Genomic DNA, 72089 nt, shown 5'->3' with positions numbered 1-72089 from the left:
GGTGAGTGATCTTTTCTGATAAATGATTCAGGGTCTATTTATTTATAAATATTTTTTACGCCCTTGAGGGATTAAACACTTATTGAGACGTCTTACATTTCAAGCATACCAGGGGGGGGGGGGTGCTCAAACGCAAAACCTCCGGTCACCAAGCGAACATCTTAACCAATGAGTTACCCTGATTGGTCTCTTAAATATACAGTATACTTCGTCATAGCAGTATGATTATACTTTTAACGTCCAATCGTAGCACCATCCCAACACAATCAAAATAATTGTAAAGGGATTCATTGTATGAATTAAGGAATGGTGGAGATAACGAAGAATGACCAATCTCATAACTCCTATAGGGAATACAAAATAGAGAGTTGGACAAACACGGACCCCTGGAATCAGGTGGAATCAGGTGCCTAGGAGGAGTAAGCAACCCCTGTCGACCGGTCACACCCGCCGGGAGTCTTATATCTTGAAGAGGTAAACGGAGTTAACCGTAGTCAAAATCAGTGAGCCAAGAACGGTCTAACAATCGGCATGAAACACGTAAGACAGCATTTGACCTAATGATAGGTTGTCTTGGCAAACTAGATCTTTATAACGGCCATATAATTTCCGAAATGCTTATTTTAAACGAGACTGTTGAAACCCCTGTAACATCAGCTTGTTTGTCAGTAGCCTGTCTCGATTTATAATCTGATTCTACACAGAACAAACTCTTATGTATCGAATCAGTTGAGACATAATAACCATATGTTAGTTATAATGGAATATCGACGATGGGAAAGCAGAATTCATCCAGTTTGTCATAAAGCTGAATTAATTAAAGAATCCGCCTGATAGATAAAACCAAAAAAAAACTGGCTGTAGTAACAGTCCATGACTCATTGCAGTGAATAACAGACACAAGCAACGTTTACCAATTTATTCATATAACAGCAATGACACATCCGGGATATACTGAAATGGACAATATCGGCCGCATGTGAAACTTTTGTGGAGTAACTGGGGAGTCGCCCAGTGAGCCAGTTTAACTTAACTTGTAAGGGGTACGCTGGGGGGCCCGAGTAAAACATTCAGTGCCCAGACCTGAACGGACGCCAGCGTTCTAAGGAGGTAAGCGAGACCCGCCCTTCTCACCCTGTCTCCTGCAGTGCTACCTGGTATGTACATTATCATGTTGGACATAAGCCCCAAACATGCATCAGACTGTAGCATCCCCTCACTGAAGTGAGGTGGATGTGGGCCCAACCGTCCCCGGTGGTGGCCCCACTATTAGTTTACTTGTTTTAACTTGTACGACTTTTAGTACTGTAAATTGCCCCCTGCTTTAGAAGCAGGTGGGGGAAACAACCAGGTTTTGGAGCAGAAACAGTCATCACTTACCATTACCGACTCCCCAGTTCGGCCACAGACATTGGAACAATGTCCCCCACAAAAGACTTGTAGGATTAAAAACTGAGTGAAACTCAAAATACAACAAGAGATGTTTGTAAAACACATATGCCCCCCATGGTGCAAAATTGAAAAGGGTTATACACACACACATCATTTAATTGATAGTAGTATCATCAATTCAAAATATTGAGCAGACAATATCTTCCTATGTCAAGAGTGAATTGACCATGTGACCTAAATAACAATATGGATCATCTACTCCTTATGCTGTACCAGTGTACCAAGTTTGGTGTCAATCAAGCAAACAATTCTTAAAATATAGGAAACAAGATATTACTATGTCCAGTTCAACAATTGACTTTTGACCTCAAAATCAATATGGGTCGTCTTCTCCTGAAAATGTACCAGTGTACTAAGTTTGATGTCCGTCAAGCAAAAAAGGTTATCAAGATATTGAGTGGACAGTATATTACTATGTTCAGTTTGACCTTTGACCATGTGACCTCAAAATCAATAGGAGTCATCTCCTCCTGAATATACACCACTGAACTTAGTTTGATGTCTGTCAAGCAAAGGGTTCTCAAGATATTGAGCGGACAGTATATTCCTATGTCCAGTTTGACCCTTGACCTTTGACCATGTGACCTCAAAATCAATAGGGGTCATCTTCTCTTGAAGACGTACCAGTGTACCAAGTTTGATGTTTGTCAAGCAAAGGGTTCTCAAGATATTGAGCGGACAGTATATTTCCATGTCTAGTTTGACCCTTGACCTTTGATCATGTGACCTCAAAATCAATAGGAGTCATCTTCCCCTGAAAATATACCAGTGTACTAAGTTTGATGTCTGTCAAGCAAAGGGTTCTCAAGATATTGAGCAGAAATTATATTCTTAAGTCCAGTTTGACCCATGACCTTTGACCATGTGACCTCAAAATCAATAGGGGTCATCTTCTCTTGAAGACGTACCAGTGTGCCAAGTTTGATGTCTGTCAAGCAAAGGGTTCTCAAGATATTGAGCGGACAGTATATTCGTATGTCTAGTTTGACCCTTGACCTTTGACCATGTGACCTCAAAATCAATAGGGGTCATCTTCTTCTGAAGATGTACTGGCGTACCAAGTTTGATGTCTGTCAAGCAAAGGGTTCTCTAGATATTGAATGGTCAATATATTCCTATGCCCAGTTTGACCCTTGACCTTTGACCATGTGACCTCAAAATCAATAGGAGTCATCTACTCCTTAGGATGTACCAGTGTGCCAAGTTTGATGTCTTTCAAGCAAAGGGTTCTCAAGATATTGAGCGGACATTATATTCCTATGTCCAGAGTAGATTGACCCTTGACCTTTGACCTTTTGACCTGAAAAACAATAGGGATCCTCTTCTACTCATAACTAACCCACATATGAAATATCATTATCATCAAGTGAATGGTTCTCAAGATATTGAGCGGACAACACGTGGTCTACAGACCGACCGACAGACCGACCGACCGACAGTTGCAAAACAATATGCCCCCTCTTTTTCAAAGGGGGGCTTAATAAAGAATTACATGGATAAGAATAAGTCATTTGACCAAACCACAGTACTTGAAACTGGAGTTGTACAAAAATTACAGTAAACGCACAATTGGCAAACAGCAACAAGCACGAAATGATAAATTACTTGTGCGGCGGGTAAGAAAAACCTTGACATTTGAAGAAAAAGAAAGAAAAAGAAAAAAAAGAAAAAATTCGAAGGCCGCTTGATATTGTTGAGAAATAATTGATTTCCCAGGACCGACATACAGACGAGTGCCATCTGTTCGGAACAACTCAATCTCAGTAGCCTTGATGACATGGTTGTGTCCAATGTACAAACCTCTAACCTGGTTAGCCATGAATTTTTATCATGCAACTATGGGCATCATGCCAATATCTTCTAGGTATTGAAAACGTGTCGTAGGAGTGCCATCCGCATGAAAAGAGCAATATATAAGTAACGGGAGGGGGGGGGGGGCTATAGATATGCCTTAATTAGTAGTGTTGGGCAGATAATTTGACAAACTAGGGGTTTACCGGTTTGGTTGGTCTTGGACCTATGTGAAAATACCAACGCTTGACCTAGCTGGTTTTGAGAAACTTGTGGAATCGACGATGACAAAACTTACTGACTGCGCAAACCGTAAAAATGCCAATGAAAAGGCTGCTGAAAAAATTAAGATATAGGAAGTCTTGATATATTGAGACACCTATAAACCGCTTGACACCTTCTAGGGATGAGAGAAATTTGATTGGTTGTTTATGTACATCAACCAGAATTCGCTGTGAATTTTGCCCCAAGACATAGCAGGGTTGGAGGCCTTACGGAGTCGGAATTGGTCGTCATACTTTTGCCAATTTTGTGAACGATTAGCTGCAAGCCTTATATCTCGCATGTACTTAAGCATTTCTTGGGCCGTTTGACTATGTTGAAGTACAATGCTCATGTAAATCATGAAGGCTGATGTCCACTTTTCAATGCTCAAAAAGGAGTTAAGTTGGCGCTTGACTACGCATAGCTTGCCATTGACAAGTTGTAAATCCCCGTAGGACTCAAACTGCTCCAATTCCGTAGCAGATTTGAGTAGGACAGACAGATCAATAAATCCCCCCTCCCATATTTTTGCTTGAGTTTAAGCGAGACATGACTGCCGATATCATCGCATGCAGATGTAATTTGACAAGGTAAAGCCAAGGGTAAATATGCCGCTTGGTTCAACAAAAAATTGCAAGACTCACCCGGGTTATCCGGTGTACATGTATTATCGATTGGGAATCGAGGGACCTCCTCAGGGGGCTGTGGCTGCCCTTCTGCAGGGGCTAGTCGATCCGTCCAAGGTGTGGCCGTGTGATTTGGACTTCGTTCCCGGAGTTGAGCTGTTGTCCGACGATTACGTTTCATCCCGACCCCCCTGGCCGGGGATCTCTGGGTCGCTGCTCGTTTTATAGGTGGCATTCCTAATGCAGGAAAAAATTGTCAAAAAGCTATGTGTAGGGAATAAATCCAAAAATGGGGAGAGAAAAACTTCGGCCACGTGCTTGGTTTCCGCCTCTAATACAAGAACCACGTTGCTGCTTCGGTTGGAAAAAGTGTAATGAATGGGTTCGATCACAGGGAGTACCGAGTGTGACGTTGTGCATACAAATTAACTTGTACCATCTAGCCGCTAAAGTCACGTAGACCCGACCTACAGGGTGTATCAAAATTAATACGGACTATTTGATATAAACTCAAATAATCTCGATTGTTTGTTTGTCGTTATCATTCATTTTCAATAAGATATCTAAGTAGGAAGCAGATGTGTAGGAATGTGGTGTCTTTTATTTCGAGTTCACTTTGATATATCGAATCAACATATGAATGAAAATGATTAATCGATAAAACGGTGTCGATACATCTAAATTTTAAGTTTTAAAAATCTTTTGCTGTGGCAGCAAGATATTATTTACTCCCATGTAGAAGCTTTTGAACAAATTCTGCCTCATAAGGGTATAAAAACAAGTCAGATAGCAATGGAGCACCATTCGCAACCATGTGAATTCCAACAGACAGTTGTAGATCTGATCACCAAACACTACAAAGATATTGTCAATGAGGAACTCAAGCAATGTTTTGCTTTCAACCTCTTGTCCCTTTGCGTGGCATGAGAGTTGCGTTTAAGAAAGTAATATTTGATGACTGATCACTAGATATGAATGTTTCCTTTTTTGTTGAAGAAGCAATTGTTTAATATATTTTTTAAAAAGCCTAGTCATTATTCTATTGTGAGGAATGGTCGCGTAAAGTGTTGAAAAGTCATATGTGTGGATGGTGTCGATTTGCGGAATGTTTAGTGATTTCAAATTTACTAAAAGTTCTTGAGATCGCTTTAGAATACACATCTGATTAACACCATTTCATATGTAGTAGCACAGTGAGTTTAACATTTCTCTTACAGCTGGTAATATTTTCGCGAGCAAACATAAGGGATTGGTATAACATTGACTGGATCTAGTGATTTATCTTTGTGGGTTTGTGCGAAGTTTAGGAATCCAATATATGTATGGTGATTCATATTCATCCATCCCATTGACTGGGATATCAAATGCATCTAAAACTAAACATGACTTTGAAGAATTTCATGTTGAAGTATAAATACGATTACCAAAGGTTGAATTAATGCGAAGTTCGTTTAAAATAAAGCTGTAATAATGAACCTTACGAACAGAGACAATGTTGTTACAAGCCTTTTCAGCTGGAACCAAAACATATTCCTCATGTAATCTATCTAATTATTTTATTACTTCCGGTTTACTGAACACAAAATGATATGTGGTATATACTTTTGTTTTGATGTGTCAAATGCGGAATTTTAATATTCCCCTTACACTTTTAATCCATTCTGACAAGGTATGAACTTTTTCATATTTAGCCCTTGTCTGACATAATCTTCGACAGAATTCAAAATAGAGATGAAGGTCTATTGCCAATTAAACGACAGAGGTTCTCTGAATATAGGACCTTTTAGAATAAGTGATCTAAGGTCCTCATTTTCAACAATATCAACATCACCAGTAATGACATGTCCAGCTGGACTATAATTGAAAGAAGATAAAGACCAAGAACACGTAGGTGGATTAAGTATAAGATGGTATACATCTAGGCACTTCAACGTTTGTAATTAAAAGGTTTAAATACAATCGTTTAAGTATATTTGTAGGATATGCGTTTCCCTTGCATTCATCATAATCTTTTCAATTGAGTGGGGTAATATTTTAATCCAGGGAAATCCATATTTACTTGATATAAAAGATTTGGTACTGTACGAAAACTGCGTAGACAATCACTGCATAGAAAATGAAATACATGTAACAATATACCAATTTTAAAAGAATATAGTATGGTTTGGACCAAAATCTGCTTTCTCAAAAAACATTCATCAAAAAACAAAATATTGTATTTAAAATTGTGCCATTAAATGTGAAAGTTATCATTTTTTAACTTTAATAGTAGCTGTAATATATTTAACGGGAAATCCTATATTTAACTGCTTTGATGTTAATGTTTACCTACATATACGACGGTTCTCTCCAAAAGAAATTTTTAGAACAGGAAATTAATGAAATATCCATATAACGATGTTCCCAATCTATATCTTTAATGAAATATTCATATCTATAATTTTCTTTAATGTTCTTTAGTGTGACGGAATCTTAAAAAAAATATATATGATGTATTTTACTCTTTTTTTTTCGTGGAAAGCGTTAATGATGCAGAAATGTGATTTTAGGAACAGGAAACTAATGAAGTATTTATATAATCAATATTTGCCATCTATTTCTTTCTCCAAATTTCTTTATTGTGATGGAATTTTTTTTTTTTTTTTAAAAAACCCTCATATGATGTATATACTTGTCAGTGTGTGTCATGTTTTAGAAAAGAGTTGGCTCACGTTCATATCACTGAATTTTATATGAGGTCCATTTATCAGAAATGTAATTTTACAAAATGGAACAAAACGCAGTTCTTTCGGGAAGTATCTCGAGCACTTGTGTTTAATTGGCAAAAGCCATATTCCGAGAACTTCTAAAATATAAACACCATACATATTGATTGTATGGCTTATAACGAACATGATACTAATAATTTGACCTATCAATGTGTCAAATGCAGTCTAAAGTGTTTCATACCGATTGCTCGGCCGTTCATGGTACACTGATTTTGACTATGGATTACTCAGTTTACCTGACCAAAACACACGGCTTACGGTTGATGTGACCGGTCAACAGGGGATACTTACTCTTCTTAGGCACCTGATCACACCTCTGATATGTCCAGGGGTCCGTGTTTGCCCAAATCGTTATTCTGTATTCCTTGTGCGTATTATGAGATTGATCAATGTTCGTTATCTTCGCCTTGCATTCTTAGATAAGCACTATTTTACAGTAAAATTATTTCATAATCTAAACTAGAAATATACATAATAGAAACGGTGACAATATTTATCGTTACACATTTTAATTCACCTGTTTGCATTTACACGACTGTCAATTGTTTTCAATACTATCTTCTTGATATTTTGATTGACATCTCCTTTGATAGATGATATATTTAGTAAAACGGCAATATTTATTCTACTCCTTGTTGAGAAAAAAGAAACACAAAGAAAGCATGAATTAAGAAGTTGTACATATACAAGCAAAAAAGGAAACGCAAGTCGATAGTTATTATTCTACATGATTCATTGATGATTAGTTCATTGGTAGGGGTTATTGATTATTTTATCATTACTGAATACATGTTGATGATTTATGTTGTCCTATCACAGACGAAGATTGCGAGAATGGCGTTAAAACAAGGGTACCTTACACCGTTTTCCGATCCCAATCAGTAGCGTGTGTGCCCGCCCCTTGCTTCAGTGGCTGCTCTTACTCTCCTAAACATTGACCCCATCAAGATGTTTATTGTCCTTTGAGGGATATTATTCCACTTCTGAATAAGGGCCTGTGTGAGTTGAGTAACGCTATATGGGACGTTGATGCGCTTCCTAACCCTCCTGTCTAGCTCGTCCCACAAATGATCGATTGGGAACAAATCTGGACTGTATGGTGGCCAATCAAGAACTAGGACGTTATTTTAAAGCAGGAAAGTCACGACAAACCCTAGCCTTATGGGGCATCGCGTTGTCCTGTTGCAACGTAAGGTTAAGTTGATGGATACGATGAAGGACGTGTAGTCTCAAGACCTAATCCCGATATGTTACTGCTGTAAGATTGCCATGGGTAACAACGAGAAGTATCTTCACACCGTGAGATGTCCCTTCCTATATCATAACTGACCCTCCCCTGATTCTGTCGCATTCCGTTACGTAAGCGTAAGAATATCGCTTACCATGACGTCGATAGACGCATTGACGTCATTTCGACCTGTAAAGCGTGGAACGAGACTCTTCAGGGAACAACATACGTCTCCAATGGACCAAACGAAACATCAGGTGCATGTGCAATCAGCCACTGCATTCGACATTGGCGGCGTCTCTGTGTAAGTGGCAGACCAACATAGGGACGTCGTGGCCTTAAGTGAACTCCCATGACTGATACCTAACTGTTCTGGAACGCACTGGTCAATCATGACTGCCAAAATCTTGGCGTGCCGTTTCCGTCGCAGTCTGACGTGTTTCATACCGATTGTTAGACCGTTCGTGGCACACCGATTTTGACTACGGATAACTCCGTTTACCTGATCGAGATATAGAGCTCACGACGGGTGTGACCGGTCGACAGGAGATGCATACTCCTCATAGGCACCTGATCCCACCTCTGGTATATCCATGGGTCCATGTTTGCCCAATTCCCTATTTTGTATTGCTTATAGGAGTTACGAGATTGATCACTGTTCGTCATCTTCACCTTTTATCAGTAACAGAGGTGCGAGAGACGTGATCCTCTATCTCGACGTCGCGACGTAACTTGCGGGCGTCCGTCTTCCTGTGGCTATATGACGTTACGTATGTCCCTATATTATTCGATATATGGCCCTACCCATCGACTTCATTCAATCACGGTATTTCGCTCTGCAAAATGTTGTGTAGCTTATCTGTACTGTTCCAATGTTCGATTTTTAATGATTTACCAGTGCATATGGATTAGCAGTAGTGTCCCGTATGCACGCTTTCTTCAAAAATCTACTGAAAGAAAGCAACATCGAATGGGGTTTCCGTCGGTTGAACTTTTACTGAAGAACATTTTCACAGTGCACGGAGGTAGCTCAATGTCAAAAATTAAATTTCGCATTTAGCATATTTGTGCACAGAAGTCAAAATATTTCACTGTTGCACATCCATAAAACTCATCATCTTTCACACATATACCCTCCTCTCTCTGTTATACCCAACATGTAAAGCAGGAAGTACTGTGGTAAGGATGTATAACGAAATCACGTTTGTAATCAGGTATCTGCCTTATGAGACCGTTAAAGTTACAAATCAAGATAACGAACAGTGATCAATTTTCCTGATTCCCATAAAGAATATGCTACTTAGAGTGGGACAAACACAGACTCCTGGACAAACCAGGGGTGGAACCAGGTGCTTAGGGGGAGTCCCTGCCACAATCAGCAGTCAAAATAAGAATGTGAGGAACGGCATTTGAAAAAGTATGAGTCATGTCAGACAGCATTCGACTTAATGACTGGTTGTATTTGCAAATAAGATTATCCTAAAGACCATAGAATTTACGACATGTTGAAATCAACGAGACTGTCGAGAATCTCTAACATCAATTCGTTGACCAGTAGCTTGTTCATATTTGAAAAATGATCATACGCAGATCATGCTTTCGCATATCGAATATTGAATATAGATTACCTACATGTATGACATTGGTGTATCTAATGGTGATGGTGACGGACAGTGTATTCAAAGAATAAAGACATGGTTTAGAATTTTTTATATTTCCATGTTTATCAAATCAATTAATTATTCAGAAGAAAAACTACATGAATACCCATAAATGTGATGTATAGCATCATTCTTATCCCAGTCTTATATAATAAAAGTATTCAAATGATTTTAGGTAATCTTAGATTACACTTTTCAAAAGGAATTGGACAAAACATGACTTTAATATCATGCAGCATGAGCATTTATAAATGCAGACTATTTTTCAGGGCTGCTCCGAAATATGGAAATCAATTTCTTTATATTTCGGTTTACTGTTATCAAAGTAATCGGAATATCGATTATATCTGATAAAATTCTGTTCTATTCCACGTAATGAGAAATTACATTGTTGATAACCTAAATGCTGTACAAAGTTCATGACCGCCTCAAACTTAAAACATATACATACATGTAGATAGTGATCGCTCCTTGCCCAAACGGCAATTCGATTTTGGAACGCAGTTCCCAATTCACTATTCGCAATTCAATAGTGAACTCCATTCTAGAACGTAGTTCGCAATTCAAATTTATATATGCATAAAAAGAACACCAGACTGGAATTATAAGGAAGGCATGCCAGTTACCAACCCCAAACACTGTGAAGAAATGATGATGGTACTCTCTCTAGTCACGGAGATTCGCCCCTCCAATTTATTATCAGTCCCCGGGATAGGGCTTTTCGATGATTCCGAGCCCGATGTTTACTCACTAAGTGTAATGCGTTATGCATAAAAATTGGAGGGGCGGATCTCCGTAACTAGAGAGTACCATCACCATTTCTTCACAGTGTTTGGGTTGGTAACTGGCACCCTGTCCTAATAATTCCAGTCTGGTGTTCTGTTTATGTATATAGAAATTTGAATTGTGAACTGCATTTCAAAATTTAATTGCCTCTCCAAACGCTCCGCATTTAGAAAGGTAAAGTTAATGAACAGTGATAAATCTCATAACTCCTATTTGAAATACAAAATAGAGAGTCCTTTAGAATTTGTTATGCATCATAAATATTTAGGAGCTATTTTCTCTCAACATATCCTGATTATCTGTCGGATATTTTTCCAAGAATTAGATCCCGTTCAAATTATATCACAAGAAATTTTCAAGATTATGGTACACCAAAATGTAGACTACAATTTTATAAAGACCCCTTCGTTCCAACAGTCATTCAGGAATCAAACTCCTTACCTTTGGAGACAAGGCAATCTTAACCTTTATCAAAATTTATAAAATGCATCAGTAACATTAAAAAATATTTTCATTCAGAGAGAGGCGTTGAAATATTATACATACAAGGCTTCGGCACAATTACATTCTCAATAAAGATATATTTCGCTGCAATGTCGTTAAGAGTCCTTTATGTACGTGTGGATTAGTAGAGGATGTCTATCATTTTTTCTTTCCTTGTAGTAAGCACAGAAATACCAGACACGTATCATTTAACAATGACGTATACCAGGTTTTCAAAAACCCTTAATTTTGTGTCGGTTTTGCAACCCAAAGGAAGGAGTGCCCCTCCTCCCCCCTAAAAATTATATCATAAATTGTTCTTAAGATTGTAACCTATCAATATGGCAAACCAAATTCAAGGGCATATCTGCCTTGAAGAACTAAAAACCCAAAATCCATATCAAGATCGGTGCCTAAATGGGGAAACGCTGTTTAATCCAATTTTGAAGGTCAATTCCAACATTATAGATAATAGATTATTGGTTCAAAATGAAAATATTAAAAGTCCATTTAAATATGTACGACAAAAATTAGCTAATGTAAGAATGTGACTTTTCCCGGAATATTGTTATAGCCTGTCTTTTCTTTTGTTACCCTGAACTGATCCTTTCAAACCTGTAACCACCACTTACCTATCGAAAGTAGACGCTGGTAAAGTAAACCAAAAGAAAAAACACTTTGTAATACATGCGTGTAAAATTGGTGATGGATTTCACTACATTGTACATGTTTAATTGCAAGTCTCTGATGCAAGGAAACAAAGTTTATCACTAAAACAAATACCTGTAGGCTTTTAAAGATTCGATGAAATTTAAAGTCAACAATACTTTTTATCGAAATATGTTTCCCACCTATCGATCTAATTATGGAAAAGGTGTGGAACTGAGGTACATCTAGGTACCTAGCTGCAGATATACACAGTGTACCACAGAAAATTGGTATAAAACACTAGGTGCTAGACCTTTAAACTGTGTATACAGTAAGAAGTATCTCAGATACTGCCTCGTCATACATAAGGATGACTTTGACTGTTTCCTTATTCTCCTCTGATCAATGATTTGGATATATCCCCGACTTCAGATAGATGGTGGCACCTTCTATCGTTCGGGATAGAATGCAAAATGCCAACTTCGCTTTTCTCAGATTGGAATTTTAAGGTTCCGAAAGGCATAATAGCCGACGGAGTAAATTGTAGTCATTCATATGCTACGATTTCTTTTACCAGAAGCAAGCCAACACAATAGATTGAAAAAAAACCCCACAAGGGACAGGGTTCATAATTCCAAATAATAAGCTCTTTTTTTTCTTTAATTCTCGATCAGCTGTAAAAGACTTGTGTGCCTAAGAAGTTTCTTTTAATCAAGTAATATAGAAAACAAGTTCAAGACTTACATAATAATTTAAGCTGTAATTTTCGTCAAATTTATTATGAACTCATTACCATACTTACTTCATTTTTCGCCTTAATAGTACTGTGTGTTTTATCAGGGTTATTTCAGTTGAAAATTCTTTTTACGATATAGAAAAAAATCTTTTATTTAATATTTTGTAGTTGCATTTGAAAAGCCGACATCCATGAGTTCTACCTTTGACCATTATCATTTGGCAGGCAATGCAGTTGACGATGTTGTTGGGTGTCCTAAGGGTCGGCACTACCTCGCCCACACAAGATTTGAACATAATCCCTGGTTAAAAAATTGATCTCCAACAGATGTTTGATATTCTGAGTGTATTGATCTACGCCAGACAAGATTGTTGTGGTATGTCACAAAACATACTGTAATGAAACTATTGCTGCATTTTAACATAACTCATAACTTATGATTTGTTTATCTTAATTAACAATTTAAAACATATTCTTCTATATACTCTGAATGTATCAAATCTGTTTCCTGAATATCATAATATTGAAACCGCTATCATGATAAAACTATATAATTCGGAATGAAAGGGTTGCTTCTCAGTAATTTCTCCTTCCTTCTCATTTGTAAGTATTCTCGTTAACTATGAATCAGTATGATTTATAATGTATATTGTTTCATTACTAGAGCCTGGGAGACTTACAAATGTCATAGTAACTGTTTCCAATCATAGTGAGAACCACGTTTGTGGTTTTTATCCAGGTCCTACCTATACACATGACCACATTTCCATTATGTGTGGATCACTCACCAGGGGGCGCTTTGTAACCCTAGCAATGGATTTGGAACCTGGAACAACTACTGCTCTTCAAGTCTGCGAGGTCCAGGTCTATGGGAAACGACTATTGCTGTAGTGTGACATTAAAAGTACAAAATCAACGATACAAACAAACTACACTGTATTCGTGATATGCATTGATTCGGTAATGTATGTATTTTTTTTTTAGCAGAACGTGCATTTAACTAAATATGTATCTCGTCTACAAAATATCTGGATGCTAAGATATTTAACAATGATAAAGGATGTACTAGCATTTATTTAAACGGATGTCACACTACGAAGTTATATTATCTATATTCACCGACAAATGAAAAACAAAGCAAACATGCTGGTGTATGTTGAATATGTTAGTTATAAGTTTTAAACAAGTTACGATAACACTAACTGAATAACAGAATTTTGGAGTGGGATAAGAAACACAATATGCTGACTGATTCCCAGTTTGATTTCTGACCAGGATTGTTTACAGTAGATGCAGTATTTGTTTTACAATCATTAATTAACAAAACTCTGAAAAACAAAAAAAAAAAACGTTCATTTTGTTGTTTTGTAGATTTTCAAAAGGCATTTGACTCTATTGATAGGTATAAGGTATGGTTCAAATTGTTTTAAGTCGGTATTCCAGGGACACTGCTTTAAGTTATCCAGTCTTTGTGCAATAGTGAGAAACCATGTAAAGTCGATGCGGTTTTAAGCGAATATTTTAGCGATGATATGGGTCTTATGCAGGGCGAAGCGTTATCGTCATTGCTCTTTGCGCTGATGATTTTGAGACAAATTTTAGAAAAGTTAGGAACAATTCCGCATCTACTGAATTACAATTGATTAACATATTCTTATTAATGTATGCTGACATCATGGTTCACAAAGTGTGTAAAATTCTCTATTAAAATTATTATGATGATTGGTATTTAATTGTGAATGAAAGGTGATGATAACAAACAGTGATCAATATCATAACTCCTATAATCAATACAAAAAAGTTAGACAAACACACACCCCTGGACCCTGGACACACCAGAGGTGGGATTACGTGCCTAGAAGGAGTAAACATCCCCTTTCGAGCAGTCACACCCGCCGTGAGCCCTATATCTTGTTCAGGTAAACAGAGCTATTCGTAGTCAAAATCAGTGTGCCAAGAACGGTCTAACAATTGATATGAAACACGTCAGACAGCATTTGACCCAATGATAGGTTGTATTGACGAACCAGATCGTTATAACGACCATTTGCGAAATGTTGACTTCAATCGAGACTGCCGAAACCCCTGCACCATCGACTTACCCGTCGGTAGCTTGCCTCGATTTAAAAACTGACTATACACAGAACAAGCTCTTGCACATCGAATCAGTTGAGAGATAAAAATATCATATTGCTTTTAATATCTAGCTAAACGACAATTCTGGTTTATTTACAAGCTATTTTAAAGTGTATTACAATCATATGCATGTACCATCATTTTTTATGTAGGACATTGTTGTTTTTACTGTGAATTGTATGTTTTTTATATAAAGCGCTTTAGATATTTGTAATTGATTAGGGCGCTATATAAGTCTTAGTATTGTATTGTGTTGTACTGTGGCACTTTGCAAATTATGTTTTTTATAATGGTATAAAAGATGAGTTTCATTTTATCCTTTAATGTTCATTTGACATCAATTTGAGAAAGAAATATATTAAGGGTTTCTGTTACACAAAACCAAGTGTCCTTCGTGTATACAATACTGAGGAACTCAATAATTTGGGAAATTTCTCAGTACAAGCTGTGGAAATACGCTGTTTAGCGCTGTAAGTCAATATTGTAATTATAGTGGGTTTTTTTCTTCTAATAACGTGTATTTCATAATGTGATCATATTATATTTGTAATTCCTTCTCCTATCTTCGCCTGTCCACTCACCCGTTGTTACAAGCTTTTAAGATAAAATTTTATATATATATACAAGCAGGGTATTCGAGATAAACCATATTCGAGATACAGATATTTTACTGCAGATATATATATATATATATATATATATATATATATATATATATATACATATATATATATATATATATATATATATATATATATATATTGTGCATATACATGTACATGTACTTGATGTATTTCCCAAGGACAATAAAATTTGAATAGAATTGGTAGAAGTTATTGTACGCTGAATTCGGACCAAAACTTTTGCGAATGTATGCAATTCTCAGATTATACCTACATATTGCTATAAGTTAGTCACAAGTTGGATGTACGCAACGGGTAAGTAGTGTTTCAGGCACGTTACTTGTCGGCAATCTACTGGAAATTTATAAAGCGCAGATTTAACTTATGTCTAACGTATGTTAAACTTATCTGCAACTGATATCGGAGGTTAAATCAATGTGTTTGGGTGTGTGAACGTATTCAATGTTTGTCTAACGACCTTACTTTTCTGGAAATGAAAATGTAAGGAACATGTTCATTAATTGCAGACCAAATATTCATCAGAGTTCATTTATTTATACTTAACCAAGACATAAAAATATACAATATTTCTGCTCTAACCACGTCCACTTCTGTAATGTCTGTTGTATTCATAACAGATAGCTAACCACTATTTGACATCTAAATTCAGATACACTGTACTAAACATATATGTATCGTGAAAATCCACAATAAATGAATTAAGAAATAGTAAATATTATGTTCAATACACCCAATTATTAGACTTTAGAAATTCCGAAAAGTATCTTTGCAATAAATTCGAGACAATATATATGCCTAAGCATACATCAATTTCATTTAGATAGACAGGCTTTGCAAAAAGGAAAAGGTGAAGATAACGAACAGTGATCAATCTCATAACTCTTATAGAGAAGATAAAATCAAGATGGGGTCAGGATTAAGTTTCCCCTGTTGACCGGTCACACTCGCCATAAGCCTTATAATAATTATCTTGATCACATAAACGGAGCAACCTGCATCCCAATTAATGATGTACAACAGAAAATAACAAGACACCCCGATTTTCCGTAAAATTAACTGCCATGCTACACTCAATTCAGATGAAAATGATGAAGAAATTCACAGCAGAAATGTACAAGCAGCATTGAACAGAGTATATAATGACAGAAATATGGAAATTCAATACTGACATTGTAAAACAACTGTTATAAAACAGAATGGCTATACGGAACGATGTCGAAGAAAAGTATAACGACAATAGAATTTGCAAAATGTTGATTGTAAATCAGATTGTTGAAACCTCTGTAACATCAGCTTCTTTGTCAGTAGCCATCTTCGATTTAAAAACTGATTATATGCAACCTTTTGTGTATCGAGCCAGTTGAGAAAAATAAACACCATATGCAGGTGATAATACAATATTGCTAAATAAATATTGGAAGTTGATGATGGAGAAGCTGAAGTCATCCCGTTTTTTATAAGGTTGAGTTGTTAGATTGCCGTTAACATCTATGTTCAATGATATAACTAAGAATCAAGCAGATGTGGAAGACTCTGTGGTGTCTTTTATTTCGAGTTCACTAGGATATATCGAATCGACATATGAATGGAAACGATTATTGCTACATGTAATAGATAAAATGTCGTCAATATATCTAAATGTTGAATTGTAGGCCATCTATAAGCATTTGAATAAACTCTGCCTCATAAGAATACAAAAACAGGTCACCTAACAAAAGCGTACCATTCGTGCCCATGGGAATTCCAACAGACTGTTGAAGGACCTGATCACCAAAGGCTACTAAGACGTTGTCAACGAGGAACTCCAGCATATTGTTTTAAAAATTCAACTTCGGAGAATTGGAGCGTAGAATCAGAGTTGTGTTCAACAAAGTAATTTTTTGAATGACTGACCACTAAATATAAATATTTCCTTTTTCCATTTTTGTTGAAGAAGCAACTGTCTATAATGTCAAAAAGTCTAGTCTTTAATTTATCGTAAAGAAAGCAAACAATCATGATTGTATGTTGAAAAGTGATACGTTTTGATGCTCTTTATTTGAGAAAAGCAGTGTAATTCAAAATTCACTGCAAGTTCTTTAAAATGTTTTAGAATCCACATTTGATTTACATCACTTCTGGTGTATGCTATAGCACAATACGTTTGAACTTTCTCCTTCACATCTGTTTGTGAGAGTTATCTTCACCTTTTCATTTTGGTGTAAACATATCTATTTAAAAAATTAGCAGCATAATACTAAACCGCTAAAATACGCCAATAAATAGAACATTCTATGCATTTTATCAACTTAGATTTTGACTGATAATCACTGCATAGAAGAAAAAATAATAGCTAATTCTAAAAGAACGCGGTTTTGGCCAAAATCGGTCCTGTCAAGAAAATTCATCAAAAAGCAAAATATCGTATTTCAGATGGTGCCATAAAATGTGGTTGTTATCATTATTTATCTTTAATAGTAGCTGTAATATATTCAACGGAAAATGCTATGTTCAACTGATGACGTCGCCCACTTGATGTTAATTTTGACGTATACATTTACGAGGGTTCTCCGGAAAAGTCGCATGCCAAGCGTCATTTTTAGATGTCCGACATTGTAGGAAAATAAAACTTGTACCATACATAGAGGTAGCAATTGTTTAATAAATTTGTGTAAAATTATTGCTTTGGAACTAATTTGAATAGGTGTGAATTGGGTATCAAAACAATAAAAGCAAATTAAGAGAGGCCGCAAACCAGCAAAAATTGCACTTCTACACGTTTTCGTGGAAAGCGTTAATGGTGCAGAAATATGATTTTAGGAATGGGAAAATAATGAAGTATTTATATAATCAATAGTTTCCATCTATTTCTTTCTCCAAATTTCTTTGTTGTGGCGGAATTTTAAAAAAACTCGTACGACGTATATCCTTGTTAGTGTGGCATGTTTCAGAAAAGAGTTGGCTCACGTTCATATCACTGAATTTTATATGAGGTCCATTTATCAGAAATGTAATTTTACAAATGGAACACAACGTAATTCCTTCGGAAAGTATCTCGAGCACTTGTATTTAATTGGCATAAGCCATATTCCGAAAACCTCGAGAATATAAACACCATACATTTTGATTTTAAGGCTAATTAAGCGCTTTATACTTACATGTAAATAAGCACTTTTTAAAAGTAAAATTGATTCATAATTTAAACTAGAAATACATGTACATATAATAGAAACGGTATATATTCACGAAACCATAATTTTTAAATATATTTATAGGAATATAATACATGACAATCTCCATCCTTACACATTAGCATTTACAAGATTGTCACTTGTTTTCTTCTGTTGGGATCCGGGTTAGAATAGGTCCTCAGTACCCTTTGCTTGTCGTAAGAGGCGATTAAATGGGGCATGCAGTCCCTGGGATGGGACCGCAAAAATTTAGGCCCAGTGTCATAGTGGGTGTAGCACGATAAAAATCCCTCCCTGCTCAAGTGCAGACCAAATATTCAAAAGAGTTCATTTATTTATCTTGATCAAGTAAACAGAGTAATCCGTAGTCAAGATTAGTTTATCATGAACGGCCTAACAATCTTTATTTTGAAGAGATAGAATCAGCATAATGATGTGATAGAACAAAAAACATAGATGTTAGATGTTAACGGCAAACTGATGACCCAACTTTATGACAGACGGTGATTTTAGCTTCTCTGGATCCATCATCAACTTCGTATATCATGTAGTAATATTTCATTATCACTTGCCTTTGTTGTTTTGTCTCTAAATGATTCGACAGGGAAGTAGATATTCTGCATATGATCAGTTTTTAAATCGAGACAGCCTACTGAAAAATATTTTAATGTTAAAGGGTTTTCAACAGCGTCGCTTAAAGTCAGGATTTCTCAAATTCTATAGGCGTTATAGTGATAAAATTTGCCAATACGCGTTGGGTCAAATGCTGTCTGACGTATTTCATACCGGTTATTAGGTCGATGTTTACATACTGATTTTACTAAGGATTGCACCGAATATCTACTCAAGGTAAAAGTTTTGTGGCGGATTTGACCGGTCAACAAGGGATACTCCGGCTAAGCAGCTGATCCCACTTCTGACGTGCCCAGGACTCCGTGCTTGCCTTGTTCTTGATTTTGTAATTTTATGAGATTTGTGAGATTGATCACTGTTTATTATCTTCACATTTGACAATTTGCCTTCATTGTTTATAATCCCGAAAATAATAACCAAGACGTGTTTTAATTGAATTCAAAGTATACATATAAAAATGATTTTTTTAAAATTTAAGTACAGGTGTGCATGGGGTGTTACAATGTTTTTTTCTGATACGTTTGACAATCTTCCACACGCCATCCAGCTGACTCTGTCTATCTTCCACACGCCATCCAGCTGACTCTGGCACCGAACATCGTTGAGTCCGCCCAGGTCTTCAGTACTACCTGAAATCCAGCATTGGTGACGTTTTTCACTTACAGACCATAGGTTACAGTAGGCTTTTCTTGAAATGCTGTTTTAAAGGTAACCGTTTGAATTAATGGCCAACTTGGAGCATGGTTTGCGTGTTTTCCCAGTTGTCCTGTTTCACCTATTAGTTTATTTGAACGAAGATTAATCATTGATTCTAACATTAAGTTAGATTAAATTGGGAATTCTTTTAGTAGAAATCATGCTATGTTTTAGAGTTTAGATACAGATATCAGAAAATCCCACCTTTCCTTTTCTTTAATTTTGTCTCCTAGAATTTGTGAATGATTAATCTCGATTATGCAGTCCTTGGGAAAATCTTATTATGATAAAATATGATGAAAGAAAAACATTATTTCCATAGAACATCATTTCATCATTTTCGTCAACTAAGAAAATCATTTCTGAAGTGGATTGTAATCAAAACTTACACGAAGACATGAAATGAAATACCAAAATACTTATATCTGAACTTTTTGTCTAAAACAAAATATAAAAGCAATAAATATGACTAATGATTGAGAAATGCAGGGATTAAATACATGTCATTAAAGAGTGTATGTGAATGAATACCATGTATACACCTTTGTAAAAGACACACACACACACACACACACACACACACACACATATATATATATATATATATATATATATATATATATATATATATTCTCTGAATGATTTTCACATACCTGTTGACATCTGGGTTTCTAGCGCCGAAATAGCTGATTTCATCTCTTTAATAGTGTTCTCCATTTCTACTCGTTTCGATTTTTCTGTGAACAATTGCTCCACAATGTTCCATGTTAAACAGCTTTCGCTGCAGCTACACGTGCCTCGAACGTATGACGCGTCATTTTGTCCTTCAGTTGTCGGGGTCTATAATTAATCAGAAAAAGAAGGGTAACGAATTCATTAAAACAAAGACCAAGATAACGTACAGTGATCAATATCATAACTCATAAAAGGAATTCAGAATATAGAGTAAGGCAAACACGGACTCCTGGATATACCAAGGGTGGAATCAGGTGCCTAGGAGAAATAAGAATCCCCTGTAGATAGATGCCACCTGCCTTGAACCCTATATCTTGGTCAGATAAACGGAGTTATCCGTAGTCAAAATCAGTGTTCCAAAAACGGCCTAACAATCGGTATGAAACAAGTCGTACAGCATTTGATTGAACGATAAGTTTTATTGGCAAAGTAGATCATTATAAAGACCATAAAATTGACAAAATACTTACTTTAAACGAGATTGTTAAAACCTCATCACCATCAACGTGTTGTAAGTAGTCAATGGACACATGTTACGACGAAAAACAGATCACATTTGGTCATCCGAGTTACGCAGACAATTTAAAAGTTACCGATATCCTATCTCACTGACTGCAAAATCAACTTTAAATCTCAACTGATAACATTAAAAATGACTCGTACCACTCCAGAACTTTGTCCAGAAACAGATGATGCAGCAGCAACTGCCAAGAGCAGGATGTACATCTTAATGTTCATTCTCGGATCTACAATTGTGTGAATGCAATTGGATGTATAGACAACGTGCTGAGAATCGAACACAGCTTCAAACACTTTATTCATTTTATAACTACCTTTAACACATTACTCGTATTATAACAACCTTTAGCACTTTTATTGATTTTATAACTACCTTTAACACTTTATTCATTTTAAAACTACCTTTACCACTTTATTCATTTTATAACTACCTTTAACACGAGAAATGATGCATGATAAATCCAAGCATTTGATTGCAGCGAACGTAAGTTTTTTATTTTATTTTATGGCATTTAAATTCAAACGATATTTTGATAAGGAATATACATGTACACGTATTTTAAGATAGAAAAATATAAACGTAAGGAATTATAGAATCCTGATGTCATACAATTAAAAGTAGATGAAGTAGAAAAGTTTGAAAAGAATATTTATTGTAAATTGTGGGCAACCTGGATGTTTTGGTATCACCATTGTACCATCGTCATTGAGTCATTTTACCATATTTTCATCATCAGAGGATATGATACGATATATCTCACATTAGCATCAGGATCCCCAAAAACGATTGAAAATTGACGCGCGCACTTACATGAAAGTTGGAAATGAGGAACAGAGGTCAATAAGCAATACAAAATACAAAGCTGGACAAACACGAACTCCGGGATATGCCAGAGGTGGGATCAGTATCCTAGGGGGAGTAAGCATCCCCTGTCGACCGGTCACATCTGCCTTGAGTAAAGTAAACGGAGTAACCCATAGTCAAATCAGTTTGCCAAGAACAACGTAACAAATGGTATGTCAAAAAAAAGAAGAATGCATTATAATGCATTTGCAAACTGTTATGGCTTAATAGATTGTTTCTTTAACATATTCTTTTGATCAAATCAAAAGGATTTGGTACAAGTTTTAACACTTTACAAGTCTCTTTCCTAACACTTATAATGGCAATGCGTTGCATTATTTTTCTGTGGTATGTAATTAAAATTCAGATTGACACATCAAAATATTTTAGTCCATTTTTTTTTATATTCATGGTTGCATTTGTGCCTCCTTTGTAACAATTGTCATATACATGTCATGTTGATAATGCTATTGTTGGGGTTTTTCGGTGATCATTCTATGTTAGGTTTACTTAAGACATTTTACTCCGCTGATCTGAATACATTAATGTCATAGTTAAAAGTCTTAGCATAGATTAGGTCTTCTGAAAACGAAAAGAAGTTAAAATTCAGCATTTATAGAAATGCACTATCTAATAATGTATATCAACTTTATTAGACTACTACCTATATATATTCTAACGTTTATAGTGAGTGTCCATTATGGTAGTAATATGTTGAAAAAATGGCACCGTTCTACTTTTATGCAATAAGGAATGACCCCTAATAGGATTATCATCCTGAGATTCAATGTACATGTGTCTAGAAACAGGTTAGAGAGAGATATCTGGCAAATGAAATACCATGCTTAAAATTCATCACGATTTAGTTCCTGGAAATCTTAGACACTCTTTACTTCAACAGGTTTTAAATAGAATCAAATTACAATTCCCTTAATTTTCTATTCCTTATAGTAACTGTTGGATTGATCACGGTTCGTTATCATCACAATTTCATGTAACAAGGAGGATTGCACTCTTCCTAAATGTTGACGTAAGATTTTGGTCTTGATTTGGATTTGTCGAAAGAAAGCAAAGTTCAAATCTTTCTTTTAGTTTCAGCTTATGAACAGTGATCAATCTCATAACTCCTATAAACAATACGAAATAGAAAGTTCGGCACACACTGATCCCTGAACACACCAGATGTGGCACCAGGTGTCTAGGAGGAGTAAGCATCCCCTGTCGACCGGTCACACCAACCGTGTGCCTTCTATGTTTTTGTAAACAAATTGTCTGCAAACCTACCGAGGGCACAAAAGCCAAATTAAATTGAAAAGACACGGCTGGTACGTGTGAGGGCAGTCAGTTCTAGCGCGGAGGGAACGAATGGAATGAAGAACGTTCGATTGAAAAAAGATTGGACTCGGTAGCTCGGTGGTGGATCATTCGTTTCATAACCGTTAAGCCGTGAGTTCGTGTTCCATAACCGCGTCAAATCTAAGATATAAACATATGTAGTAGTTATTGCGCCTTCACCAAATGTTCGGTATCTATAAAAGATAAAGATAACGAATAATGATCAATCTCGTAACTCCTATAAGGAATACAAAATTAGGACTTCAGCATACAGGCACCACTGGATATACCAGAGGTGGGATCAGATGCCAGGGGAGAGCAAGCATCTCCTTGTCGACCAGTCACATCGGCCTTCAGCCCTATATATATATCGATAAGGAAAACAAGATAATTTGCATCAAAATCGGTGTAAAGAACGACCTAAATATTGTTATGAAACACGTCAGACAGCATTTGACAAAACACGAAATTAAATGTAGATATCTAACTTTTCGTCTGTACAAAATATTAATTGAGACACTGGTACTACTAATTTAACTACTTTCTTAATTCAAATAACTTATTTTTAAACGTGTATAATTATAATGTGATTAAGAAACAATCTTGCTTGGTTTGCATTGTAAATTGATAGAATTTTTAAAACACACATTAATCTGAAATTTTCCGTAAGCGTTTATTTATCATATTTAAGTACAGCTTAATTTTGTTTCTCAAAAAATACAGAAAAATCACAATGTTGTTATCAATGAATGTGACAAAAGTATAGTCCTGTAACACACGACAAACATATTGGGTTCAATGGAAAATACACAAGTAATACCGGTATTCTAATATAAAAAGAAATCCAATAAACGAAGTTGTGGTAAAAATTAGCATATCTTATGTCGTACGGTGTCATTTTCCAAATTTCAAGCCATTTACGTCAATTTTAGCAGTTTCCGGACCATATGCAATTCAATAATCATAAACAGGAGAGATGGATAGAGACGTTTGATGTTACGGCGCACTGGAGAGAAATTCAGTATTGCGTAGATTTAGGAATGACGCTTCTAGGTATTTTTACGACAACGGAAAAAGTATCGAAACAACACTAAATCTTTAGTACATAATAGACATAGACGATTTTGAAGAGAAAACTTTAGTACTGAGTCTCATGGTAGAACAAAATATACCGACAAACGGCTACTGGCAGCATTAAAAGACTCTAACACTACAGCCTGTCGAAATACCGAGACTGTCTGTTTAATTAGATGTGATCAGATTACCGTCCATACAATACTCCCGCAAAACATCAGATCATCACGTTTGTATGCAAGATGTCTCTTGCCTGAAAGTTCGAGTGCGTGCATCAGTAAATTATCCAACTTTTCTTGGCATATCGCAAAATATACTTTTGACGTCATCATCGGTGCGCAGAAAGGCGACTCCACAAATAACATGAAGCGCCATTTCAGTCTTTTTGAGCATATATATGTATTTGAAATTTGCCATGTATATTGAATAATATTGTATTAAAGAGTAATAAAAATAACATAACGAAGTGTCGATTATTTTTAGATTTACATCACTTGTCCACAATTTTGCGGGATAACCCTCATATAAATAAAATACATCCATATTGGTGTGTTCTGCCCATAAAGAATTTGAGTATCAAGCTATTTACTGAGTTACCTTTAGTCCAGTTCATGGAAATACATTTTCATTAGAAATTGTAAATATTAGCAGAGGTACCTAAATTCAGCAATTAGTTTTGTATGCCATTCTGCAAACACATGTCACGCGCCTTACCTTCTATTGCAATAATTATAGCAATGTAACTGTCGCTTCCCACGTTCCACTCCGCACTGCTGGCTTAGGCGCTTTTAGAAGTATTTTATAATGTATTTTGCACGTGTTATTGACGCAACTGATTTTAAGTGGACTAAAACCCTTCAGTAAGTATTATGTTGATAATTCATCAATTAGGACCGATAGTGAAAGATTTTTTAAGAATATTCTGGTAAAAGGTTTTCGAGAATCAAGAGATTTGGTGTCAAGCGAAGAGAGGGACCAAATTGAGTAGTTTCACACTCAGTAGTTTCACACGAGTATTTAAACTCTTGGAGGGTTTCTGTTTAACTTATCATAAACCTTTTGTATTTTTTATCCTTTAATTAAAATCATCAAAAATTATCTTGATTGGTGCAACTCTATAATGTCAGGTTTTGATAGATAGTACCTGCAAGGGAATTTTTAACTGCATTCAACAGTCAGGTGATAGTCTACGGTGAGTAGTTTTCAAGCATAATTATGAATTTTCTACACATTCAAAAAATCTGAATTGATGTTTCAAGACCATGTGTCATGTCTGTATCTTAAGTGAGATTTCGCGAGAAGTAACGATATTAGTATAAATCCTCAAATCCGTTGTTTGGCTGCTGTCATGATAGGTTGTGTACCGCGGGTTGTCCGTGATAATTTATTGCTGGCAAGTACGTGTAGCTCTGTAGATGTGAACACCGTTACTTGGAATTGGTTAAGCCTATAGGATTGCATATTTTCATGCATTAATATTTCATTTGGTGGTGACCGTGATAACTGATATTTGTAGCAATGGAATAGATTAAACTCTATAGGATTGCTCGATTTTTTCGCGGCAGTGACCGATGTTACTTTTGAATATTTCGCGTTGAGGCAATGGAATATGTTTAAGCCTATATGATTGCTCAGTGATATATCCATATTAGCAAACATTTTATCCGGCAGTTGCCGTAATCATTTAAAAAGTTTGTGACAATATGTAATCGATATTGCACGTTGTTTTTAAAAAGAAGGCAGTGGTTTAATACAATGAAAGGTGAAGATAATGAACAGTCATCAATCTCATAAGTTAAGTCTACTTTCACTTACTTTATAGCAATGGAATAAGTTGAGCTCAGAGGATTGCACATTTTACGCATCAATTTCTTTCGGCAGTGACCTTCATTAGTGACAATGGAATAAATGAAAGTCTATAAGACTGCATGAGTTTCTTGCAGCTGTGGCCGACGTTAACTTTTAACATTCCACGTAGAGGTATCGGAATAAATTTCAGCATATTGGATTGCACATTGCTATGTGAAAGGCGACGATAACGAACAGTGATCAATCTCATAGCCCCTATAAGCAATACAAAATAGAGAGTTGGGCAAACACGGACCCCTGGATATATCAGAGGTGGTATCAGGTGCCTAGGAGAAGTAACAATCCCCTTTTCTACCAGCCACACCCGCCGTGAACCTTATATCTTGATCACGTAAACGGAGTTGTCCGTAGTCAAAATTAGTGTGCCAAGAACGGCCTAACAATAAATATAAAACACTTCAGACAGTATTTGACCCAATGATAGGTTGTATTGGCAAAGTAAATGGTTATAATTTAGAACTTATACTGATTTTACTTAAAATTGCACCGTATATCTGATCAAGGTATTGGGCTCGTGGCAGTTGTGACCGGTCAACAAGGGATACTCCGCCTAAGCATATGGTCCCTCTTCTGCCGTACCAAAACACCGTGCTTGCCTTGCTCTTGATTTTGTATTCTTATGAGATTTGTGACACTGATCACTTTATTATCTTCACATTTGACATTTTGCTTTCATTGTTTATAATCCTGAAAATAATAACCTAGACGTGTTTAATTGAATTCAAAGTATACATATGAAAAGAACATAACGTACTTTTATTTTAGTACATGTGTACATGACATGTTACAATGCTTTTTTCTGATACGTTTATCAATCTTCCACACGTCATACAACTGACTCTGTCTATCTCCCACACGCCATCCAGCTGACTCTGGCACCGAACATCGTTGAGTCCGCCCAGGTCTTCAGTACTACCTGAAATCCAGCATTGGTGACGTTTTTCACTTCCGTGACAACACGGACATTTGCTGTGTAGGTGGCATCGAGTAAATACAGACCATAGGTTACAGTAGGCTTTTCTTGAAATGCTATTTTAAAGGTAACCGTTTGAATTAATGGCCAACTTGGAGCATGGTTTGCGTGTTTTCCCAGTTGTCCTGCTTCACCTATTAGTTTATTTGAACGAAGAATAATCATTGATTCTAACAATAGGTTAGATGAAATTGAGAATTCTTTTAGTAGAAATCATACTATGTTTTAAACTTGAGATACAGATAACGCTTCCCTTTCTTTAATTTTGTTTCTTAGAATTTGTGTACGATTGATCTTGATTATGTATTCCTTGAGAAAATCTTATTATGATAAAATACGATGAAAAATAAACATCATTTCATCATTTTCTTCAACTAAACAATAATTTCTGAAGTGGATTGTAATCAAAACTTATACGAAGACAGGAAATGAAATACCAAAATACTTACATCTGAACTTTTTTTTCTAAAACAAAATATAAAAGCAATAAATATTACTAATGGTTTAGAAAGCCAGGGATTAAATACATGTCATTAAAGAGTTTATGTGAATGAATAAAAAAAATTATATATATATATATATATATATATATACATATACATATATATATATATATATTCTCTGAATGATATACACATACCTGTTGACATCTGGGTTTCTAGCGCCGAAATAGCTGATTTCATCTCTTTAATTGTGTTCTCCATTTCTACTCGTTTCGATTTTTCTGTGAACAATTGCTCCACAATGTTCCATGTTAAACAGCTTTCGCAACAGCTACACGTGCCTCGAACGCATGACGTGTCATTTTGTCCTTCAGTTGTCTGGGTCTATAATTAATTCGAAAAAGAAGGGTGATGAATTCATTAAAACAAAGACGAAGATAACGTACAGTGATCAATATCATAACTCGTATAAGGAATTCAGAATATAGAGTAAGGCAAACACGGACTCCTGGATATACCAGAGGTCGGATTAGGTACCTAAGAGAAATGGCAATCCCTTGTCCACAGGGGCCACCTGCCTTGAGTCCTATATCTTGATCAGGTAAACGGAGTTATCCGTAATCAAAATCAGTGTTCCAAAACGGCGTAACAATCGGTATGAAACAAGTCAGACAGCATTTGACCCAACGACAAGTTGTATTGGCAAAGTAAATCATTATAACGACCATAAAATTGACAAAATACTTACTTTAAACAATACTGTTGAAATCCCATCACCATCAACGTGTTCGTCAGTAGTCAATGGACACATGTGACGACCAAAAACATATCACATTTGGTCATCCGAGTTACACAGACAATTTAAAAGGTTACCGATATCCTACCTCACTGACTGCAAACTCTACTGATAACATTAAAACAGACTCGTACCATTCCAGGACTTTGTCCATAAACAGATGATGCTGCAGCAACTGCTAAGAGCAGTACGTAGATCGTAATGTTCATTCTCGGATCTACAATTATATGAATGAAATTGAATGTATGTAAAACTTATATGGTACCAATTTTGATGCAGCAGATGTACATTTCGAGAAATAATGTCTCTTCAGTGATGCTCAACCGAAATGTTTGAAATCCGAAATAACAATAAACTTGCTAGAGTTTTTTTTTTTTTTTTTTATCTTTTATTTAATTCAATATCAACAAATATATAAATAATTCATCAACATAATGCAATTTCATGCAATAAAGTTTACAATAGTTAGATTGGATTGTCAAGTCATACTATTCATAAATACACACACACAAACACTATTATTTATCACATGAAAGGCTACCCTTGTTTACCTGAAAGGCACACTACCACATACACAAAGAGTCAAATTGCCTCCAGGTAAACAAAATGTGAAGGAGCCGTCTCCCTCCACATCGGGCCTCTCATATACAAAATTCAAATCAAGAAGTATCAAAAGTTGTTCAAACTTTCTTAAATATATTTTTAATACATACATTTGAATACGATTTTTCTGCAATGTATTGATATGTATTTAAAGCCCGTTTCACAGAGATATATAAATTTTCACTGTTACAAGAGGTTTCAGTTAGTCTACATTTCATATTATATTTATAAATCTTCAGTGCAATGAAAGTTGCTAGAGTTATTATAGGAAAAAACCCAGAGTACCAAACAAGTGGAGTCAAATTCGTCTAAGGATAAAACCTATACATGAGGGAGATACTCCTTAATTTTGAAATGAATTTCTAAATTTTATCACAGCAATTAAATATACAGCCGTATTTCCAAGCTACTAACAAAAAAACTTAGCTACTTGGCTGTGGAGACCCTTGGAGACTAACAGTCCACCAGCAGAGGCCTCGACCCAGGGGTCATAATGTAAAACTTATACGGTACCAATTTTGATGCACCAGATGAGCATTTCGACAAATAATGTCTCTTCAGTGATGCTCAACCGAAATGTTTGAAATCCGAAATAACAATAAACTTGCTAGAGCTATTATAGGGGAAAACAGAGTGCCAAAAAAGTGGAGTCAAATTAGACAACGTGCTGAGAACTAAACACAACTTCAAACACTTTATTCATTTTATAACTACCTTTAAAACATTGTTCATATTATAACAACCTTTAGCACTTTTTCCTTTTATGTCTACCTTTAACACTTTATTCATTTTAAAACTACCTTTAACACTTGAAATGATTTATGTCTGACGTGTTTCATACCGATTGTTAAGCCGTTCTTGGCACACTGATTTTGACTGCGGATAACTCCGTTTACCTGATCAGGATATGGGGCTCACGGCGGGTGTGACCGGTCAACAGGGGATGCTTACTCCTCCTAGGCACCTGATCCCACCTCTGGTGTGTCCAGGGGTCCGTGTTTGCCCAACTATCTAATTTGTATTGCTTGTAGGAGTTATGAGATTTATCACTGTTCGTTATCTTCACCTTGCATGATAAATCCAAGCGAACATAAGTTTTTTTGTTTTTTTTATTTTATGGCCTTTAAATTCAAAATATATTTTGAAAAGGAATATACACGTATTTTAAGATAGAAAAATATAAACGTAAGAAATTATAGAATCGGGATGTTGTCATACAATTAAATGTACATGAAGTAGAAAAGTTTGAGAATAATATGTATTGTAAATTGTGGGCAACCTAGATGTTTTGGTATCGCCATTGTACCATCGTCATCAAGTCATTTTACCATATTTTCATCATCAGAAGCTATGATACAATATAGCGCACATTTGCAACAGGATCCCCAAAACGATTGAAAATTGACACGCACACTTACATGAAAATTGAAGATGACGAACAGAGATCAATAGGCAATACAAAATACAAAGTTGGACAAACACGGACACCTGGATATACCAGAGGTGGGATCAGTTGCCTAGGAGGAGTAAGCATCCCCTGTCGACCGGTCACATCTGCCGTGAGTGAAGTAAACTGAGTAATCCATAGTCAAAATCAACCTAACAAAATCAACCTAGCAAATGGTTTGTGAAAAAAGAGAACCATGTAGCATATTGCATTTGCAAACTGTTATGGCTTAAAAAGATTGTTTCTTTAACATATTCTTTTGATCAAATCAAAAGGATTTGGAACAAGATCTAGTAACTTACAAGTCCCTCTCCTAACACTTATAATTGTAATGCGTTGCAAAAATTTTCTGTGGTATGTAATTAAAATTCAGATTGACACATCAAAATATTTTAGTCCATTTTTTTTTATATTCACGGTTGCATTTGTGCCTCCTTTGTAACAATTGTCATATACATGTCATGTTGATAATGCTATTGTTGGGGTTTTTTCTGTGATCATTCTTTGCAAGGTGAAGATAACGAACATTGATCAATCTCATGTCAGGTTTATTTAAGACATTTTAGTCTGCTGATCTGAATACATTAATGTCATAGTTAAAAGTCTTCGCAAAGATTGGGTCTTCTAAAAAAAGAAGTTAAAATTCAGCATTTATAGAAATGCACCATCTAATAATGTATATCAATTTTATAAGACTACTACCTAAATATATTCTAAAGTTTATAGTGAGTGTCCATTATGGTAGTAATATGTTGAAAAAAAATGACACCGTTCTATTTTTATGCAATAAGGGATGACCCCTAATAGGATTATCATCCTGAGATTCAATGTACATGTGTCTAGAGACAGGTTAGAGAGGGATATCTGACAAATGAAATACCATGCTTAAAATTCATCACGATTTAGTTCCTGGAAATCTTAGACACTCTTTACTTCAACAAGTTTTGAATAGAATCAAATTACAATTCTCTTAATTTTGTATTCCTTATATTAATTGTTAGATTGATCACGGTTCGTTATCGTCACAATTTCATGTAACAGGGAGGATTGTACTCTTCCTAAATGTCGACGTAAGATTTTGGTCTTGATTTGGATTTGTCGAAAGAAAAAGTTCAAATTTTCCCCTTAGTTTCAGCTTATGAAAGGCGAAGATAACGAACGATGATCAAGCAGTTGTGTTAAGTAGGTTCATAGAAATATGTCAGGAAAAAATCATTAATAAACAGATCAATTTGTGACAAATTCTGTAAACACAACCCTTTTATACAAAAACAATATGTATATATCATTAAGTGCATATTGACCTCTTATACATTTTTCACCAGACCGACAGTTTCTACATCAACTCTGTATCACGTGATCAAATATCAAGATAAAAACGTATCGTGTATGCATAAATCGTTGAATTGGCACGATATCCAGATATCAATGCAAGTTGAAGTTAATATAACTTCAAAGCATATTGATTTCTTAATTTGAAAAGTGCTGAGAGCAAGTTTATTGTGACTTGTAACATGTCTAATTTTTGCATTGCATTGAATATGCAAGATGCAGCGATTTTTGCACATACGAAGATGAATCTAGCCTGAAAAACATATTTTCTGTTGAAGCCAGAACTTGCTCCCCTAACTTTCCTTTGGCACTGAAGATCACATGTCACATAAATCAAACATCTTTCACCTCGGGGTGTCGTGCCAATGATGAAATTTTTATGTACGGAAACCCTGTTTATGCAAATGAGTCCATTGTGAACGTAACTATACGTGTAGATTAGGGGCGATATCAAGATCACAATATAATATAGGTATTTCTTTAGCATGTATGCTATATAAAGAAGAAATTAAATCTTTTTCAATATCAAAGAGAATTGATATAACCCATTTGACAGAAACTTTTACGCGATTACAGTTTACCTTTTGACAGCGGTGGTAAATAACGAAACAATATTTTGACATTTCCAACCACAAAAGGACTGTAGATATGTACGTCATGACCTTCGTCATGACGTATTTTTCATTGTGACGTCGTACAATGTGCCAGTGCGGTAAAGTATATTTATGTACAGCACTGGTATTAAAACATTTATGGGGAAAGCCTTAACTCAACCGCGCAATCTCATAACTCCTATAATCAATACAAAATAGAGAGTTGGGCAAACACGAATCCCTGGATATACCAGAGGTGGGATCAGGTACGTAGGAGGAGTAAGCATCCCCTTTCGGCCGGTCCACCCGCCGTGCGTCCTCTCTGTTTTTTGTAAACAAATTGTCTGCAAACCTACCGAGGGCACAAATGCTGAATTAAATTGAAAAGACACGGCTGGTCCTTGTGAAAGCGATCAGTTCTAGCACGGACCGCCTTCTCTGTAAAATGAAGGGGACGAATGGGATGAAGAACTCTCGAATGAAAAAAGATTGGACTCCGTAGCTCGGTGGTAGATCGTTCGTTTTATAACCGTTAGGCCGTGAGTTCATGTGCCACTTGTGCCATGACCGCGTCAAATATAAGATATACATGTAAACATAGGTAGTAGTGATTGCCCCTTCACCAAATGGCCGGTATCTCTAAAAGATAAAGATAACGAATAATGATCAATCTCTAACTCCTATAAAGAATATAAAATTAAGACTTCAGCATACAAGCACCCCTGGATACACCAGAGGTGGGATCAGGTGCCTGGGAGGAGCAAAAATATCCTTGTCCACCAGTCACATCGGCTTTGGGCGCTATATATCGATAAGGAAAACGAAGTAATCCGCATCAAAATCGGTGTAAAGAACGACCTACATTTTGTTATGAAACACGTCAGACAGCATTTGACAAAACATGAAATTGAATTTAGATATTCTTTGTTAGCTGACCTGTTTTTATATTCATATGAAGCAGAATTTATTCAAAACCTTCTACGTGAGAAGAAAAAATCTCTCGCTGTGACCTTCAATTCGACTTTTAGATATATCGATGACGTTTTGTCTATTAACAATGAGAGCTTTCATTCATATGTCGATTTGATATATCCCTGTGAGCTCGAAATAAAGGACACCACAGAGTCGTCCACTTCTGCTTCATACTTAGATATTTTATTGAAAGTAGACATTAACGGCAAACTAACAACTCCACTGTATGACAAACGGGATGATTTCAGCTTCTCCATCGTCAACTTCCCACATTTATGTAGCAATATTCCATTATCACCTGCATATGGTGTTTATATATCTCAACTGATTCGATATGAAAGAGCTTGTTCTGGGTATGGTCAATTTTTGAATCGAGGTGGGCTACTGACAAACAAGTTGATGGTACAGGGATTTCAACAGTCTCGATTGAAGTCAGCATTTCGCAAATTCTATGGTCGTTATAACGATCTAGTTCGTCAATACAACCTCGCATTGGGTCAAATGCTGTCTGACGTGTTTCATACCGATTGTTAAGCCGTTCTTGGCACACTGATTTTGACTGCGGATAACTCCGTTTACCTGATCAGGATATGGGGCTCACGGCGGATGTGACCGGTCAACAGGGGATGCTTACTCCTCCTAGGCACCTGATCCCACCTCTGGTGTGTCCAGGGGTCCGTGTTTGCCCAACTATCTATTTTGTATTGCTTGTAGGAGTTATGGGATTGATCACTGTTCGTTATCTTCACCTTGCATATAAACTAATCTAACTTTTCGTCTGTGCAAAATATTAATTGAGACACTGGTATTACTAATCTAACTACTTTCTTAATTCAATGATCATATTTTTAAACAAGTATATAATGTGATTAAGAAACAATCTTCCTTCTTTTCCATTGTAAATTGATAGAATTTTTAAAACACACATTAATTTGAAATTTTCAGTAAGAGTTTATTTATCATATTTAAGTAGAACTTAATTTTGTTTCTCAAAAAATACACAAAAATCAGAATTTGGTATCGATGAATGGGCCCAGATGGATAGCGACGGTTGATGGTAAGGCGTACTGGAGAGAAATTCAGTATTGAGTAGATTTAGGAATGACGCTTCTAGATATGTTTACAACGACGGAAAAGTATCGGAATGTCACTAAATATTTAGTACACTATAGACATAGATGAATTTGAAGAGGAAATGTATGTACTGAGTCCCGTGGTAGGCAAAAAATATACCGACAAACGGCTACTGGCATCAATAAAAGACTCTTAACAATGCAGCCTGTCGAAACACTGAGACTGTCTGTTTGGTTAGATGTGGTCAGATTACCGTCTATACCACACTATCGCTAAACATCAGATTATCACGTGTGTCTGCGAGATGTCTCTTGCCTGAAATTTCGAGTGCGTGCATCAGTAAATTATCTCGATCATTCTGGGTTGACTCAACTTTTCTTGGCATATCGCAAAATATACTTTGACGTCATCATCGATGCACAGAAAGGCGACTCCACAAATAACATGAAGCGCCATTTCAGTCCTTCTTGGGCATATATATCTGAAATTGGCTATGTATATTGAACTAAAGAGTATTAAAAATAACAACGAAGTGTCGATTATTTTTAAATTTACATCACTTGTCCACGATTTTGCAGGATAACCCTCATATAAATAAAATACGTCCATATTGGTGTGTTCTGCCCATAAAGAATTTGAGTATAAAGCTATTTACTGAGTTACCTTTAGTCCAGTTCATGAAAATACATTTTCATTAGAAATTATAAATATTCAGCAGAGGCACTCAAATTCAGCAATTAGTTTTGTATGCCATTCTGCATACACATGCCATGCGCCTTACCTTCTATTGCAATATAGCAATGTAACTGTCGCGTCCCACGTTCCACTCCGCACTGCTGACTTAGGCGCTGTTAGGAGTATTTTATTACGTCTGCTGCATGTGTTGCTGACGTGACCGATTTTAACTGAACTGAAACCCTTAAGAAAGTATTCTGTTAAGGATTCGTCAACTAGGACCGATAGTGAGTGGTTTTTAAGTATATGTTGGGAAACATATCGCGAGTATCAAGCTATCTAATGTCGAGTGAAGCAAGGTACTGAATCGAGTGGCATACTTAGTAGTTTCACATGAGTACTTACACTCTTCTGTTTAACCTATCATATATTGTCACAAATTGACCGAGTTTTTGTCAAAATAAATATAAAAGAAATAACACACTGCACAACACTTTACACTATATGTATATTTTTTCTCCACTTTTACAGATTACAATTTTGTGTACTACAGTTCATTAAATAAAAAGTTGGTTTCTGTTTCCACATCATATGGTCTTCTCCCAAACTTTGGCGGGTAGAGGTATAACGTGCGAATGACAACATTCCCTGTATTTGGTCTACTTGTACTTTGGACCTATAATATAAATGTCACTTCAAGAATACATACTGTATAGTTACACAACAGTTTACTATGTAAGTAAACTTCATAATGTACATTTGATAAATCCACTATAACGTTAATACTGTGGTTTTATATTTTACCACTACTTTTGTATACATCACATATTTTGCTATACAACGTATATACACTGTACTACACATACAAAAAGTCAAGCATATGTAACTTTACTACTACTCTATGAGCATAATGTTCTACCCACATTTACTCATTACTTTGATATAATATACTCACTACTGGTACACTATGACGTGTGAAACAATATTACATGTACAATATGCAAACCTGAGATTACTTTTACTATAAAGTTGTAGGATAAGAGAAAATGGCAAAGCTGTTTGCAATGCATTACGGTATTTACTAAATATATTGAATAAAGATAAACTTACCTCAAAAGTGAAGTGAAGACAATCTGGTTTATATGAGAAATTAAAAAGTGAAGTTTTCAATATACAAAACACTGGGTGCCAACTATATCTCTGTGCACGCCTTGCCTGCTACGCCCAAACTAACTCGCAACTGGTATTTTAATTGAATATATACACAGGTATCTAAATTTAGACCTGGTGAACATCATTAACTTTACCTGTATGGAAGCAAGTTAGGAATAAAATTATATAATTTAGTTCTTGATTGATGCAATTTTATAATGACTGGTTTTGATAATTAGTACCTACAAGTGGAATTTACCTATATTCAACAGTCAGGTGATGGTCTACGGTGAGTAGTTTTCAGGCATCAAAATATCTTCATCGATTTTTCAAGACTATGTGTCATGTCTTTATGTTAAGTGAGATTTCGCGAGAAGTGACGAGATTAGTATAAATCCTCACATTGGTTGTTTGGCTGCTGTCACAATAGCTTGTGTATTTGATGGAGAAGCTGAAATCATTCCGTTTGTCATAAAATTGGGTTGTTAGTTTACCGTTAATATTCATTTTCAATAGAATATCTAAGTAGGAAGCAGATGTGGAGGACTCCGTGGTGTCTTTTATTTCGAGTTCACAGGGATATATTCAATCGCAATATGAACGAAAATGATGTTTGTTAATAGATAAAACGTCGTTGCTATATCTATATGTTGAGTTGAAAGCAAGAGATATTTTCTTCTCATGTAGAAGCTTTTGAATATCCTCTGCTTCATAAGAGTATAAAACAGGTCATCTAACAAAGGAACACATTTCGTGTTAATGAGAATTTCTAACGAATGTTAGAAGACATCATCGCTAAAGACTAGGAAGATATTGTCGATGAGGAACTCCGGCATACTTTATATCGATTTCAGGGTACTTGTGCATGGAATCAGAATGTTGTTTATGAAACCAATTTTTGGATAAATGATCACTGGATAGGAATGTTTTCTTTTCTTCATTTTGGTCGAAGAAGCAACGGTTTATGATGTCAAAATGTCTCGTCTTTAATTTATCTTGAAGAATGGTCGTGTAAAGTGTTGAAATGTCATACGCTTTGATGTTGTTGCTTGAGAAAAGATATTTAGAATGTTTAAGACAAGATCGAATCTTAGCAGGTCGTCCTAATCTTTCACAAGCACATGTCCTCTTGATCGCACTAAATACCCTTGTTGATGTGGCTTTTAGAAACTATCATAAAGATGCTGATTTTTATTCCGAAGCATTGCACGTTGGAAAACGTGGACGTCCTTTCGGCATGAGATGTAGGACAGGTAAACACTGTTGGGAATTTCATCAATTATTTAAAAATGTCTCTAAGACGGGCTTTCATTTCAACAGTAAAAATCTGCAAATAATCGAAAGAAAACAGTTTATCGTAAAACCACCAGGAAGAGCAAAATTCGATTCCATTTTATCACTCTGTTTCTATATTCATATGAAGCAGAATTTATTCAAAAATATCTACGTGAGAAGAAAAAATCTCTTGCTGTGGCATTCAATCCGACATTTAGATATATCGACGACGTTTTGTCTATTAACAATAATAACTTTCATTCATATGTCGATTCGAAATTTCCCTGTGAGCTCGAAATAAAAGACACCACAGAGTCGTCCACTTCTGCTTTATACTTAGATATTTTGCTAAAAGTAGACATTAACGGCAAACTGACCACTCAACTGTATGTCAAACGGGATGATTTCAGCGTCTCCATTGTCAACTTCCCATATTTATGTAGCGATATTCCATTATCACCTGCATATGGTGTATATATCTCTCAACTGATTCGATACGCAAGAACGTGTTCTGCGTATAGTCAGTTTTTAAATCGGGGCAAACTACTGACAAAGAAGTTGATGATACAGGGGTTTCAACAGTCTCCATTGAAGTCAGCATTTCGCAAATTCTATGGTCGTTATAACGATCTAGTTCGTCAATACAACCTGCCCTTGGGTCAAATGCTGTCTGACGTGTTTCATACCGATTGTTAGGCTGTTTTTGGCACACTGATTTCGACTACGGATAACTCCGTTTACCTGATCAGAATATAGGGCTCACGGCGGGTGTGACCGGTCGACAGGGGATGCTTACTCCTCCTAGGCACCTGATCCCACCCGTGGTGTGTCCAGGGGTCCGTGTTTGCCCAACTCTCTATTTTGTATTGCTGATAGAAGTTACGAGATTGATCACTGTTCGTTATCTTCGCCTTTCATGTATACCTCTGCCCCCTACCCGTAGTTTTTTTTTTAAAGAAATAATTTATTTGTCATGTTACACTTGAATGATCAAGTTTCTCTTTTTGAATAAAATACATTTTCATCAATATTGTTTATCGGAAAGGTCTGCATAATGCAAAGACCGACCTGTTTATAACTTGTATATTCTACGCAAATTCCAATGTGTTCTCTTTTTTTTATCACAATAGAGGGCTTTTTATCCGGGTATTTGAAATTGATATTCGTACAGAAGATGTGAAAATCGGTGGGGGCAATTGAAACATGACACAAGAAGTATATATATTGTTAGTCTCTCAAAAATGAATGCAGTTTTCTATAGGTTTAAAATTGAGGCAAATGCAACAATCAAATTAAAATGGGATGTTAGATCCGCTCGCATATCTATTGATCATTACTGTCATTATTTGTTTTATCTATTCCTTTATACATTTTTCAATCTTTTTCAGTCACAGTTTCATTGTTCGTTTTGTTTTGTATTTTCCCTTCTTATCCAAGGTGGTATGTTCTTATCAACTGATGATAATGTTCAGTCTGTGTTTAGGTGTGTTTTATGGAGGGATTGTGAAATTAACGTCACCTCATTTAGCTAAAAGATGTATTGCTTATTTCAGTAACTTACCTGATTCAAAATCATACTGTAAAAATGACATTTAAGGTGGATTTTGAAAGAGGAATGGGGAAGAGTCTTTTTGAGGTAATGGCAGAAGATTTAAGATTATTTCTTAGTAAAAAGATGAAGAAGGGAGGACTCGAGTTCATGATATAGCTTGCCAGTTCCTTGGCATTGTGAGGTCGAGTTCTTGGTTTTTTTTCCAAAACGTGAAACAGCAGGAACAATTGGTCCTTATATTGCACAGTTTCCGGCATTGTTTAAAGAAATCGGCAGGGTCAAACGGTGGGAAAATTCAAATCATTTGGAGAGGTGTAATCTAGCAAATATCATTCTCTGGAGAAAGTATTTTGATGCTATAAAACTAGAACAAGCAATGTCTCATGTGTCTGCCAAGCAGGCCGAGCCTAATTTTCTCAACAAGTTGGAGGAATTAAGTTTGCATATAAGTGGAATTTTAGTGCTAGGTGTATTTATATTGACTCCACTTTTTTGGCACGCTCTTTTTTGCTATGATAGATCTAAAACTTCATTGTTATTTCGGATTTCAAATATTTCGGTTGAGCATCACTGAAGAGACATCATTTGTCGAAATGCGCATCTGGTACATCAAAATTGGTACCGTATAAGTTTTACATTATATGTAGTTTTTGTTGTTTTGTAATTTTTCTCTGTTGATATTGTCCATACTATGTAATTCTTTTCGTTTTCCTCAAATAGGCACGGGTCGTTCCGAAAATTTGACAACATGGTTGTTGCTCATTTTGGTGCTTTATATATATATATATATATATATATATATATATATATATATATATATATAGAGAGAGAGAGAGAGAGAGAGAGAGAGAGAGAACGAATATATACGAATTATCTGATCTCCTGATTCTGTTGATTGCCCAGACCAACCAGACATGCGACCTTTTTTAATTCAATGTTTACTAAATAAGTGGAAATACCCTAAATAGAGAACATGTCACCCTGTCCTTGATTACTACCAATATTTGATGATAATTGGTTTAATAAATATAGATACCATGGTAGGGTTACCCAACCATGAAGTTTGGACTTGGGGTATTCCAATCGATTTGGAAATGGCAAACATATTTTGTTCGAGGTGAGAAACATGTACTAAGCATAGTACTGGTGTCAATATTATAAACACAAATAAGTATAGTTGAAAATGAGGATCTCATATCACTTATTCTAAAAGGTCCTAAATACAGAGAACCTAGGTCCTTCAGTTGGTGACAGAATTCCATTTCTATTATGAATTACATCGAAGATTATGCCAGACGATGGGTTAACTATGAAGAACTTGATACATTGTCAGGGTGGATTAAAAGTATAAGAGGAATATCAAAATCCCGCATCAGACATATTGAAACAAATATACCATCTATCATTCTGTGTTTACTAAACCAGAAGTGATATATCGACGATGTATTGTCCATTAACGATAATAATTTTCATTCGTATGTCGATTTCATATATCCCTGTGAACTCGAAATAACATACACTACAGAGTCGTCCACTTCTGCTTCCTACTTAGATATTTTATTGAACGTAGATATTAACGGCAAACTAACAACTCAACTTTATGACAACCGGGATGATTTCAGCTTTTCAGTCGTCAACGTCCCATATTTATATAGCACTATTTCGTCATCACCTGTATATGGTGTTTACATCTATCAACTGATTCGATACGCAAGAGCTTGTTCTGTGTATGGTCAGTTTTTAAATCGAAGCTGGCTACTGACAAACAAGTTGAGGATGCAGGGGTCTCAACAGTCTCGTTTAAAGTCAGCATTTCGGAAAATCTATGGTCGTTATAACGATCTAGTTTGTCAATATATCCTATCATTGGGTCAAATGCTGTCTGGCGTGTTATGTACATACCGATTGTTAGGGCGTTCTTGGTACATTGATTTTGACTAAGGAAAACCGTTTACCTGATCTAGATTTAGGGCTCACGGCGGGTGTGACCGTTCGACAGGGGATGATTACTCCTCCTAGGCACCTGACCCCACCTCTGGTATATCCAGGGGTCCGTGTTAGTCCAACTCTCTATTTTGCATTGCTTATAGGAGCTATGAGATTGATCACTGTTCTATATCTTCACCTTTCATGAACAGAACTGACAAATGTTTGTGAAAACGCGAAATATCATGATCGTAATGTAGTGCATATTTGCCGAACTAAAATTGTACTTAGTTTTCTGAGTAGAATATCAAAGCCAACGAGAAGCATTGATGTAAGCTGTGGAGCGTGTTTGTTATCAGTCAATAAATAACGTCGAAACAATTTAAACGTTTTCTAGTTTGCTGTGATGATTGACCATATAATCGTGTCTGTATTTCTTTTTGAAAAAACATAACAACGTGGTATAAATGTTAGACACCATGTGATGATTGATTATTTAAATTTACAATCTGGACAGTTTTTTTTATACTGACATGATGAATCTAAATTAGCTCAGAGCTGAATTTCGTTGTGATGTGCTATGGCTTAAAATAGCATATGTGACATCGATGATGAGTTCCCGGTGTAAAGCAGTGACTTGAAATTTATCACATTGTATCCCTTCTTAATCAGTTGTTAAATTCTCCTAGTAGATAAACATCAAATGAATAAATGAAAAATACCATCTTAGATTTTGTCTGTTATTTACGTCCCCCCTTTTTGAAAATTAATTTTGATTAGTCCTCAGCTATAAGTAGTATAAAAAGACATACATTTTTACCTTGTGAGTTTATTCTCTCGATATAAGATTAGAAACTCGTAATACTGATTTTTCAACATCAATATTAATATTATAGCTGAAAGAACCATGGCTTGCACTTCTTATGTGTTAGTATGAAAAAGATTTAATATAACCCTCAGTTCGTCATCATACACTGTAGGTCTAAGTTTGTGGTTGTCTCTTCCTGCTGGTGACGTCATGATTACGATATAACACGTCATGATTACGAGTTGATGTCTTTATAATGAGAAATTGAGATGACTTTCATTAATGTGTGAGAATGGAAGAACTGTTAAAGCTGAAGTAAAGACATCACAGTAGAACTACAAATTATTATTTATATATACCACACTAGAATTCTTTATCAGATAATTAACAATTTAAGCTGATTTGTTTTATTCTTTTAAATCTTGACCTTTAAAGGGGACGAAACCTAAAAGTGCTTGTCTCAGAAAGAAACAGGCAAGATCAGAAAAATATTCTAGAAGGGGGATGGAAACTTTCCAAAAATGATAATATTTTTGATGAACGGTCTAAAGTGAGTCAATCGTGAGACCAAAATATAGGTCAAGTTGATTCTATTTATAGTAACACAAACAAACTGCATTTCGGTCAATCCCTTCGTATCTCGTTATTTTGACAATTCGTCTCCTTTTTTTCTTACTTCGTATCTTGTTATTTTCCCTTTTCATCTCTATTTTACTACTTCGTATCTCGCTATTTTGACTTTTCATTTATTTTTTTACTACTTCGTATCTCGTTATTTTGACTTTTCATTTATTTTTTACTACTTCGTATCTCGTTATTTTGAATGTTCATCTCTTATTTTTACTATTTCGTATCTGTTTATTTTGACTTTTCATAACTTTTTTTTACTACTTCGTATCTCGTTATTTTGACTTTTCATTTATTTTTTACTACTTCGTATCTCGTTATTTTGAATGTTCATCTCTTATTTTTACTATTTCGTATCTGTTTATTTTGACTTTTCATAACTTTTGTTTTCTACTTCGTATTGCATTATTTTGACGGTTCATCTCTTTTGTACTACGTATCTCGTTGTTTTGACTTTTCATCTCCTTTTCACTATTTTGTATCGCATTATTTTAAAATTTCATCACTTGTTTTTTTTACTACTTCGTATCTAGTTATTTTGACTTTTCATCTCTTTTTTACTACTTTGTATCTCGTTTTTTGAATTTCCATCTCGTTATCATGACTTATTCTTTTGAATTTTCTTTTCATACTTGTAATGTGACTTCACTAGACTTCCATAGACTCATTTCTGGTAACCCTTTCTTCTGAAAGCCGCCGATAAGGTAAAATTACATCGATAGTATAGAATAAGGAAAGCATGAATAACAAGATGAAAGATAGTGCATACCAAATTTACTTGACATGCTGGTGTGTACACGTTCTGTGATTCACGTGACATTTAACAGAATTTATGCACTCGGAGCACAGGCCATCCACCTAATTGTAGCTCCGTACAAGGTCGTGTCTGCCCAAGAACGGAGTACGAAACGAAGGCCTTTGGTGGTTAGATTTTGTATATATACTTGGATTCGTATGTTTTTTATCACTCCCGCATCTAAGGCAGTTAATCCATAGGTGACGGCTGGTACTTCAAGGAAAGTTTTCTTAAATTTGACTTCTTGAGTGTACGGCCATTTGGCTTTCATGTGGTGTTGACTAACCATGCCTGTTTCGCCTACAACGATTCCACGAAATACGGACGTCAGATCAGGGACGATTCAAAAAGAATAACAAGAAAGCTTATTCATCACTGTACAAGAAAGTCCAACTCTTTACACCCAAATCACACTAAAAGTGATATACTTACACCTTGTTTCTTTCCCTGTAAGAAAAGAATACAAATGATAAATATGGTACCATTGAGCGGAGAGGACATTCGAACCCTCTTGATGTTATTCAAATGTAAAATGTCCATTAGCTGCATATGGTGGTATATTTCTGTCCCCTGTATGCAAAATAGTTTACGTCTGCATGCAATATGGTTATGTTGACCTACGACTTAGGAACACTTATGGTCTACCGATCCCCCAATTAGCGGGCTAGAATGTGTGCCGCCGAAGACGTACAGTATATCGTATATACGATCGCGTTAACGATCGGTAAAATCACTATAACGGGGTGGGGGGTGGGGGTCACAAAAATATGCCCAAAATTGAATTCCTTGCTAAAAATGAAGTTTTGAAAAGTAAAAAAAAAAAAACAAAAAAAAAAAAACAAAAAAAACAAACAAAAACCTACATTTTATGTTCCAAAATCCGTTGTTGAGCAAAATGGTTTATTCTACGTACAGTAATTCTCAACAACGTCCCGGGCCCTTCCGGAAAGCGCGGAAAAACTAAATATTGTCCGAGAGGTCCGGAAGACTTGGGTACTGTTGGTACTCTCTGGATAAATGTGCAGCCCTAACACGTACAGTGTTTTTGCGATTAAACAAAAATATCAGTTACGCAAAAAATTCAAAACGCCTTCTATCACGGAGTCAAATTGCAAACAAATTTAACTTCATACAAAAATACTCAGCATATGGATATATTGTGAGCGGATACATTGTGATGAGGGAGATATCGGTTTACCAGACTAAACGAGATCTAAGGATACGTACGGTTTCTTAGCGACTCAATCTGTTTTCTTTGGGAGTTCATGGCACGAGTCATTCCTTTTGTGCGTTTCTCCAGTCCTTCCACAATTGACTTTAAGGAGAACAATTTTTCAACAACATATCGTAACATACTATAATCTCCAGAACCCAATGACTTCCTGTCACGCACTTCAATATCCCTTTCCTACAATATATTTTGAGATATTTCATAGGTATTAATTATAATTCTGATAATTATAATTCATTTTGACATCTCATAATCTCGTAATTTAACTTTTAGAATGATTAAATTCATTAATTGTCATGACGGATAAATACAATTAATGTCCTATGTTACTTTTCAGTAATTTTACAATTTGATTCTCACATCAATGTGATTGAGAACATACTGTAAAATATATCAAATTATCAAAAGACTGACAAATAATTTTGGTCCCTCCAATTTTTCTATTCCTTAAGTAATTTCAAACAGAGTAAGTATTGTGAAAAATCTTAAAATGAATTCCTTTTTATATCATTCAAAACATTTTTAAAACATTGAAAGCCGAATTCCCATTCTGGACATATATTTGCTAAAGTTCGTAACCGTAGGCGTAAATCCTGACTTAACCCCCCTTAAGTCGTCTTATCCTACGTTTACAATATGTCTAAGATGGTTTTGCATGGTTTATGTACATGTTATATGATATATCTAAGAGAGTATCGTAAAGGGGCGTGGACACTATTTGATCTGAAAAGAACCTGATTCACAAACCCCATATTACGGCCCTTAAAATATATAAAAATGAAAGTAAGTGTTGAACAGGAGTATTGGTGTTATAAATATGTATCAGAATCCGGGGCTTAAAAAAACATGTTAGATTTTAAAGATATGAGCACAACTAAAGCTGTATACATACTAGAACCGGATATGGTACCGTATTTTTGTCATTTTCCACCAAAAACTGGTTATTTTGTAAAGGTTTTGTCATACTGGTTTCATCTCGCCCAAACTATTTAAAGTATTTTTATAATATACACCTTTTCAATTGACCATAAATGCAAAAATAGTTTAGGGCGAGCTATGACCACTGTTTTTATTTTTCGAAAAACGATATTCCGGATAGCTGAAAAATATCACGGTTGTAATGCGCTGGTGATGGTAAACTTGAATTTTACAGATAATATGGCTGATTTAAGTATCTTATGGAGAAAGAAACTACGTTTTTTTATTTCGTGTCGTGTATATAGGTCATTTTAGTTCGGTATTTATTTTTAAAGCAAGGGAAATTCCCTCACCTAATAATAGTTTTCGGTTGCGGCTTGTTTTGCCCTTTTACTAGGTTATAGATGTTCATTTTCAATACCTAGTTGTTTTCATCTTCTAAAATCGTTCACAAAGCATCTTCATTGCATCGTTACTTAAAAACTGTGTACAATTTTGGTAGTTTTACATTATTATCATAAACATTATCATTGAACGAAACGAGTTACCGAAACTGTTAGGCCTAGTGACTGAAATGTACATGAAATGTACATGGTGTCATCTGTCACTTTGGGATATATCGGAAAATATTCAGGCTTCACGCAAGTATTCTTGTATGGTACTGATATCATATCTGATATCATATCGACTAATGTTTGCTTTATTTATTTTACAAAATTGTTACTACGCAGCTTTAGACTGTCAACATTCGAAATAACTGTTTTATTTAACCTAACTTTACGTACATTGTTAGCGAGTCCTTCTTTGATTTACAGTACATCAAAGTTTCGGACTTAATATTAGCATGACCTGGTCAGGCAAAAGGGAATTCAAAATAACAGAGATTTAAACTACAATATGACTTACCATAACATGCAGCATTGCGCCAGTAAATTATGTAAGCAATTCATAGATAGCAATCCACATGTTATCGATGAGACATGACGTCATCTGTTGTAAGACATTCATGACGCATTTTATGGTTCGATAGGTGGATCAAGTATAACCCCCATATGAAAATACTCGATTTACCGGTTGTTGTTTTTTTTCCACATATGCTATCGTCGTACATGTCAAGAGTTATTTTTTGTTTTTTATTTTTATGTAACTTTATTTGTAAACAATTTAAAGACTGCGTTTTTCTTGTGGTCTTTTTTTGTTTTTTTAGGGGAGGGGGGGGTAAGACAATACAGTATTTATTGTGCATGTTTAATTTCGTTGATTTTCTATTTCATAGGCCTAGTTCGAAGGCCTATCAACGTATCAGTGTTCCATTGTCCAATGTAAAATTAGAAAAGGAAAAGTAGTGGCGTCTTGGTTGTCAAGGAGGTGTGTCCCCATACCAAGTTACATTTATCCAATATAAACAATTTTTTTTTCAGCGTGCTCAACAAGTCAAATTGCGTGATACAAGTAAAATTAAGTTATGACAGACGAGCTGAATGCTATATTATATATGTTTTGCCAATTTATAAACTGGACATGTGTTTTGCCAATAAATGTATCTTAATTTAAGAATCCAGCCTACAATAGCAACAGGAAATTGTGCTTAAATTGTCCAATCTTCAAAACCTTAAATTGTGTACATGTGTGTGGTGGCGGTGGTGGGTGGTGGTCTTCATCCACTCAAACTGTCCCAATCCCCCTCCCGAATTCAGTTTCTTTAAGTGTGCAGTGGATAGATCGCCACATGGACCCATGCAAGTCTGCTGTAAGGATATTTTGAAATCTCGGTGTCAAATGGAACTAGTTTACACAAAAAAATTACAGACAAAATGATTTGACGATTTGCATTTTAGTTGCTTCTATTCATACACACTATACAACTGTACTGAATCTATAACTTCGATCGATCGATCGAGAGAGCGAGAGATCTGTAATTGTATACAGGTACGGGAAGTTTAATCAAATCTTAAAATGAACAATATTTTTCTTATTATTAACCATTCCACTTCATTCTGATATATTTAATTTCCCTTTTTTCCGTGTTAAATTATTCGGCTGGCGCAAGTTAGGACTGCCCCCTCTCTTTTTTAAACCGATGTTACGTGCCTAGCTATCAAACGTTTGTTCATTTTTAAAGTCAAATGATCCTGAAAGTCTCTTATTTGGTGAATTCGTGCTGCTCGTGCTGTGAAACAATGTGCCGACTAACACGTACGGGATGTCGAGAATTTGGGCGTTTCATAAAGGTGTGAACGTCTGCGGGGAAGTCTGCATACGGATATGTATCAATATTTTGATATATATATATATATAAGAAATAATCCCGATTTACAAACATGTTGAGGTTTCTATTTAGAGATAATTAAAATCCATTTAGCGACACTGCCCACTCTATTCCTGGGGGTTTTAAAAACAATTTATCTGCTTCAAACATATAAACGTGAAAAATTAATACATAACGCACGTCATAAGTTAAGAGTAATTAAGATGAATTGTTTCGAATAGCAAACTCCAACATGTAAACAATTTAAATAAGTTATCAAATCAGTATGATAATTCTTTAAAGATAGACAGTGAAGGTACATTTTTTTAAAAATTACTATTCTAAATTTACAATAATATATATCATTAAATGTATGAATATATACAAGTCGCCATTTTATACGTTTTAATTTTCACCCACTAATATTTCGCTTAGTATTTATTATCTTTTTTAGGTAAAGGTCTACCTCGCTCAGAAAATTAAGACTTCAGAGGTGCCGACAATTTTAAAGGTCCACTGTGTTTTATTTTCAAAATTTTAGTTTACGAGGTGGATGTTCAAAAAATCCAATTTTCTTATTAGCTACTATAATTACTCAAGTTTAGCCAAAATTATACAGTGGTCTCTCTTTTTTTATCGTCAATTAATATCAATTTTAATGGAAATTGATACGAATAGATATATGCAACTTGAAAATATAAACTCGTCTTTGAGATAGACGGTAAAACAATACTCGTTATTCACACCGCGGCCATTTCGAATCGAAAACGAGGCTCGGAACGCAAACAATGGAATCCAGCACTATCAGCACTAAGTCAGCTTGGAGTAAAAACCTTCAACATGTCCCTCATATTACTCAGGATAAAGTGGAGAAGTGGGCAAATGAGACTGCCAAAATCCCTAGATCCAAACAACAGAAGAGTTACGGCAACTTTATAGAAAGTTTTATACATGAAGTCGAAAGTAAGTATAGCTCTGTGGACAGTGTCACTATGACTATACAACGCTGACAATATTAAACGGTATTTGGTAGTTGGATGGGTTTTTTTTAAATTTCATAGATAAAACAGTATGGGAAAATAGCAGCTAAGTGACTATGAATATTCGTGGATTATGATTTTAAAGTTCTAAATACACTTTTATTTGTTGCTGATTTCGACCGAATTTCCTCTATATATCAGCTGTTTATCAGGAAATAAGAATTTAGCTGGAATTACTTTTCCTATAATTATGCTACATGTATAGTATATATTCATTGTATCTTACTTGCTTAAGATATCGAGTAATGGAGTATAAAATCAGTGGAGAATTAGGATTTTATATCATTTTGTCTCTTGCTTTAGTACAAACATGTGAGGATGTAGTGCGTGTCAGGGCCAAGGCATTCCCATCGATGAAAAAAAATAATCCACCATATAAGTTAATGGTTCGCTAGTTCAATAGTTTAATTGTTGGTTGTTTCATTTAGTTCACATTGATTTTAAGTATTTGTTTGTTTGTTTTTTGGAAAGGGAGGGGGTAGTTTTGTGTATGTGTGTTTCTTTGTTTCACTATTGCAGACCAGAGGTATGTTTTAAAGGGAAAAAAATTATTTGAATTATTCAAAACATGTCCAGCAGTCATGAATGATAAGTTTCAAATAATTGCAGAATAGTCAACCATTTTTCAATTTACTTGAAAAATACATATAAAAATTTGTGATATTTGCTTATTTTGACATGCCATTAAATTAAAATGCCGATGGTCATTTCATTTTCAATTGTAATTGATTTATTATTTTTTCCCTTTTGAAAGTTTGCTTATTGATCCTAATATTTATATACAAAACACAAATAGATAGGGATGTTCAATGATATGATATGAATATTTTGTGTAATATGGTAATAAGCCAAATGTTGAATTTAAACTAGGGGGCTATATACATGAACCCCTGATACACTGCAGGAAAAATATTGGTTAATTGTGATAGATGTATTGTTATTGTTCATTTCTAATGTGTTTTAGTACAGATTGACAAAAAAAATTAAAATTATATAAAAACATTTTTTCTTTTGCAGGTTGAGTTTTGTCGAACGTCTTCAGACATATTGCTTTCACAATGTGAATGTAAAGCTGGGAATGGGCACTGTAGTCATGGTGTAGGATTATTGTACCTTTTGTGCCACTATTTAAGGTATCCATTATCAAATTTCTCACATTATATTCTTATTTTTTCGTAATTTAACAGTTTTAAGAAACATACTGTATTTATAATTTAAGTTCATAATTATATATTCTAAATGACTTTCATTTCTAAAATCTTGAAAAACATGTTTAAGTTAATGCTAAAGTAAAGAAGCCATACTGCAGACAAATGATGATATTTTAAAAATTATTAAGCTAGTAATAAGGCCATTTTTATTACACGTATAAGCTACAGAACAATGCATAAGATTTAGTTTTTAGTGCACATGAGCTTAAAGCTCAAGTGAGGTTTTTTTATCACTTTGTCTGGTGTCCGTCTGTAAACTTACAGCATGGCCATGAATACTCATATTATTATGCATGCATCCCCAGGTAGTGCAGGTTCAAGCGTTCTCAATCTGACTCGATAATACACGATTAAACAGGAGATTGTCATAATTGGTTTGATTACTATTTAATCCGGTTTAGTTAAGTTGCATAATTTGCATAAAGTTTATGCCTAATCCATGCTTGATATATAACACCTTTTTTTATTCCTATGAGGATATGCAAACTTTACAGCTTACATAGGCAAGATGATGTTTGACCATGTGACCTTTGCCTAGGAGTTTGAACCAAATTTTAAAACTTTAACTTTTCTCTTAACTTCTGAATTGTGAGTGATAAATCTTTTTTTATTTTGTGTATACATCCAACGTGACAAAACCTTTCTTTTGGTACCAGATTTAAAAAAAAAAAATCACAATAGCTGTACAACAGCAGGGCCAAGATGACTTGTATGAGCTATGTGACCCATGAACTTCTTGTTAAAAATCTAATCCTCAACAAAATAATTTGGCTTTTTATATACTTATTATATAGACTTGGTCTGAAGGCTGTACCACCAATGCAAAGTAAAACGTCTTTACCGCAGACTGGCATGTTCCCCAGAGAATCGAGGGTTTGGAACCAAAACCAGTACATAGTTTAGAAATATGCAAGGTATTTTTTTTATGATTCAAATTTATTTGCATGAAGGATTTCTTAGTCTTGTCCACTGAAAGGGGGGGGGGGGGGGGATACGACAACCAGACTTGAAACTATAATCATCTCCAAATTCTTTTTTCATTTAAAAATTACCTGTTTACACTCCACACCTGCAAATACTGGACCATTGAATCCAAGTCTACATAATTATAATATGAGCTGTCTTGGTGAATGGTGATTGTTATTAAAATTAAGATTGCAGATGTAAATAACTATATATATATATATATATATATATATATATATATACATATATATACGTATACTATATGTGATGCTGAGATATTAAAAGAAAACCCCCTATTTTCTCTACATTCAATACTGAGTCTGTAAAGGTCAAACAAACAATTTTGAAAACTAATGCCTAAATAAACAGATAAATTGTTGTTCTTTGATAAATTTCATATGTTCCCTCCATAATTTTACAGGTGAATCCTAAAAAGCAACCACCTAAGAAGAAAAGGCGGGTCACTGAAGGTGTCCTTCCAAACATATACTGTCCGGTTAAAACGATTCCGTGTGTACAGTTTAAGACGACATTACTTGAGCAGCTCACAGCCATGAAGAGCGATGCACATATTTTACGCATTTTATCTACCGACAGTTCAAGTGAAACAGAGTCTCTATCTAAGTTTGGACCAGTACCCAAAGGATCTGTGCTTTCTTATCAACAAAAACCACATACCTCTGTTGATGATATAATAAACCACAATGAACAGCAAGAATTCCCTGATTTATTACTTCCAGAACAGCCTCGTCATTATAACAGAGTGTTGAACAATGCAGAACATGATGTTTTCATGGGCATGCACATTGATCGTCCTCATGCGTTGGAATTGGAGGAACAAACGCGATTGCAGAGTGTCACTAAGTTATGGCACAACATTCGTCGGCATAGGATGACCTCAACAATGTTTAAGGACATATGTGCAAGGAGGGCAGATCATGAGAAGTTAGCTGTGCGTCTTTTAAAATCCAAAAATATACAGACTGTTGCTATGAAATTTGGCTTGCAAAATGAACCTGAAGCAGCAAAATTATATTCCGATATAACTGGAAATAATGTGTACTTGTGTGGCTTTGTTATAAACCCAAGTTCTCCGCATCTTGGAGCATCACCAGATAGAAAAATATATGACCCAAATTCTGCATCACAGTATGGACTTCTAGAGATCAAATGTCCGGACAAAGATTCTTTTCAAGAATGCGCGTACCTTAAAAGGACCAATGATGGGACATACAAACTCAAGCATTCTCATCAATATTACTACCAAGTGATGGGACAGATGGCACTTACTGGGCTCCATTGGTGCGACTTTTTTGTGAAATGTAGACAGGATTACCATAAAGAGAGAATAAACTTTAATGAAGAGAAGTGGGAAGAAATCAAGTTGTCTCTGGACAGATTTTACTTTAATTATTTCTTGCCCGAAATTCTCAGAATGATGTAAATGCATTTATTACTTAACATCGATGTCAGTAATTGCTGCTCAGAATTTATTGAACATAACAGTATACAATACTTCATAGTGATTTTTGTAATCTTGATGTTGCCAGAATTGCTTTTACCTCTATAATTGGTATATGTAATTTAATTTCAGCAAGGCTGAGGAATATATATCATGAGACAACTTGCTATAGTACACTGTATTCCAATAAATATATACCTCTGTAATTTTCGTAATTATAATGGTCATTGCTTATCAACATAAAATTCAAATTTGCCTCGATGTAATCTACTCATAAATAAAAACTTTTTATTTCTTCAAATATTTATTTTATATCACATGAATAAGTTGTACACATGTAAATGTATGTGCACTGAAAACGTGTACTGCTATACAATCATAAGTTTATAATTGTACTGATAACAAATTGACAATACTCATTGAAGACATCATAGAGACATCTCTATAAAACACTCTGTAAAAATGACATATTAAATGTATTTTTTTTTAAACCCAGGTACTTTAGAATTTCACATGTATATATTCAATGTTTTTATAACAGCTATAATGTACAAGGTCTGAAAAATGTCAAGTAAAAGCTGTGAGAGGAGTTGATTGCACAAAGTAGATACCTATTACAGGGAAGCCCACCCGCCATTCACCATACTATAAGACAGATGCACGTGTGCAACTCGGTCAAAAATTAAACAGTATTATTGGAGTTGTGAGATTGATCACTGTTCGTTATCTTCACCTTTCATTAATAAGATTCCTAGTGCACGTAATCACATTTAACTAGAATAGAGGTCCTCTGAAATTTGTTAGTATTGCACAAACAGTCCATATCTGATTAATGGATGAAGCTAAATTAAGAGGAATGACACCATCAAATATATGATATTCTTTTATCCGCCTTATAGCTCTTTCAACATGAATACGAAGGCGTGCTATTTCATGCGTAAGTGCTACCTCCAAAGCAGAAAATTTACCCTTTTCACCAAGAAAAGGAGGTATTACCAAAGAAGCTTGTTTTTTCTCTAATAAGTCCTCAATCAAAAACCCTTTATCAGCCATGACTTGGTCATTAGGCTCCAACAAATCCAAAATTCCTGACAATGCAGTAATAGCTTTATCACTAATGTTACCTGTGTACATTGAACTAATAAATGCAACAGCACCACAAGGTGTAATCCCAATTAAGCTTTTAAATGTTGTGTGACTTTTATAATTCGAGTACATTTCAGAATTTAATACTTTTGAGCTAGGAGTTTGAACTTTAATTTCTGTACAGTCCAAAATCACTCTAACATGAGGATAAGTTTCTTGAAAACATTTTGGCATGTTACTGTCAACCACACAACGAGGTGGCCATAAAGGTAAACTACCAAGCATTGTATACAAATAATTTGCCCAATTTATTAAAATTCTACTCACTGAAGACTGAGATATGTTAAATCTAACAGCCAAGTCCTATTCTGGAAAACCCTGACGAACTCTACATAGGAACATAAAAAACTGATCAATTAGTGGCAATGCTTCATTACGGATAGCATTTAACTTCATGTTTTCCACATTTGAGGAATGTCTCTGCATTTGCGTCCACCTGATCATTGTTTCTGCTGTTGGCTGAAGAGCAATAAACAAACATTTTAAGGTTTCATAATTTTTAAAACCAGTGTAAAAGTTAATCAACTGGGGATCTGTGGTGAATCGTTCTACAGAAAAAAGTCTCCTTTCTACTGCTACAAGCTTTTCCTGTAAATCCTTAATTTCCTCTTGGGCTGCCTGAAGTTGGTCCTTGGTTGTAGTATGGACACTGTAATCATGGTCATTTGAGACAGGTGGTGTTAATCCAGTCTGATCCACAAAACAAGACGATAATTCTGGCTCTTCCTCAATACTGCAATTGTTATCCTCTGCAGATCGTACTGGTGACCTAAATGTAAATGTTGAAAATTCATTTTTTTTAAATGCCAAAGAGCATCAGAAACAATTAGTCCCGACCAAACAGTGAGGGATGAGGACTCCTCATTAACAAGTACAAATTTTTTTTCAAAAAGCAGAACATTGATACAAAGAATTAAAAATGTATTTTTCTTTAATATCGCATACGTAAATATATGGAGGGGGTGTTGGTGTTAATGCCAACCTTTATTTTTTTTATTTGAAATTGCCACCTTATGGATTTCAGACTGAGGGGTGGGGTTAGAGTATATTTTTTTTTAAATTAAACTTTTTAAGTAAAAATTTATAGTAGAAATTTCAATAAACAGTGAATTCATTATCAAAAATATTAAGCTTGTTAAACTGAATAAAATATATTAAAAGCCATTTTGTTAATATTTTTAAGCGGGTATTATTTCAATGAAGCAAAAGGTAATTCCAAACAAAAAAGGCCTTTATTTTGGCCCAGTTTTAATTCAATTCAAGCTTCAATTGTATAACTTTGTGAGGTTGTCTAAAAACCCATCAATGGGGCCCTCTACTGATGAGTAAACAATTTATAAACAGTTTTAAGTCAATTTAAAAGTTTTTCACTGATCTTATATAAATCTAAACATTTGTTAACTTACATGTTTTTCAATGATCTTCTAAGTGGCCTGATCCGTTTAACTGGTGAATTCCAAACAAATATGTTTGGTACACTCCCTGGTTTTAAAGACCGTATTCCATTCAATGACCGCCGTACTTCAGTTGGAAGAAAGTGGGCTGAACAAACCCTTGTTGCATCTGATATCTAAGGAAAGAACAATATACATAGTAGCACTAGAACCTGTAAATTATATGCTGTCGAGTATTGACCAATTTTGTGTTTTAAATTTGGTCATTTAAGATATTATCTAAATCAAAATTGCAATAAACATAAATCTTTTTATTCCATATAATCACACCTTATTTGGAGGTGCTCGTAAACATTTTTGGGGTGCTTGTAACAACATGGGCACTTTTGGGGGCATGGGTGACAAATTATTGGTGCTCAATACTTGGAGTGAAATGTTTTCTGGGTGAAGTCACAGAAATATTGATGTTAGATTTTTGAAAATTGGTCAATTTTGGGCAGTTTTTGTCCCGCACCAAAGACTCCGGGGCTGCTGGAGTCCTGAAATTCACAGTTTATGTCCCCCTTGTCCCAAAAATGATTCAATATATGCCAAATTTGAAAAGAATTGGACTAGTAGTTATCGAGAAGTTAAAAATGTTCAACTGTTACCGCACGACGACGGACGACAACCAATATGCAATAGGTCACTTGAATAATCTCAGGTGACCTAATATATATATATATATATATATATATAATGAAATTGTTATAAAGACCAAGTACCTTCAAACTGGTTCAATTACTAAGTGTTAAACATATCAAAGAATTGATTAATTTAGGTAAATACTTGTAATTAGCATGTTTAAAAAGAGATGCTTAATATAGCTTTTGTTCTATTTATGTATACTCTCCTGTGTGATGTTTGTTTATAAATATCATATTTATGTTATTCTGTTTTTGAATCTGGTGAGTCATATAACTCATGGATAATAAAGAACTATCATGCATGTACCTGGACAGAGTTGCTGGACATTAAATAAACAGTGATTTAAATTAGGAATTGGGTGACAGGTGCTGCAATGTACAGAGCAGGAGATTTACCTTCATTCATTCATTAATTTTATTTGCTCAAACCACAATGAAAATGATACATTTATTTAGGTACAATACAGAATTTTCATGAATCAATACATGTAACGTCAGAGGAATATATATACATGTAGGTACCTACAACTAAATACAGTGAAATATACATAAATATGTACAAAAACTTGAGAAAGCGTGTTAAGGAGACTAATTCGTATATCTTTAAAATAAACATGCACAGGTTTTTAAGGTTTTTAACCAGGGTTGGGCCCCCGGTTTTAACCGTCCCGGCCAATACTCCCCAAGTGGTCAATACTGGTCAATTGTGATTTAAACTGTCCATTTTCATATTTTTGTACATTTCTTGCAAAGATAAATTAAGTCTTTTTATTATATGGATCAATTGTTGATTAATATTTTTCATTAGATAATCAAATGTAATTTCATAAATTTAATATATTTGGTTTGCTGAAACTGACCGAAATATCTTCAGTACCTATCAGAGGGTCACAGTTCTATAGCATAGCTTGACGATTGGAGACAGACCTCTTAATACATGTAACTGGGCAGATTAAGAATAAAAGGTAGCTGGACAGTACCTGAGCACAGGAAGCAAAGTTGACAGGTGTTAATAAGCACAGACTGGGACCAGAGATGACCAGTGTGCCTGTTATTGTTATGAAAACATCACCAACTCATCCCCTCAAATGTTTATTCAACAGTTAAAATGAAGATTAATGAAACAATACTTATAGGTAGTTCTTGTTAAACTAAGGAATTTGAACAGACATTTTTATTCGGGGGTGATATGGTATTGACACCTTCTTATATTATTGCACACAAAATTATCGATTCCTGTGTATACATGTACATAACTACTCACTCTGAAGTTTTCCCCTATATCCCTCCGAATTTTAATAATCCATTCCTTCCTTTTGATCTTATCCGATGGGAATTTGTGGAAGGACAATTCCCTCTTGAGGTCATAACGGGAATCGTTGTTGCAAAGCGGGACACAACAGTGATAAGCCGTACCGGTACTGCATGTACTTGTGTTACTCGCCATCTTGTTTGCGTTCCGAGCCTCGTTTTGAGATTTGATGACGCAACCCGTGAATAAAGAGTATACTATTTGCTGTGGTCTTTTCACTGAAAGGAATTTTAATTTTTGATCACGATTTTTCAATTATGTCCAATATAGCGGGGAAAATTTTAACAATTGTGATTTACAACCAGAATAAGCCCAAAAAATATATATTAACCTATACGTCCATTTTTTGTGTATTACACTGTGATTCTCATAACGTCAACACCATGACGTTATATAGCTTTTCTGTTGAAAAACAACACAAAGTTTAAACGACTGTAAAACGAAAACTAGAAAAGATATAGTTATAAAATAAATTGTTCTATAACCTATAAATCCTAGAGCATCAATTGTGAAAGTCTCATTTATTTTGGCGAAAGGGCCAATTTTAGTACTTTGTGGCTCTGGTTCTTTTTAAAAAAGAAATTCCAGTTTGTTTGTTTTTTACAATGCGTAGCTAAAGTACTTCCAATGGTCAACCAAAATTTGAAAATCAGTTGTTGAGTTACAAATGAGATACATTACTCACAGTTCTTTGTTATGTAAACAAGGTTCATGCCATGTTTTTATTTATATATATATATTGCTTTGTAGAAAATAGCAAGTTTAAAACAAAATGAAATATGTCACACAACTAGAAACTATCTAATTGTGTTTAGAATGAACTTGTAAATTAAAAAAAATCTGCTTTAAATGAAACTTTCACTAGTATGTCTAACCCATGTAAATAAAGTCTATTATTATACTAGTTTATTATCAAGATTGTGATATATATTTAAATAAATTACTTGTGCATGCGAGAATATCGTTTTGAATGCTTGTTTGATATGTTCTCTATGTTGTGTTAACAGCGAATGAGAAAAATAAAACTTGAAACTTGAAATAATGATAATAAAATTTGTATATCGTCTTATACAATGTATGAAACAAATTACTCTAAGGCGCTTTACAAGAGTAAAATGAGGAATAAAACACATTTCAATAAAATTAAATGACATAAGATCTTATATCTTCAAAATTATCAAAATGAAATACTATAATTAAGACCAATAGCTGCAGTGGGTTTTTTTTTTTCAAGGTAAACAAAAACATGACACAAGCCTAGTTTACATAACAAAGCATTGTGAGCTCTGTATCTCCCATGTACCTCGACAAATGACATTCCAATTTTGATGGCCACCAGAAATACCTTAGTTAAGCATTCTAAACATTACAAATGGGAAAATAAGATTTAAAGTTTTTAGCTCAAATCGTATCCATGCCCCTTTAAAGGGAATCTAATTCTAATCACTTCCTATCAAACTCTACAAATGTATACATTTTCCTTCTTCTTAAACATAGGTACACCGGTACATGTTATCATACGTACATACAAGCTTAGAATAAACTTCATGTTGCCATATCAAAAATAGACATGCATAATTAATTAATCAATCTGTTATATAAGATGATTTATATATTGAAAATAATGGTTCAAATTGTTATTAAATCTGCAGTCATTATTTTTATAATACAGAGAAGTAAAATAAAATAAACCTATGAATCTGATGCAGGGTTCACTATTAGAGGGGCGTATTTTAGAGCAGGGTTTCCCTCCTCGCAAAACCGACCCTAGAATGCAGTTTCCGTAAGGAGAATCCTTAAGCTTGAGAAAAAATTCTGGGGAACTTTTAGGGGAAATTCTTACTATACAAGACTGGTATATGAGATATAGTCAGATATTTCAAATTCATCTTTTGAACATTGACCATAATATTACCTTTTCAGAAGGCCGTGCAGCAATTTCTGTTGTGGCTAGCAACATAAATAAAGCAACCAGTCCTTGATAAATCATAGTTCTTGTCAATGTAGTGTTCTAGCTGAAATAAAGTTATTTCGAATAAAGATTATGTACAGTTTAGCATAATTTGCCTGTTACTCGCTTTATTACGAAAGCGAGGAAACAAAGCTACACCTCAATGTCAGAGATAAGTCTTTGTTGTATGCACATGTACTCGCAATTAGTGTATCTGCAAACAATGTGTAGTACGGAGATCACTAATTTAAAAGCATCGTAACAAACTGACAGTACATGTGTTTTGGATTATGTCTGAAAATTTCAAATCCAGAAAACTATGTTGATAATGCTAGGCCATTCTGAGTAATCAGTACATAAATACTGATCTTTCATCAATACAATTTAGCTGCTGACGAATCACTTTCGTGACGTAACATCAAATTCGATACGTTTTTAATTCCCTGCAATTCTGGCAAACACCACCCCCACTTTGCCAACAAAATCCACTGCATTCATTTATGCGAAAATCTTAATTTAAATGTGTGAGTTCAATGGTATACATGTAGCTATTCATATGCGAACAATTTGACTTATAATCGATTATTTTTGTTATTTATATGCGAACATTTTTATTTATATGCGACAAAACTTGATATATATTCGATGTTCTTGTTATTTATAGCCGATAATGTTGTTATTCATATTCGATACTCTTGTTATCCGTACTTGATAATCTTGGTATTTATATTCGATAATCTTGTTATCTATATCCTATAAACCTTGATAAATGAAACCAGAAACAAAAAAACCTGAACGAACAGACGGTAGAACGCACAGACTTGCAGACACCGTCCACGGACGGTAGAACGCACAGACTTGCAGACACCGTCCACGGACGGTAGAACGCACATACTTGCAGATACCGTCCGTCTAAACACGAACGTATAAACTGGTCTTTTACCAAATCCACGATCTATAGAAGTGAGAGTCACGGGTCTTTTCGATGAGTCCCTAAAACATAGGTTGTTGTGGCATCATCGCAAACCACGGTTTTGAGTCTGCACACGTCCCCTCAAATGATAGAGAGAATCAATGAGAAGGACCCGTGGGTGACCGACGGTGTTGTTGCGGCAGATGTAGGCACAGTAATGATCCCTCACTGATGTGGGCTAAATGTGATATATATATGTAGGTCTAGATAGGTGGCACTGCATCTAAAGCTGATACAATCTCAAATTACGTGAAAAATGCTGAAAGGGACATCAAAATATGTAGACATTTAAATATAACCATCACTTTTCACGTGAATAAGTATCCATTATAATTATAATCGTTACCTAAAGTTAATTTAACTCCCGAATAAATCAAAATCCACCATCAAAGGAACATCAGAATGTCAAAATGGAATGATAAAGCTAAGCAGATGTTGTCCGTATCTTTTTTCATTTTAATGGATGTTCGTGTCAAAACACACACGTACTGTGAAGTGTGAAAGTCATGAAGAGAAAACACAACTATTGTGTTACAATTGATATGACGACAAGATTCAAAATTAATGGGACACAGATCTGAAATATGTCCGCCGATATATTGTTTTCTCTATTGTACACTTTTAATATTACAAATGACTAGGATATTAGTCATGTAACTTTCATATCACAAGCGTACAATGTATACTATCAGTAAAACAAACAGACAATAATGGATATGGTGAAAGTAATATAATAGAACATTTTATCAGCGGGTTAGATCGTCTTTTTAAAGACGTTTGTTTTGTAAATACTCACCTATCATATAATGAAAAGTTGAAGATAACGAACAAAGATCAGTAAAACAACCATAGAATTTGAGAAATACTGACTCTAAACGAGACTGTAGAAACACGTGTAGCATCAACCTCAGTATCGGAATCCTGCTCCAGTTTGATGTTTATTTCCTAATTCTCAGAAGTAAGATGGTCACTCTTCTCCATATGTAATCCAAGCGAAAATAGATTTGCATTATTTTTCTCTCTCTAAAAAATGGTACTGACTAAAACCCGGTCTCGGTCCCGGTCTTCGGTCTCGGTCCCGTGACTAAAACCCGGTCTTCGGTTCCAATCCCAGATTTTTTTATTCGATGAAAACAGAATACATCAGAATATTTTAGCCCCAATTTCTCGTTAATTTAGATGTGACATATCATGCCTGCATTCTGATAGTTGATTGATAATATTATTGTCGTCTTTCGTAAGATAAAATGTGAAAACTCCGGGACCGGTGGGACCGAGAAGTAAAAACAGTGCTAAAAGCCGGTCCCAGTCTCGATATTTTTTATTTTTCTAAATAGCCGCTTTAATCTACCTTTTTATTAAAAAATATAAGAGTGTTATATTCAATGACATTCCTTTGTATGCACATGTGTGTTTCTGATTTATTGTATGTTTGTGTTGTATTCCAATTTTCCTTTTTATGTCAAAATCGAACTCAACTAAGTGATTTTTTTCTCTCCCAAATGAACGCGTTATATTACATTTTCATAAAAAGATAAGGATGTAGAAGAGAAATAATATATATGTAACACCTGACCACACGATTGATAAAATTTTCAAATTCAATGTTGGTGTATTCCGAACCGGGTCTCTGTATATGTACATGTATACGCGGGTTACTGTTCTCTCTCTCTCTCTCTCTCTCTCTCTCTCTCTCTCTCTCTCTCTCTACGAGTGTATCGTGAGAATCGCATTAACTTGTTAAATTATGATGATATATTAGTTGTTATAATCAGGGAAGAAAAGCCTCTATGTAAATATTAGAATAATACAAAGTAGAGTGCACGTGCAAACTATGAGTCCAGAATGTACGATGTATGAAGTACTTTAAAAATTATGTTCATTAGTGGAATGAAAAAAAAACCCAACCAAATATTGTCCTTAAATTTTATCATAATTATTGAAACATGATGAATAATTGTTGTTGATAGCGAAACAAAATTAATGTGCACTCTTGTCAACAACCCCTCTCCCGCCCCTTTCCAGAAAGATTCTGAATACAAGAATAATGCTTTTGAAAAGCAAATGTTATACCCCCGTAATCGGATATTCGGGCGCATATATATAGTTTTTGGTCCATCCGTCTGTTTGTCAGTAAAAACTTGCACCTTTGGCATAACTTTTGAATGCATGTTGAGAGGGTTTTCATATTTCACATGTGTACTCCTTGTGACAAGACTTTTCTTTACATGCAATTCTTCACCTTTCAAATTTGACCTACTTTTGAAAATCTTTAACCTTAGTCAATGATAACTTTTGAATGGTTAGTAAAAATACACGAGGGCATAGAATGCTTCACGCAGGCATACTTTTCATGAAGCGCTAACAGTAGGCCTATTTGTATTTTCAAAACTGAAATTTATTTCTTAAATGAATTTACGTATGTCTTGCATATTTATAAATGTAGATTTCATTGTTTGTAAAGTGAGTTTATGTCAAATTTATGCAATTTGAAATATAAGATATTTTGAAAATAGGAAGCAAACAGTTTTTGTGCAGCATAATTAATACATACATGTATATGTTTGTACATATATGTATATAGCTATTCACAATAAATATAGTTACCACATAATATTGCAGTAAAAACATACCATAGATTATTTGAAGAACATCTAAACTCAGAGAGTATTTTCTGTATAAGTATACAGAATCTGACATTTTTGGTGAGCATGTGCTCTATGTATGACTCACTTTTATAGATACTATAAATATATTGGGTGGATTTTTTAAAGCATTGTATCTAAAACAACCAGAAATGAAAAAAATAAAATAAAACTTAATCTAATTAAAATCAGATCCTAGGATACACTCACAATCGCTATAATACTTACATAGAGTATACGGCGCGGATCTAAGAAGTCTGATTTTAATTAGATTGAATAAAACTAAGTATCAAATAAGAAAGGAAGAAATATTTTATAGTTATTATTTATTGGTTATATACAAATATATATATATGTAAAATATATACATGTACCCATATAAAGAGATCGGGTTCGGAATACAAAACATGAATCTTTGAAAACTGATTTTGACAGGAATAAAATAAATGAACAAATAAACTAACTGTAAATTACAAGCAAATACACCAGGATAAGTACATATATATTATTTCCCTTCTACACCCTTATCTTCTTATGAAAAGGTAGTGTAACACGATCATTTGGGACAAAATGTCACGTACATGTATAGTTGAGTTCGATTCTGACATAAATATAAAGAATACTGGAATAAAAAACCTACACAAACACAATAAATCAAAAATATATGTATACAAAGGGGTGCCATTGAGTATCAAGTCCTTATTTTTTTTATGAAAAGGTAGATTAAAGCAGCTATTGAGGGAAAATGTCGAGACCGGGACCGGCTTTTAACATTGTTTTTATTTCTCGGTCTCACCGGTCTCGGGGTTTTAACATATTATTTTACGAAAGAAGAAAATAATATGATCAATTTACTATCAGAATGCAGGTATGGAATGTCATACCTAAGTTATTGAGAAATGGGGCTCAAATATCCTGATATATTCTGTTTGTATCGAATAAAAGTATCTGGGACCGGGACCGAAGACCGGGTTTTAGTCACGGGACCGGGACCGAAGACCGGGACCGAGACCGGGTTTTAGTCACGGGACCGAGACCGAAGACCGGGACCGAGACCGGGTTTTAGTCACGGGACCGAGACCGAAGACCGGGACCGAGACCGGGTTTTAGTCACGGGACCGAGACCGAAGACCGGGACCGAAGACCGGGTTTTAGTCACGGGACCGAGACCGAAGACCGGGACCGAGACCGGGTTTTAGTCAGTACCCTAAAAAATAACCCCCAAACAAATAACAAAAAAAAAAAAAAAAAAAAAAACAACCACAAAATCCCCACCTGTATACACATCCGCCTGTTGTTGAGGGATATTAGGAGGGAAACTAGCTACAATGTAATGCGAACTGGACCCGGGAGTTGACAGCGGTATTTCACTCATGAACAGTAAGGAAGACGACAGGGTGATATACATGTACGTTTTACGCAAAGTGTACACCCTTCCAGTACTTATATATCTGGATGTATGATTACATGCATGCTGTTCTGGGTAGAATTACATGTACATGAATCCAATTGTTATATAACACCGTCTTTAACTGCCCTCTGCATCAGTTTATATTCTACAAGCACAATTTTATTCATTATTTAATGGAAATATTTTTTGACATTGTTGATTTAAACATGTGACTGTGAGGTATACTTGGCGCGTTTTGTAAATTACTGTGTTTGTGGTTGTATGTGCTGCTTTCAGTAGCAGTGGGTGTAAATCTGTCCTACGGCACCGTCTTTGCTACTACCTGCACCATATCATAATTTAACAACACATGATGTATATTGTATTACATACAACAAGTCCATTTCAGATGAGTCTATTCATCACCTCTATAGCTGTATTCACGATGAGTATGTTCATTGCATATTTGTGTACTAGAACTCCTTGTCCTTTAAATCGTACATTCGTGCAGGTGTCTGTGGACATTATGATATTCCCCTTCTAGTTTATTAAAAGAATATCTATAGAATAAGTATAATCATTTTCATTTAAAGTAATGACTTTGTTATACGTATGTGATATCCTTATTATATGTCCAAAATCGACTTGCTACTGCATATGGGGAGTTTTCACACTGGACTATTGAATTTGATTAACAGATGCAGCACGTGAAGTCTGCAAAACATGTACACGCATGGTTACTATGGAAACCCATTACGACCTATCAATTTTTAAAATTAGAAATAGCGAATTCGCTACTTTAATAAGATGAGTAACCCCTCAATATCTACTACTGCATATACGGCTACTTTCAAGATTGATTTCATTATCTTAATCAAACACATAAATTGTATAATTTTATAAAATATTGCAATTGATATTGAAATAGACTGAAATATTGAACTTAATTAAAAAATGAGGTCCACCGTTTGCTGTTTTTAAAGGACTAAGTTCGTTTGGTATCGTATTTAGAAACCCTTGACTCGGGAAGATGCACACGAGGTCAGTGGTGAATTTAACAGGAGCGCAGCCGACACACCCCCCCCTAAAATTTTCAAAATTAATATAAGTCATGGTCTCTTGTTTAGAAAAATGTAAAGGATAAAAAGCAATACTTTCTTCCACGTTTGGAGAAATATATGACAAAATCTTTTGATTTATTGAATTTTTTAAGTGGGAGAACTTAATTTTTTTTTCTAAAACCCCTTAAAAATTGCATTATTTTATAAATTTCATCTTATCAGAATGACAGAAAATAGTAATCATGACTGCGTAGGAGACCTATTTCAAGCACTATAAAATCTGTAAATCCAAGAGGTTCAAGGGGCTTTGACCCTTGGACCCCCACCAGGGCTTCGCCATGGACCCAATGAGGGCCTTAAGGCAGCCCATAGACCCCCTGTCTCATAAATTACGCCCCCGTAACCACAATTCCTGGATCCGCCCCTGGAGGTTAATGCGAAATGTTGTGAAAGTGAAATTCATGTTAAAAGCGATCACGTGAAATTCACATTGAACACACCTGCTTATGTAACACATGAAGCACGAATAATATCAACAATATAATAGATTCGTTATTAAGGTATACCCCATAAATCATTACACCACATGCATGGCGGATCCAGAAAAAATTCAGACAAATTTCAAAGGGGGATAAAGCGACCTAAATTTGTATCTCTCCGTCCTAAAACAAAGGGGGGGGGGATGAAGACCCAAAATTTGCAAAAAGTCGCCTTTTCATCATCAAAATGATCAACAGATTGGGGACGTTGCATTCCCCCTCTTTATCCCTTCTAGATTCGTCACTGTCGGCATGTACACGGATTCAATAATCGTAATGAAATGTAGCGGATCTATTTTTCAATTTACATTAACTTTCAATTTATTTCAACTTTTATGATTAAATCAGCCTAGTATCATATTTGAAGTTTAGTTACTTACTGTCAGTCATTTACTTTTAATATACATGTATATTCAAGTTTACACTAAGTTGATACATTCCACATGTTTTTCATATTAAACAGGAAGTGTCATCTCTGTTGTCAAGCTCTCCTGAGTGAATAAGCTACCTGTCGCATGATTGGATAAGTCAGGATAGTTTCTTTGTTTTGGTTGGCTTAATAAGGCAGTGTTTGACCAGTCTACTTGACTTGGTTAGGAGCTGACCTCATGGTTAGATTTCTTTTCTCTTATTCTGAGCAACAAAAGCCTCAAGGTTTTAAAGCTCTGAATATAGTCACTAGCATGAAATAAGCATGATTTTTGTAAGAATATGTGTTGGGGACTGCTAAAAACCTCAAGGATTTACTGCAGACTTTAGGTATTGTTTTGTTAGGATAATACTCAGAGTTAGTAGGTAGTTTACAAGTTTATTATAGGTTTTTCATTTCCAAGTCCTGTTTCAAGGTGTAGTGGATAGCAGTAGTAGATTTTATACTTTAGTACTGACAAACCAGTAGGAACATATTCGGATATTTTCATTCCGTCACATTTTCTTACCTCTCTTACAAACATTTCATTTTTGTTGATTCATTTAAACTTTGATTCTATTTCACGCTTTGTTATTTTATTATTTAATTTGTTATTTGCTAACACTTACAATATCAATCAATCCTAAATCATTAATTAATCGTAAACTCTTTACTGGTGTTTTCATTTGGATGTGTTGACCATAGTTCAGGAATAACGATACCTGGGTTGAATTTTACGAGAGCCAGTGTTAACAGGGCATTCGATCATCCGAGTTATTGCCCCTGATATACTGGTTTGGGTTATAGAATTTAGGTCGTGACCCTTATACAGAATTTGGCTTCCCATGGCCAAGATTCCCATTACAGAAAACAGACGGTCGTTTGGTAATTGTTCGCATGGTGAGTCCTCACGCTCTTGTCCCCACATAAGATAACGCGTACCATTGGAGCACTATTTAAAGGATCATGTAAGGACATCTATCAGTTGGAATCAGCAAACTAAAATGAAAACTGTAGTTCTGCTTGCCTGTCTCATTGGTAAGTATCTATGATACTAAAATTAAGAGGCCGGTTTTTTTCCAGTGTCAACAATCCCCTGACACTACAAACTACAGACATTTTACTTTGAAATTACTTTTTTTAATCACGATACATTCATCATTTATAACCCCCTTGGTATTATCTCTTTTAATTTTAATTTTTTGTTTTCATAAATGATTGACGTATATGAAAGACTATAGTCAATCTGCATTCATTATTTTGTTTATATATCAATACTCTAATCATTACAGCTCATTCAAACACTTTATTGCTTAAATACACCTTGAAAGTAGTTATTTAATCAGGTCACTATACATAGTAATGTTAATCAGGTCACTATACATAGTAATGTTTAATCAGGTCACTATACATATTAATGTTTAATCAGATCACTATACATAGTAATGTTTAATCAGGTCACTATACTTATGCACGATATATTCACCTTATCAGTCATCCGTACACACCGCCACAATCTCTATTTTGAAAATGAATTACTAGTATATTATAGAATGTATTTCCCGAGTGCAACTTTCTGGGGCACATTTGCACTCTTGTACCATAGTTTGGCGTGTTTTTTTTTTTTTTTTTTGTTTTTTGTTAAAAGTGTGGGTTATCTGTACATAACCAACAATATTATATGGGGTAACTACTACTAGTAACGGTGTAACGGCATTTGAAACCGTGTTAGCCCATTTACATGTTGAGTGTTAAGGAGGTATGCTACACCAGAAAAATTTGATATGGCTGAAAAGTGGAGGATATTTACAACGATACTTTGCAATTGAAAACTTTCAAATTACTTAGTCAAAAATGCAGTTTTAGTACAATGCCATCTGAATTTTTTTAAACCCCTGCTGAACTCGAACCCGCACTATACAGTTTAGCAGTCAACGTGGTAACGTTCTGAGCTACTTAGCTAGGCAATGGTCTTTTAAATGAATAGGCAAATTGCTGATATCTTTATTTTCATCCATGTTTTAAAAGGAAGTCAGCCATTATGACGATGCAGAGTATCTCCTTAACGTGATGACATCGTGATAACATGACCGTGTTTGTGTCCAAGCGTCACCTGACGAAGTGTCCCGTGAAATCTTGATACAAACCCCGAAGCCTGCTACTACCCCCATCCCCACAAGCATTCCATTTCGTTCCGTGCAAATTGTACGCATTCATCGCTCCGTGCAAATTCTTCAGCGTTCCGTACAAACTGTTTAGCATTCTGTGCAACCAGTTCAGTGTTCCACACAACTCGTTTCATGCAATAATCATTCCGTGCAATACCAACCCGCGCCTCTGGAAACGTGTATACCGTTCAAGTAGCGCCCCTAGAAATTTACAGGCTATGTAAGCCATTCCGAATACGCGGACGTTGATGGGAATTCGAGCAATTATTTTAGAATTGCACAAATTGGACTTTCAACAGTGAAAATATGACAAATTCTCGACACAAAATAATGATATCAAAACCATCAGGCAGAGCTGAACCTAATACATTCATAGCCCTCGAAGCATTTAGAGTGACGACGTGTTTCATAAAATATTGATAGCGTGACGACGTGTTTCATAAAATATTGATAACGTAACGGCGTGTTCTGTGAAATCTTGATAGCGTGACGTCGTGTCGTGTGTTACGTGCTGTTGCTTTTCTGGACATCCTAGATACACGTTGTTTTTGTATTTATTGGCAGGCTACGCCCTCTCGGAGACTTGCACCAGCTCACATAGTGAGTGTAAACACACATCATGTGATTCCACGTCAGAACTGCACTGTGTGGACGGATTGTGTACCTGCACAACAGCCACAAGCATGGGTAAGGCGTCAGGCCTACTAACCGTTACAAATAGCGTCCAGCAGGGCGTCAGGCCTACTAACCGTTACAAATAGCGTCCAGCAGGCTACTAACCGTTACAGATAGCGTCAAGCAGGCATGTTCAAGACGCTCTCTTAGGACTAAGACGTGTCCTAAGTATGTCTTAGAACACAACTTAGTCGTAAGTCAGGTTCACGAAGCTTTCCTAACTTTAGGACAGCATAATCCTTGGCCTAAGATCAACCCAAGTTTGTATAAACATAACTAAAGCCATAATATTGAAGCAAAGAGCTCACAGAAACGGCGAAAAGATATTTAAGGACATTGACAACCCACAAGATTATTTATAATTGTGAGTAAGTACAGAATTTCGTGGGTTTTTTCATAGCCCCCCGGCGCTATTGAGGAGACCTGTGAATTTGGGTTCCTCTTCTAACTCACGATAATACACTAATCCGCACAAATCACATATCAAATTCAGACCGGTTTGATTTGTGTCGGAAAAACGATTGTTGAATTATTATTATCAAAGATCTTGACATGGTTCGATTTTCCAAACAATCGTATGCGAGTATTGCATGGCTCAGTGGTTTTGAATTGTAAAAAGAAATAATACTATACGAGTATATCAAACATACAATGTACATACATGGGTTCCAGTATCACAATATACGTTTGTATTTCTACTTTATTCAGAGTAGTCAATAATCTAAAACTTCCCCAGTTCATAACATAGTTATATTGAATTCACGATATCTGAATTAAGAATATTCCTATAAATAAATAATGTCTGTCTTTTCTCTAGTTGTATGTGTTAGGGTTAGGGTTAGTTTATAACATCATTATATTGAATTCACGGTATCTGAATTAAGAATATTCCTATAAATAAATGATGTCTGTCTTTTCTCTAGTTGTATGTGTCTAGATTTTAATTGTTTACTCGGAAATGTGTCACGAATATCATGTGTATAAATACATGTAAAGGAATAAGAATGAAATGTGTCACGAATATCATGTGTATAAATACATGTAAAGGAATAAGAAATGTGTCACGAATATCTATATGTGTATAAATACATGTAAAGGAATAAGAATATGTCACGAATATCTATATATGTATAACTACATGTAAAGGAATAAGAAATATGTCACGAATATCTATATGTGTATAACTACATGTAAAGGAATAAGAAATATGTCACGAATATCTATATGTGTATAAATACATGTAAAGGAATAAGAAATGTGTCACGAATATCTATATGTGTATAAATACATGTAAAGGAATAAGAATATGTCACGAATATTTATATGTGTATAACTACATGTAAAGGAATAAGAAATATGTCACGAATATCTATATGTGTATAACTACATGTAAAGGAATAAGAAATATGTCACGAATATCTATATGTGTATAACTACATGTAAAGGAATAAGAAATATGTCACGAATATCTATATGTGTATAACTACATGTAGAACGGCCGTCCTAAGTTGATCTTAGGATGTTCCTAACCTTTTTCCTAAGTTATATCTTCGGACATATCTTAGAAAGTTTTGTGAACATGTCTGCTGTATTGTTATTTCGAATATCGAACTGATGTTGTTTGGTTACATTCTAAATCTACAGATGAAAGGGGTACACGTAACGTGTTCAAATACGATGATACATTAATCAGAATCGTACATGTATTTATAGTAGCGGGTGTCCAAAGTACTTGTGACATAGTCAGAAATATTCTTACAGAGATATTCATGTCTAAATATCACATTTGCATGCTATTTTATCTAAGTTTAAATTTTTAAAATAGTTTGACAGATTAAGCAATTATATACACTGTAATATTCCTCTGCATGATGTTGAATATCTACAGAAAGTTCCACTCAGATACATATCGGGAATCGATTCTAGATTTCATGTTCTGTTTACGCTGTCTATATCTTCAATCAATCTTTTCCAGCATGTAGGACACTTCAGGACTGCCAATCCATTACTGACTGGGATTGTCAGCAAAGCAGACGACATTGCATTGACAATGTGTGCAGATGTTCACGATTTTAACTCAGTGCACTATTAAATATTGTAACCAACTGCAATATACCTGTTCTATCAATCCTCTCTAGGACACAATTAACATTTTAAAAACTGGTAAACTGAATATTTGATTCATAAATTATGCATTCATTGGAATACGTCTTAGAAAATTAGGTCTGTTTCTATATATGTAAGATTCCAAAGTGCGATGGGACTCCAAATTGCGATGGTCACGCCAAACCCCGATGGTCTGCGCCAAACCCCGATGGTGTGACACGCCAAAGTGCAATGGTCTACACTCATGCGCCAAAGTGCGACGGTCTGACACGCCAAAGTGCGATGGTGTGACACGCCGACATCCATTGGTTTGTAAACGACACAGTGTTGTGGTACAGACTGTACCAACAATGTGTTGTTTCACTAAAATATCAGTGCAAAATGCATGCATAAAAAATAAGAAGTTATTTTGTTACCATCTAGTTGTCGTTTTATTAAACACAAAATCTTCCAATGCGAAATCGTATAGGATGATTTGCATTATAGCATATCCCCAGGATTTTATTACGTGTATGTCACAAGTAATAAATTATCATAAATTAAAGAATGTTTGGGCGAAGTAGATAGTTCGACAACAAATGTACTTTGCCATTCTCACTGTCCTCAACCTCGTAAACCTTGTCGTTGCTGTCGTCCGTGTTGCATTTCTTCAGTTTTATTTTGAAAGACGTTAAGAATGACATCAAAATGACGTGACGTCACAAACGTTACTGAACCCCGCACCATCGGACTTTGGTGTGGCCACCGCACTTTGGCGTCCTTAACGTTAACAAACCATCGCAATTTGGCGCAGACCATCGCACTTTGGCGTGACCATCGCAATTTTGAGCGATCATCGCACTTTAGAGTCTTACATATATGCCGTAATCTATGGATATTATGATAGGATTAAAAAAAACTGTCAGATATACACTTTATGCAAATTAATACGATTAGACACCCTCCCTCGGAGTGAGGACCACTAGTAACACTGGTCAGTAGTAGTTATTACTCTCCATCGCTCATTTGAAATCTTACGAATAAAATTCTCTATAAACCATGACGAAATGGTAACTATGAATTACAACAAAAAGCTACAAAACATACACAAAATACTTGTTCAATGAAAAGCAAGAAAATTAACCCCAATCGGCAAAATTGCTGTCATCAAAACACTAAATGTGTCAAAAATGAACCATTTGATATTAACTCTACCAAACCCTTCTGATGAATTTATTAAGAAATTTGAAGAAGAAAAAAAACTATTTGAATTTATCTGAGATGGTAAAAAAGAGAAAATAAAAAGGAAAACAATTATACAAGATTGCAAAGACATTTCGTCTTTCGAGCAGAGCAGACGTTAAAACTTTTTATCAATATTCAATCGATTGCCATCGCCTAATTTAGTATCAGTGAAATTTGAATATGTTTCGCGCA

General features: G+C 35.1%; 5 protein-coding genes and 1 long non-coding RNA gene across 9 annotated transcripts; 2 read left to right on the top strand and 4 right to left on the bottom strand.

Moving 5' to 3' along the window:
- Positions 1–19729: 19729 nt before the first annotated feature.
- Positions 19730–35253, bottom strand: LOC130052431 (uncharacterized). Of its 2 annotated transcripts, none has more exons than XM_056157396.1 (5): positions 35113–35253; positions 28445–28527; positions 27712–27898; positions 27521–27536; positions 19730–19801 (listed from the first exon to the last, which is right to left on the bottom strand). In XM_056157396.1, exons 2-5 carry the CDS (start codon positions 28517–28519, stop codon positions 19798–19800), a joined length of 282 nt encoding a protein of 93 aa, XP_056013371.1. In that variant the 5' UTR covers positions 28520–28527; positions 35113–35253; the 3' UTR covers positions 19730–19797. The 2 variants fall into 2 exon arrangements, with proteins under 2 accessions (XP_056013371.1, XP_056013370.1); XM_056157395.1 differs by lacking the exon at positions 19730–19801 and adding an exon at positions 26834–27205 and having other exon boundaries at positions 27521–27535.
- Positions 35254–35492: 239 nt separating this feature from the next.
- On the bottom strand, positions 35493–36249 carry LOC125682266 (uncharacterized). The gene is made up of 2 exons (XR_007372501.2): positions 36117–36249; positions 35493–35682 (listed from the first exon to the last, which is right to left on the bottom strand). It is a non-coding gene; the product is annotated as an uncharacterized LOC125682266 (long non-coding RNA).
- A 6854-nt stretch (positions 36250–43103) lies between these two features.
- On the bottom strand, positions 43104–60138 carry LOC125682261 (uncharacterized). The gene is made up of 5 exons (XM_048922735.2): positions 60027–60138; positions 58672–58771; positions 44370–44550; positions 43575–43589; positions 43104–43442 (listed from the first exon to the last, which is right to left on the bottom strand). Exons 2-5 carry the CDS (start codon positions 58744–58746, stop codon positions 43177–43179), a joined length of 537 nt encoding a protein of 178 aa, XP_048778692.2. The 5' UTR covers positions 58747–58771; positions 60027–60138; the 3' UTR covers positions 43104–43176.
- LOC125682256 (uncharacterized) lies at positions 48468–52519 on the top strand. 3 transcript variants are annotated; one of them, XM_048922729.2, is made up of 4 exons: positions 48468–48502; positions 49597–49712; positions 50585–50704; positions 51178–52519. In XM_048922729.2, exon 4 carries the CDS (start codon positions 51310–51312, stop codon positions 52198–52200), a length of 891 nt encoding a protein of 296 aa, XP_048778686.2. In that variant the 5' UTR covers positions 48468–48502; positions 49597–49712; positions 50585–50704; positions 51178–51309; the 3' UTR covers positions 52201–52519. The 3 variants fall into 3 exon arrangements, with proteins under 3 accessions (XP_048778686.2, XP_056013369.1, XP_056013368.1); XM_056157394.1 differs by lacking the exon at positions 50585–50704 and having other exon boundaries at positions 48475–48502; XM_056157393.1 differs by lacking the exons at positions 48468–48502; positions 49597–49712; positions 50585–50704 and adding an exon at positions 50903–50923.
- Positions 52504–57040, bottom strand: LOC125682255 (THAP domain-containing protein 2-like). Its single transcript, XM_048922726.2, has 3 exons — positions 56709–57040; positions 54771–54934; positions 52504–54133 (listed from the first exon to the last, which is right to left on the bottom strand). The coding sequence occupies exons 1-3, from the start codon at positions 56889–56891 to the stop codon at positions 53668–53670; spliced, it is 813 nt and encodes a 270-aa protein (XP_048778683.2). The 5' UTR covers positions 56892–57040; the 3' UTR covers positions 52504–53667.
- Positions 60139–66570: 6432 nt separating the features above from the next.
- Positions 66571–70678, top strand: LOC125680881 (serine protease inhibitor Cvsi-2-like). Its single transcript, XM_048920685.2, has 3 exons — positions 66571–66762; positions 68457–68579; positions 70543–70678. The coding sequence occupies exons 1-3, from the start codon at positions 66729–66731 to the stop codon at positions 70641–70643; spliced, it is 258 nt and encodes an 85-aa protein (XP_048776642.1). The 5' UTR covers positions 66571–66728; the 3' UTR covers positions 70644–70678.
- Positions 70679–72089: the final 1411 nt, after the last annotated feature.

This window comes from Ostrea edulis, chromosome 2, assembly GCF_947568905.1.
Source record: "Ostrea edulis chromosome 2, xbOstEdul1.1, whole genome shotgun sequence".
Taxonomy (NCBI): domain Eukaryota; kingdom Metazoa; phylum Mollusca; class Bivalvia; order Ostreida; family Ostreidae; genus Ostrea; species Ostrea edulis.
This window is presented reverse-complemented; position numbering and strand designations above follow the sequence as displayed.

What these genes read in the sequence shown, in the direction of transcription:
- LOC130052431 (XM_056157395.1), bottom strand. Translation starts at nt 28,519, where the DNA reads ATGAACATTACGATCTACGTACTGCTCTTAGCAGTTGCTGCAGCATCA. An exon ending in ATGGACAAAGTCCTGGAATG is followed by an intron (nt 27,899 to 28,444) that starts GTACGAGTCTGT and finishes AATTAATTATAG; the next exon opens with ACCCAGACAACTGAAGGACA.
- LOC125682255 (XM_048922726.2), bottom strand. Translation starts at nt 56,891, where the DNA reads ATGGCGAGTAACACAAGTACATGCAGTACCGGTACGGCTTATCACTGT. An exon ending in ATATAGGGGAAAACTTCAGA is followed by an intron (nt 54,935 to 56,708) that starts GTGAGTAGTTAT and finishes TTCTTTCCTTAG; the next exon opens with ATATCAGATGCAACAAGGGT. An exon ending in AGAAGATCATTGAAAAACAT is followed by an intron (nt 54,134 to 54,770) that starts GTAAGTTAACAA and finishes ATTTACATTTAG; the next exon opens with GTCACCAGTACGATCTGCAG.
- LOC125682261 (XM_048922735.2), bottom strand. Translation starts at nt 58,746, where the DNA reads ATGATTTATCAAGGACTGGTTGCTTTATTTATGTTGCTAGCCACAACA. An exon ending in CTGCACGGCCTTCTGAAAAG is followed by an intron (nt 44,551 to 58,671) that starts GTAATATTATGG and finishes AATATATTGTAG; the next exon opens with GAAAGGGATATTGAAGTGCG.
- LOC125680881 (XM_048920685.2), top strand. Translation starts at nt 66,729, where the DNA reads ATGAAAACTGTAGTTCTGCTTGCCTGTCTCATTG. An exon ending in TCTGCTTGCCTGTCTCATTG is followed by an intron (nt 66,763 to 68,456) that starts GTAAGTATCTAT and finishes ATTTATTGGCAG; the next exon opens with GCTACGCCCTCTCGGAGACT. An exon ending in CACAACAGCCACAAGCATGG is followed by an intron (nt 68,580 to 70,542) that starts GTAAGGCGTCAG and finishes AATCTTTTCCAG; the next exon opens with CATGTAGGACACTTCAGGAC.